General features: G+C 36.2%; 1 protein-coding gene and 1 pseudogene across 5 annotated transcripts; one reads left to right on the top strand and one right to left on the bottom strand.

The window, feature by feature from the left end:
* Nucleotides 1-14,409: 14,409 nt before the first annotated feature.
* LOC149845124 (Pectinacetylesterase family protein) lies at nucleotides 14,410-61,317 on the bottom strand. 5 transcript variants are annotated; one of them, XM_089995530.1, is made up of 15 exons: nucleotides 61,221-61,317; nucleotides 61,053-61,117; nucleotides 59,060-59,314; nucleotides 56,967-57,049; nucleotides 52,953-53,082; nucleotides 41,371-41,450; nucleotides 39,339-39,425; nucleotides 37,926-38,050; nucleotides 37,654-37,714; nucleotides 27,729-27,785; nucleotides 27,567-27,644; nucleotides 25,714-25,819; nucleotides 24,832-24,977; nucleotides 17,780-17,888; nucleotides 14,410-14,707 (listed from the first exon to the last, which is right to left on the bottom strand). In XM_089995530.1, the coding sequence occupies exons 3-15, from the start codon at nucleotides 59,238-59,240 to the stop codon at nucleotides 14,697-14,699; spliced, it is 1,254 nt and encodes a 417-aa protein (XP_089851656.1). In that variant the 5' UTR covers nucleotides 59,241-59,314; nucleotides 61,053-61,117; nucleotides 61,221-61,317; the 3' UTR covers nucleotides 14,410-14,696. The 5 variants fall into 5 exon arrangements, with proteins under 5 accessions (XP_089851656.1, XP_089851654.1, XP_089851657.1 ...); XM_089995528.1 differs by having other exon boundaries at nucleotides 14,410-14,602; XM_089995531.1 differs by having other exon boundaries at nucleotides 59,060-59,319; nucleotides 61,221-61,311.
* Nucleotides 43,567-44,249, top strand: LOC149845125 (heterodimeric geranylgeranyl pyrophosphate synthase small subunit, chloroplastic pseudogene; annotated as a pseudogene).
* Nucleotides 61,318-72,089: the final 10,772 nt, after the last annotated feature.

The raw sequence follows: 72,089 nt of genomic DNA, 5'->3' as shown, positions 1-72,089 counted from the left end.
TGATGTTTTAAGATTAGAGAAGTCACGGTTCGAATCTTGCAAAATTCGGAGTTAAAACAAAGAAATTAAGGCCGTTTTACAGTTTCAGACCGGATCGCAAGGCAATGTAGATCATGATCCAATCCAAAATTACTTTAATGGGGTCTTGGATCCAAACTTAAATGTCCAACAAGCATTTGACCCAAACCCATTTAAAACTTTTAGAAAAACCTTCTTTTAAAAATGGTGTCTAGCATAAATTATTATTTTAATCTTTGTTTTGGAAATTAATAAAATTTGGGGCTTTAGTATAATTTTTAGTGTAAATTAGTATAAATAACCTACATGGAGTTGGCGTGAATGCATCTTCAATCATTTTAAGCCTCTCCCTTCTTATCTCCTTTACCTCCTCTTGATCTTCCAAAGAAATCTCAATTGTTCTTGATCCAACTCTTCCTTCCTCCCTCCTTGTTCTTCTTCTTCTTCTCCCTTTTCTCACTTCTGTCCAGCAATGAAGATGACTTTGGGAAACAATTCAGAAGAGTGTGGACAGATCATCCACCGTTGAAGATCATTCTTCCTTCACCTTCAATCATCGAATTCACTAAAAGTGAATCTCTAGTGAGTTTTCTACACATCTTTCTTGTGAATTATAGCATAGATAGTTAGGGTTTGTTTTTGTAGGTTGAATTGATCATTTTATGAAGTTTTAAAATCTATATTTCTTGTTTTTGCTGTGTTTTGCATTTAGACTTCCTCTCATTTCCAAGAAGAGCAATCTATTCTCTTGAATAGCGCTTGCACAATTCAAGAGATCGATTGATCTCATTGCATTAGTTTAGTAATTTGTCTTTTGAATCTCAGTTTGATTTTTGTTTCTTAATTGCAATTACATCAGATTAGATTAGATCCAATAAATGGATCTAAATCTGATTTGAGTTTCATTTTATTCTTGTAAAAAATAAAAAAAGAAGAGAAGTGATCTATGCTTAATTGCTTTCAATGCAATTATAGCTTTAGATCAATCTTTCTCATAGCATAGATTTTGATTATAGCTAGTTAATTGTTGTTTCTTTGTGTTTTTTTAAGAATTAGATTAGTTAAATAGTTAGGTCTGATTCCACGAATTTGGAATTGATCACTCTTTGATCTAAATTCAATAGATCAAAGGATGGAATTCTAGAATTCTAAAATTTCATTTTTCCTAATTTTCTGTAGCTTTTTGTTTTTAGTATATTTGGAGATTTTGAAATCCGAATTACAATATGTAAATTGGATCTGATTTGTGCTGAAGTCTAGTTGCTCTCTGCAAAAATTTAGCATAATTGGAGTCCGATTGACGGGTCGTTCTGAGCTTTTTCCGGACGAATATTCTGGCATTTCTATTTTCTGTAACTTTCATTTCCTGCATTTTTCTTAGTTTTTGTTTTTAGATTATCTTAAGTTTCTGGAATCCAAATCCAATTCCGTAAAATAGATTGAATTCATGAATGAGTCTAATTTCTGCTGTAAAATTTGCATTCATTTTTAATCTATTTTACTAGACCAAATCTGTTAAATTTCGAAAGCTTTCAGAATTTTCGACAGTAATTTTCAGAGTTTTGAAGTTGTTGTTCTTTCATTAATAAATCGAGTTCTACTTTGAATTTTTCAATTCTATAAATTGGATTCTCTTCATTAATGTGTTGAGATCATATCTGAAAAAATTGAGAATAATTGGAATCAAATTACCATATGATTCTGTCGAATTACAGAAATCTGTCATGACAGAAATTTCTGCAATAGTTAATGGCAGAATTATAAATTCAAGTAGAAGTTCAGTTTAGATTAGATTTTGCATTTTCGTGTATTTTTTTTGTGTTTGCAAGAAGTGGTGTTATTTGTTGATTCCACATTGAAGAATTGAAGTGGATTTGAAGTTGAAGCGAAGAAGCAAAGGTGAAAGAGTTGTAATTTTAGTTTTGTTTCGTATTTTCAATTCGTAGTTAATTAGGGCCTTCTTGGCCACATTCAAACTTATAATTAATTTTAATTTCAGTTATTTGGGGTTTGTAATAATTCTTTAATTTTTAGTTTGTAATTACTCTTAAGTAGTTTAACTTTTCTTTTTTAAGGTAATAAATAATTAGCATTTGTGGAATACGAAGTTTATTTCAACATGTTCCTTGTGTTCGACCTGGTTCTCACTAATTGTGAGAGTTGGAATTTTGAATTTGGTAATCAACTTTCATAAACAATTTTTATAAAAATATCTTTTAAAAATACACTTAAAAAAGGTTACACCAACAACTTCTATCAGGTGACATATGTTAGTGCTGATCTAAGTCTGGACTTTTTCCTGGGCAAGTTAGACAACATTCAGACCCAACCAGAGATCCAACTTGGTCAATATGATATGCTTATCTTTCACAACAATACGACAAGGTTCAATACCTCTAATTATTAGTTTCATCTTTTGTTTTATGGCAAGAAAATCTTGCCAACGTGAGGAGAATCCTGGGTGGGGCACCACGACCACCCTGCTTTATGTGGCCCACCTTTGAAAGCCATGGACACACCTATGGACCAGCAGGTTTGATATGGCGCCTTCATCTCAACACCCTCACAACCACCCTGCTGGCCACCTGGCCGACCCCATGGTGGTATTATCTCTTGACATGAGTGTGCACATTTGGTTGCAAGTGTTGTTTGACTCAAAATTAGTAGGTTTTTTAGCCAAGCTCTTTGGCCAAATGAGTATCTCTTTGTTTAAGTTTTTGAGAAATGAGTTTTAGAAAGAAAGTTTACTTTATGAAATTTATTTACTCCCATATTGAACATTTTTAAGAAACACATTGGATTTAAAATGTATAAAGTTGACTTAGAAGGCAAGGCCCTCAAGGGGCTTGTCAATTGAACTTTAAACTTTAAACTTTGCACTTTGGACTTTATTTATATCTAGATTTGGTTAGCCCAATGTTGTGGATGTTAGTGGGGTGCATGCATGGCTTTAAGAGCTATTATGGGGTATGCTAAATGATATGATCAATGGACCTCTAAGTATTGGCCAGCCACCTAACCCAAGTCTATATATACCTTAGAAGGTCCCTTAGTCTTATATTGTGACTTGGTATATCTTGCTGGTGTAGACTCCCTTCTTTTATATTCTTCTTTTCACTCGTATATCAAGTTTGTTTTCTTTCTTTGTGGGGCGGCTCAGGGTAATCGTGTCATGGTAGTCGATTGCCTTAATGCAAAAGGTGATCGAGAAAAGCACGAGAGATGCAAACTTGGTTGTATCCCAGAAGCGAAGTTGTTGTTCATCCTTCTGCAATTGATTTTTATTTAGAGGGAAAATGATTACTTTGAAAAGAGCATCATAGTGTGCTCCTCCAAGTCAATTTGGTTCTTATCACTGTGGTTATCATCTAGATCATGCAGAAATTTCAACAATTTAAAAGCGACATCATATTCCATGGCGATCACGTATGAAGATGTTTGATTGATTGTAGAAAATCGAATGGAGTGTGATACATTTCTAATCCTATATTAGTTGTTATTTCATCCTCTTGGCAAGACACTATAGTCTATGCTTTTTGGATTGGGCGGCTACATGATCATGCATTCTCAAGCCTAACTATAGAGGATCTATGGGGTTTTTAGTAGGGTTTTTTTAGTCACTTGAAAACACTATTATATAGATGAATTATATTGGTGTTTTTTATCATTAGAAGGTGAAATATTGATGCATGCATGCTTTTTTTTTTTATCCAAATTTGAAATTTTGGGTCCACTCTTGAATCCAATTTCTTATTCTAATCCACTTTAGGATTTTTGTTTTATTTGGATTCATTTAGTTATTTTATACTTGTGAGCTGAATTTTAGTGTTCATTTAAGGTCTTGTAGTGAGTCTCTTTTACATGTAGCATGTTTCTCAAAATCTTGATTTTTTGATCTATATTCACTTTTATGTTTTATATCCATTTGAGAATTATGCTTGTTTATTTGCACTTATTAATCATGCAAGCTGAATTTTATATGGTGTGATAATTTAAGATCATTATTAAATTTTGGATCAATAATATTAGTAGCATGTTTCATAAGTTCTTAGCTTTGGATCCATACTTATATCCACTTTCATGCTTTAGATCCTTTTGAGAGTAATTTTTTATTTATAATAATGTGAGTTGACTTTATGTGATTATATGTTGTTATAGTTGAAATTGAATCTTGCATTAGGTCTATTTAATATTTGTCGAGTTATATGTTTGAATCCAAACACATCCATTTGATTTATTTCTCTAGATTCTATTGTTGGTGTTAAAAAAAATGTTATGCATATATTGCATGGTGTTCAAAAAAATGTTATATGTCGAAGTGAAGAGAACCCTGGGTGGGGCACCACAACCACTCTGCCTGATCTGGCGCCTTTATCTCAACACCCTCACAACCACCATGCTGGCCACCTGTCCAACCCCATGGTGGTATTATCTCTTGACATGAGTGTGCACATTTGGTTGCAAGTGTTGTTGTTTGACTCAAAATTAGTAGATTTTTTAGCCAAGCTCTTTGGCCAAATGAGTATCTCTTTGTCTAAGTTTTTGAGAAATGAATTTTAGAAGGAAAGTTTACTTTATGAAATTTATTTACTCCCATATTGAATATTTTTAAGAAACACATTGGATTTAAAATGTATAAAGTTGACTTAGAAGGCAAGGCCCTCAAGGGGGTTGTCAATTGAACTTTAAACTTTACACTTTGGACTTGGATTTAGATTCAGATTTGGTTAGCCCAACGTTGTGGATGTTAATGGGGTGCATGCATGGCTTTAAGAGCTATTTTGGGGTATGCTAAATGATATGATCAATGGACATCTAAGTATTGACCAGCCATCTAACCCAAGTCTATATATACCTTGGAAGGTCCCTTAGTCTTGTATTGTGACTTGGTATAGCTTCCTCGTGTAGACTACCTTCTCTTATATTATTCTTTTCACTCTTGTATCAAGTTATTTTCTTTCTTTGTGGGGCGGCTCAGGGTAACCGTGTCATGGTAGTCGATTTCCTTAATGCAAAAAGTGATTGAGAAAAGCACGAGAGGTACAAACTTGGTTGCATCCCAGAAGCAAAGTTGTTGTTCATCATTCTGCAATCAATTTTTATTCAGAGGAAAAATAATTACTTTTAAGAGAGCATCATAATGTGCTCCTCCAAGTCAATTTGGTTCTTATCACTGTGGTTATCATCTGGATCATGCAGAAATTTCAACAATTTAAAAGCGACATCATATCTCATGGCAATCGCGTATGGAGATGTTTGATTCATTATAGAAAAATGAATGGAGTACGATACATTTTTAATCCTATGTTAATTGTTATTTCATCCTCTTGGCAAGACGCTACAGTCTATGCTTTTTGGATTGGGTGGCTGCATGATCATGCATTCTCAAGCCTAACTATAGAGGATCAATGGGGTTTTTAGTGGGTTTTCTTAATCACTTGAAAACATTATTATATAGATGAATTATATTGGTGTTTTTTATCATTAGAAGGTGAAATATTGATGCATGCATGCTTTTGTTTTGGATCCAAATTTGAAATTTTAGGTCCACTCTTGAATCCAATTTCTTATTCTAATCCACTTTAGGATTTTTGTTTTATTTGGATTCATTTAGTTATTTTATACTTGTGAGCTGAATTTTAGTGTTCACTTTAAGTCTTGTATTGGGTCTCTATTACATGTAGCATGTTTCTCAAAATCTTGATTTTTGATCTATATTCACTTTCATGTTTTAGATCCATTTGAGAATTATGTTCATTTATTTGCATTTATTAATCATGCAAGCTGAATTTTATATGGTGTGCTAATTTAAAATCATTATTAAATTTTGGATCGGTAATATTAGTAGCATGTTTCATAAGTTCTTAGCTTTGGATCCATACTTATATCCACTTTCATGCTTTGAATCCTTTTGAGAGTAATTTTTTATTTATAATCATGTGAGTTGACTTTATGTGATTATATGTTGTTATAGTTGAAATTGAATCTTACATTAGGTCTATTTTATATTTGTCAAGTTATGTGTTTGAATCCAGACACATCCATTTGATTTATTTCTCTAGATTCTATTATTGTTGGTGTTAAAAAAAATGTTATATGAATGTTGTTAAATGTTACTTTTCTGGAGGGGGGTCAGACTCATATTAAACTGTGTTTTGGTTTAGACCCCTTTTTAGGGGTTTTTTGAATCCTAACCCATATTAGAATTTTTGGATCTAAGTATGGTTTCAAAACTATATTTGTGAATTAGAATGACATATTTTTTTGTTATGATAATTTTGATTAGCATGTATCTTGATTGATAAATGAAGGTCATGTGAGGTTTATTTTGATATGGATATATGGATGCTCTCATATTATTGTGTAAAGATAATACCCTTATTATCATTGAGAAAGATCTTTATTTTGAATCTCAAAAGCTCTTTTGATGTGAATATCTAAAGTTTCTCTTGAATGATATGTGATTTTCTTTAACTCACTTATATAGATCAAAATAAGACTCTCATATGCTTATATACAAATTCAAAGAAAAATATGATATTTATGATTCTTTTTCTTGAAAAGTTATGGCCCAAAATCAAGCCTAGTTTGTCAGGATGTTTTTCTAATTTTAGGGGGATTTGATGTTTCATTTTTTGGCTCCATTGAAGTGGGTGTAACGGGTCTTTGGGATGAAATATTAGGTTCCTTCATTTTTAAAGAATTGGGTCGGGACTATACGAGTCAAGATCCAAGAATCGTCATCACTTGTAATACAACTCATACTGTGAAAGATGCCCCTAGATCCGTGCTCTGAATCCAACATGCCACCTCATGCCCCATGAGAGGTCATTTCAGTTTATGTGAGGTAGAGTATGCTGATGTGAAAGCTTACAGTGTTGCATGTAGGGTAAAAAAATAAAAGAACACATGTTCTCTTCATATTCAAGCAAGGGAAAAGGATACGGGTCCCACAGAGAGTACACATGCCACACAATGAGAGCTCCCTAGAAGAGAATAAACTTTTCTTACATATAAGGACACTTTGACACAAGAAGGAAAAGGAGGAAATGAATGAAAGGAAAGTGGTTGATATGGAAGAGCCACAAAATCAACAATGTGGGAGCCACATGGGGGGCATCTCTTGTGAAGAAAAAAAAGAAGGCAAGTAGGGGACACCCCCTAGCCAAAATAAAGGAAAACATGCCCCACTCTCTCTCCCTACTTTCTTATTTTGTATTTTGGTTCAACATAGTATTTTTTTAATTTTATTAATTCTTGTTTTTCGTAATTTACTTAGGTCTTTAGAATCTGGTCAGAGAAGGACCCCAGTCAAGCTAACTAACCCCTCTCTAGTTTAGTTTTGACTGTCAATTAAGATCTTATTTTAGTAGTTAGAAGGTATATGAGGTTTATGGGTTAGTATTTCATTTTTTTATTTGAGTTGGACCTAAATCTGGACCACACACTATTTAAATTGGCCTAGGGTCTCCATTTACATTTTATGCAAGTTTAATGAACTTCTCTCTCTCTTCTCTCTCTTTATTTGACCTTCTCTGGTTCACATGAGGACAAGACTTCCAAGGGCTGGTCATTCTACCCCCCAAAAGAGTCCAAGCTCCTCTGGCACCTCGAACCGTGTGTTTTCACTTTTCCAATAAGACAATTGGTGTTGCCGCATTGCAGATCGTGTGTTTGAGTTACAAAACATGGGAAACTCTATCTCAACCTATTACAGACCTCCAAGGTACCTCTAGAATCCCTCCATAGCCTTAGATCAACCTTTACCAATTTTCTAAAACATGAAACTCAAAACCACATCTTATCGGATACCTGATTTCCCTAAATCGGTAACCCCTGGCCATTAACACTCTTTTCCTTTGTCTAGAACCTATACCAGACCATCTCACATGTTTCTAGGCATCCATTGAGTTCCTAGACCAGGTCCTACGAGTTTTGCACCTCAAACTCTATCAGATTAGCCAACCAAGCTCAAATTGCCTTACCTGATTACCCGTTTTTGCCCTGTCTTGTTGGTACTGCCTTATTCGTCACAACAAGGAACCTTCAACCTCTTCCCCATCATGTCCACCAGGGATCAAACCCTAGGACACTCAAACCACATGTCCCAAAGCCAAAAAATTGCAAGTTCAATCCACTTGAATTTATCGAATTCTTATTAAAGTACTTGTAGGTAGCGGATTTGGATCTCCCTTCTGGTCCATCTCCCGATTTCAAAGCCAGTGCATCCAACTCTGACTCAAAAAATTTTGCGGGTACAACAGAAGTGGTTCTTGATCCAAGTATTATGTTTTTAACCTTAACTCTTTATCCTAATATTGAAAATATGAATCTTGATGTCTCTTGTGTTGCAAATTATCTTTAACTTGAAAAGTTTTTCATTTGTCTAAGATAATTTTTGACTTATTGTGAATTAAATAAGATTGTTTGAGAGACACGTATAACATGTGTGTATTGAAACATAAGAGAGTTTAATTGTGCATGATTCATTTTTAATTTGTATCAAGGATCAAGAATGGGATATCTGATCATGTTTTATGTTTTACTCTATGTCTTTGGTTAGTTGGGTAATGTTGCTTGGGTGTGCCAATTCAGTCTGTATTTTCGTGGCACTAAAGCAATTATACTCGATGAAATGCTAGTAGTAGAAATGGGTGAATGCATTTTTTTATTCGGGTAAAGGGTGAAACATGGGTTTGTATGTTATACTAAATTGTGAGGGTAAAAAATATAGTCTTTTATGCAAACTATTGTTGAGCCAAATGACAGCAATATGAGTGTGAAATTCTACTTCACCTTAGTACATGTCTTAACCTTTGAGATATGTATCGTGTATCCACAATGACGAATCTGTCAATCTATTTATTGTAAATGGTTAGTAGGTCAAGCCTACTCTTAATGTTCTGAGAGAACTAATTATTGGAGCTTAGTGTTTTGATAAAATCAATTTAAATATTAAGTTGATGTTATGTTGGCTTCACATAGTAGAATATGTTAATTGTTAATATGAGATATTTAGATGTTTGAATAAGTATGTAATGAATTTTCCTAAATCATTATCAAGCATAAATTAACATGTATAAATCTTCATAGAAAAGTGGTAAAATAATGGTTCACATATAATTAGTTTAAACTTTAATTATATTATTGGATGAGATTTATCATACACTGTACCTTGTGGGGGTAATAATTGATTTGATCAGATTTAAAACAATTTTCATATCTACCATGTTTGAAATTGATATGGGTTTGAATTTTAGTGTTTAAAATTTCAATCTAAAATCACATAATCAAATTTTTAAATCAAAAATTTGAAAACCCATAGTAGAAAGATCATCAATTTTATGATCTTAAAAAAATATCTTAACATTTTTTTGATATAGAAAGCTCGTGTTCGACCCCCATCAGTTATACAACCATCCAGTTGGGATTCAAACTTGCAATGTCCCAACACAAGGTGACGTGCACTAGCTGCTCCTACCAGACAAACAGAGACCCCGTTGGTAACATCTTAACATTTGAAAATTCACTATATCTATATAGTGATGAATTTGAGAATGATTCCTAACGAGCAATTACATATCATTTTGAAAATAAGTTTTTGTATCTTAATTAGACAAACTTAACGAATAATGGATTTTGTGATCTTAACATGTTTTAATACATTTCACGTGGGTGATATGTTGATCATGAGTAACATAATTGATTATAATATTTTTTTCTCACCAAATTTTCATGTTATGAGATTGATTGTTATAATGTGTGGTGTTATAATTTTTTATCATAAAAGTGAATCACAATCTATTCATATTGAAAAGCTTTAGAGAAAGTCTAGTCCTTGATATACGGTATGATCCTAGTGTTATTTAATACTAGAAGATCAATTCCAACTAAATTTTAAGAATATCATTAAAAAAATTTATTTATGCTATGAATCATATCATAAGTGAGATAAACCAAAGAATTGATAATCCAGGGAAATGAGCAATATAGATGTTATTTATTTCATGCCCCAAAAATTCTCGAGAGTTTAAGATTATGGGATGTGATGTACTTAAAAGTATATTAACAATAATGAAAATTTTAATTTCAAATTTGTTAAGTAGATGAGTGGATGAATTTTATTCTAGTATGTCTTGATATTCAAGTATCTTGGGAATTTAAACTCAATTCTATTGATACAATCGATGGTATTAGTCTTTGCTAGTATCACTTATTATACAAAAGCTCAAATAAAGCAAATTATATAAAGGTGAATAATATGAACTTAGAGAAATATAAACTTACAAAATTCAAAACATAATTTTGTGAATAATTACTCAAGCAATGCGTATTTTTTGTTGATTATAAAAGATCATGTAAAATAAGGCACATCTATGTACAAAAGGCTTTTCACAAAAAGATTATCCAAAATACATATGAGGGAATGAGATTAAAATGTATAAAAAAAATTACCTGTGATGAGAACCCAACCACGTAACTTGAGTTGCATGAGTTCTCCATTCAATGAGAATAACAAGTCACTAGAGTAATTGCATGAGCACCTTAATATATATAAAGGTATAGAGTATCTTCATATCCTATTTTGATGTAAGTTCTCAAAAACATGTGATATGAGAATGAATATCATGACTCTTAATGAGATCTTGGTTAAAGTGGTTCAAACATGTCTTCACTTTCTATGGACTCAACTATGTGAGTAAAGGTTTGTGTCACAATCTATGGGATTTAGGTTGTCTCTAGAGTATTCATTAAATGACATAGTGCATATAACTCTTAATATATAGGGCCTCTATATATGGATGATACATATGGTTACCTAAAACGAATATTGTTGAACGAAGGATGTTCATAATAAGAACTAAGTTCACAACTTGGCTACGTAGTTTCTAAAACAATCTAAATCTCATACACACTAAGTGAAGGTTCAAACCCAAAAAGTACCTTCATTTATGCATATGACTTTCACGAGCACCTTTATATTTTCACTTTTATAATTTTGACCTATGTCAAGGATTGTTGTTGTTTAGCTCAAAATTAGTAGTTTTTTGAACAAAGCCCTTTGGCCAAATGACTCTCTTTGTCTAAGTTTTTGAAAAATGAGTTTTAGAAAAAAAAAGTTCACCTTATAAAATTTATTTTTTATACACATTGAATTTAAGGAAGCTGATTGGTGTCTCGAGGAGGATTCAGAATCAATGTGGAATAAGATAGCGGGTGGCATGAGAGAAGTGACTAAGGAGGTATTGGGTGAGTCTAAAGGCGGTGCACCACTAGGTAAGGATTCATCATGGTGGAACGAGGATGTCAAATTAGCTATTAAGGTTAAAAGAGAGTTTTATAGAAATCTAAGTAAGAGTCGTGATAATGAGAATTTGGAGAAGTATATGATAGCAAAGAAGGAAGCTAAAAAAGTTGTTCGAAACGCGAGGGCTAAAGTATATAAGGAGGTTTATGACAAGTTGGATACCAAAGAAGGCGAGAAGGATATTTATAGGCTTGCAAAGATGAGAGATAGGAAATCGAAGGATTTGGGTATGGTTAGATGTATCAAAGATGAAACGCAAAGGGTTTTAGTCAAAGATGCGGAGATTAAGGAGAGATGGAAAGATTATTATGATAAGCTATTTAATGATAGTCATGCTCAAGATCTTGGAGACTTCTCCATTCCTTTTCACAAGATTAATCGTGACTTCATGCGCAAGATTCAAAAGAAAGAAATTACAGAGGCTTTGAAGAAAATGAAATCAAGAAGGGCAGTTGGCCCAGATGGTATACTTATCGAGGCTTGGAAATGCTTGGGAGAGAAAGGTTTAGAATGGTTGACAAATCTTTTTAACTTGATTTGGCGAACAAATAAGATGCCTAATGAGTGGAAGAAGAGTACTTTGGTGCCTTTATATAAGAATAAGGGTGATATACAAGATTGCACAAACTATCGTGGTATAAAACTCATGAGTCATACTATGAAACTTTGGGAGAGGGTGATTGAGTCTAGGTTGAGAAAGGTTGTCATGATATCGGAGAATCAATTTGGTTTTATGCTTGAAAGATCAACTATGGAAGCTATACATCTTCTTAGACAACTTATTGAAAGATATAGAGAGAGGAACAAAGATTTGCATATGGTTTTTATTGATTTAGAGAAGGCATACGATAGAGTACCTAGGGACGTTCTCTGGTGGAAAATGATGAAGAAAGGTGTTTCTCTCAAGTACATTAGTATAATTAAAGATATGTATGAAGGAGTAGTAACCAATGTCCGCACTTGTGGAGGGGTGACAACCAATTTTCCGATAACGGTTGGGTTACATCAAGGATCTGCTTTAAGCCCTTTCCTATTTGCGATAGTGATGGATGAGCTTACGAGATCAATTCAAGAAAATGTACCGTGGTGTATGTTGTTTGCTGATGATATTGTTTTGATTGATGAGTCTAGAGCTGGGGTTAATGCTAAGTTAGAATTATGGAGACAGACATTGGAAGCTAGAGGTTTTAAGTTGAGTAAGAGTAAGACTGAATATATGGAATGTCGGTTTAGTAAGCAACGAAGTAGTGATGGGAGTGTAGTGAAGCTTGGTGAGCAAGAAATACCGGTGAATGATTATTTCAAATATTTGGGATCCATCATTCAAAAGTATGGAGAAATTGATGGAGATGTAAATCATAGGATAAAGGTTGGGTGGATGAAATGGAAAAGTGCAATTGGAGTGCTGTGCGATCGTAGAATGCCATTGCGGTTGAAGGGAAAGTTTTATAGGACGACTATTAGACCCGCTTTACTATATGGTACGAAATGTTGGGCTGCCAAGGGACATCATATTCAAAAAATGAGTGTAGCTGAGATGCGGATGCTTAGATGGATGTGTGGAAATACAATAAAAGATAAGATTCGGAACGAGGAGATACGTAAGAAGGTAGGTGTTGCACCCATTGAAAATAAGATGCGAGAGAATCGTTTACGGTGGTTTGGATATATTCGGCGAAGGCCTAATGATGCTCCAATTAGAAGGTTGGAGAAATGGGAAAATATATTAGTTAAAAGAGGTCGGGGTAGGCCTAGGAAGACTTGGATGGAGATGATAGGAAAGGATATGAATGCTTTGAACCTCACCGAGGACATGGCATTGGATAGAAATGATTGGAGGAAAAGGATTCATGTGGAAGACCCAAAATGAATTTCTTTTTTGGTTCATATCGCTGACCCCAATTGTTTTGGGATGAAGGCGTAGTTGTTGTTTGTTTGTTTATACACATTGAATTTAAAATGTGTAGAGTTGACTTAGATGGCAAAAGAGTTTGTTAATTGAACTTTGAACTTTAGACTTGAATTCAGCCCGGTTCCGTTTAGTCTTTGTCTTAGCTTGTATTTGACAAATCTTTTTATCACTCTTTTTTTAGACCATTTTAGACCTCATGAAACCTCTTTTTAAAAGATTTAATACCTTCTTAAAGAAGATTTAACATAAAAATTGGTTTGAGAGGTTGTCAACAAGTCAAAAGTCATTATGAAACAATATTGGGGGAGACACAAAGCCTTAACAACTAACCCAACAATCTGAACATTAGTGGGGTGCATGCATGGCTTTAAGAGCCATTATGGGGCATGCTAAATACAGTGTTGAATGGACCTCTAAAGACCTGTTGACTAACCCAGGTCTATATACACCCTAGAAGGTCCCTTAATCTTATATTGTGACTTAGTATGACTTGGGTGGTATAAACTCCCTTCTTTTAACTCTTGTATCAATTTGTTTTCTTTATCTTTGTGGAGCTCAGGGTAATTGTATCATGGTAGTCGGTTGCCTTAGGGCGAAAAATGATCAAGAAAAGCATGAGGCACAAGTTTGGTTGTATCCTAGAAGTGAAATTGCAGTTAAACCAAAATGTTGCTTTTAAGAGAGTACCCATAGTGCAAGCCTCCAAGCCAATTCGGTTCTTGTCATCACCCTGGTCATCATTTTGGCCCAAGGTTTAATAGGTTCTGTTATACACAAATTGGTTTATGAATAACATGTTAGATCAACCACTACCAATGTACTTGACCCAGTGAGACAAGGTGTGCAAAACTGTCAGGGTTGCATCACGTCTAACATGTAAGCAATGAGCCCCTGGTCCATGTCAGTTCAACGTAGATTGACATGGGCATGAACTAGATCCAACTTAACTAACCTGAACCATACCATATCAGAAAGGTCCGGCTGCAGAGCCAACTAGAACACCCTCAAGTGACTTTTTGTCAGAAGTTTTCTAAATACTTTCAACAAAATTGGCAAACATAATGCCAAAGTCTGCTTGAAATATAAAATGAGCAGTAGGATCCACAGGCTCTGGTGTTCCATAAAAAAAAATAACCACAGCCTTCAAAAAGTTTAGAACAAACATTTATGATGAAGCAGACTAAGAGGAAACTCCTCACATTATTGAATGTGAAACATTATTCTATACACTTGACAAAAAATTATTCATACAAAGAACAAAGCAATGAAAGGAAAAGACAGAAGAACTAACAAAGAATCTTGGAGAATAATACTCTTGGAAGAATTTGTCCTTGGTGGCAGTCCTCTTCCACTTTGAGTCTCATCTGCGAGCAGAGACTTCTTTTTAAACATTTATCTCCTTAAATCTCAAGAATGAAGCCACTCTTGACTTTTTATTTTGTTCCCTCTCTGTAATCTTTATGGGATTTCTGAAATATTCAACGATATCAAAATTTACCACATCATTCTACTAAGGTGGATAGCAAGCTATATCAAATCATTATATATATAGGGTTTACAACTTTACATTTGGTTTTGGTACTAATGAAGGTATGGAACTATAGAGCCTAAAATCATAGGTTCAAGCAGTATTGCTTCAATATGACCACATGGATGTGTTCAACATGGTTTGAATGCTAAGGATCAAGCCTTGGATCATGTTTTTCTGATGTCAAAATATGATTTTTTGAGTCGTGAAAATTTGGAACATTATGGACCATTGATTTGTAAAGTCCTTAAAAAGTCTGCTTACATGTTACAGTCACATCATTCAAAGCTCATTTTCTATTAAACAAACCTTGCAGATCACATCCATAAGGTCCGATTTTGCAAAAAACCTAAAAAATATGAAAAGAATGTGATTTCTACTCAGTAGTTTTGTATCTTCATTAGCACCTTATGTATATATATGGAGAAAGAGAGAGAGAGAGAGAGAGAGAGAGAGAGAGAGAGAGAATCTCCTAAACAGTTTATATCCTAAACACTTCTAAAAGACATAGTTGCACACATTTTTTTCTTAATCCTAACCTGTTTAGGACCATCCAACCAAAGGAAGGTACAAACCGTCCAAGCCACTATAGAAAAATGATTTTAAAAGTGTTTTTTGGCAAAAATGACTATACAGATGCTGCGATCTCCATGGTCAAAAACCTAAGAACTGACTCTTGTAGCAATTTTTTTCGATGTGTACATAGGAAATTATAATGTAATAAAATTGATGGCCTGAAAATTTTGAAGTTTTCTAGGTCATAAAAATCCAATCTATGCATAAAAAAAGTTTGCAATAGGAGTCTGTTCCTAGGTTTTTTATCATGAAGGTCACATCCGCGTGGTTGGATTGGCCAAAAAATGCATTTAAATATGTTTTTTAATAGTGGTTTGGACGGTTTGTACCTCCTTTAGTTGGATGGTCTCTCCCCTCACCCTCTCTCTCTGTGTGTGTGTGTGTGCGTATAGAAAAAAAGTTTTGGATCATGTTATTGTGATACACGTATGTTTTTTAAGATCTTCAAAAATTAACAGCCCAAAATATGCCAAAATTTTAGGACTTAAAAACTCCTATTGTTACATAACAAAAGCACAATCCAAGACATGATCCTATCAAATAAACTATGCTGAATGCATCTATGATGTATGATTGTGAAGATGCAACCTACATGGGATAACATACCATCGTTTTTAGTAGGTAGGTGTAGGTGCACCCAGAGCATAATAGCATTACTCCTATGTTACATAGGTGTGGGTGCAGGTGCAACACCACAATTTCAAAAAACTTGAGTGCGGCGGTGCATATATATATATATATATATATATATATATATATATATATATATATATATATATATATATATATATTGCAGCCTTTGGCTGGTTAATTTTATAGCATTTCTACTGTCAGGATCTACATTGCCTGCTCTAAGATCCAACCAGAAATCCTGAATTCAAAACAGTAATTTGGTTGCTCGTTTAAGAATGATCCTGAATCAATGTGATTCAGAATCACATGGGGTCTCAACCAGAATCATTATTTAAAGGAGCAACCAAACGTGCCTTAAGAGTACATATAGAAATCTAGAGAAGAGACACGATGTTATCACATGACTACAAGAAAACCCCTGGGGACAAAACAGATGGCCATTTTCCTCTTGCTCGTTTAGGCAAGCTTGGGAGCTTTGCATTGAGATGGAAAGACTATTTCCATGTGTTGCAGAAATATGGTTTGGTCAAAATATCATGGAGGATGGAGTTGCCAAACATTCTCTTGTGAATGTTGTTGAAATGTGGTGTTGGGGCTGCCAACTCCACTCCTATTGCAGTGTTTTGGCGACACCACTGCTCCCAAATAATAGAGAGCATGAGAGCAGTAGAGGAAACCATAATACACCTCCAATTCGAGGCTCCTAAACAGAGCCTTAAAGTCTACCAACTGGAAAATAGACCAATGAATACTATAGAATTGCAAAGCGGGACCTTATTCTTTCCAGTCCAGCTCGCTAACTGGTCAGGTCCAAGCTTGGGTTAAAGGCACCTAAGGGTGTAACTGGGCCTGCTCTGGTTGGATTTCATTAGCAATGTCTTTGGAATGGGACTAAACTAGACCCAAACCCCGATGGGTTATTGGTCCAGCTTTGGCTATAACTAAAACTATGAACCCATATGGGTTACTGGTTTGGGTATAAATCAGGTTGCATCTAGAAGGTTTGATCAAACCCATTTTTCAAGCAGGTGAAAAGACCTGAACTCGAACCAATGCAAAATGGACTGGGATTTAGTTTTGGGTATAAACTAGGTTGAGTTTTTATGGGTTTGGGTATGCAATGGGTAGGCTCCATAACATAGAGTATAGATTGGATCAGTTTATAAAAGAGTTGGTTTGGATTGGGCTTCATTCTGTATGAAGCAAATTTAGTTCAAATGAGATATGAATGTTATACAAATAATTTAAATTTGGAAATCTTGATATTAATATATAAGGATTGGTTGAAAATCACGCTTCAGGGGTTTGGGTTTTGGATCAAAATCGGTATATAATTCAAACATCCAACTGGGTCAGCAGGTTTAAAATGGCTTAGGCCTGCTATGGGTTTGGATAGAAGATGGGTTCAGGTACATGTAACATGGAACCTATTGGGGTAGGCTACAAACAAGTTTTGGTTTATAATTTTCTTACCAAAGAACCAACACGTTTTAAAAATGGCTCCAAATTTTAGAAGCAACCAGTTTGGTGCATTGGTTCAAGCTGGGTATACCTTACCTGGTTACACCCCTACTGGAAAACTTGAAGATGACATAGATGATATAATCTGAAGCATCAGTTTGCATAATCTTGGACATGCATTGGCAGGTTAGGTCTCTCTCTCTCTCTCTCTCTCTCTCTCTCTCTCTCTCTCTCTCTCTCAGAAAAAAAATCAAACACATGGGAAAAGAAACACGAGTTCATACACAGACACACACAAGTGGCTAATATATAGACCTCATTATTAGTATGGTCAAGTAACTACCTGGAGAGGATAATAAATTGTGACAAGTGCGATCACAAGGGTATGGACAGTCAAATTCCTTTATGGTTCCCCTCCCAAAATACCAATCTCCAACAGCCTGAGCAATCGTCTGGACATATTAAGAGCGACAAAAGATTATTATGTCAAGATAGCATTTAATACCATAAAACATGATTGCTTGAGCAATTATCAACGACGACAATGATGATTGGTCTGGTCTAGAAAAACTACATGAATATTGAGGTTTCCACTATGAGTCTTGTGGTTCAATTTACAGCAATAGAATGCAGGACCAATTAAACAAAATGGCATTCACATCAATCTAAATGAAATGATTCTAGAATCATCTTCATGTACGACGGGTAGACAATTATTGACACACTAACTACTGACTTTGTTTTGATTTCTATTAAAATTAGTATTGGCACTACTCTAAATATTATAAAGTCGAGCAAATTCATGACGTCAAGACAAAGCATAATCTTTATGGGACATCAAAATAACATGTCACAAGTTCAACCTCAAAATCAAGTGATTCATTGAACAAAAAATTCTACTTTCTTCCTATCATACGTCTTGAAATCCTTGAAACATAAAGACACTTAGACCATGCAAAATCTTCCAAACCCAACAACTTGCCCAAACCATACATATCTACAATAAAAAATATTCCCAACCCAGATTATTGTTCTTTATCCATTGAATCCTAAGCAAATAACTATAATGGAGCAGAAAATTATCCATCAGGTTACCAAATTACCCATGCAACAGCCTCCCATTATCCATGTGTTCATCTCAAGAGTTCTGAGGACTATAATAGACTACCAAACTCTCTATCAGGTTACTAAATAATCCATGCAGCAATTTCAAAACCCTCTAATTTGCCTAAGCAACCCAAGCATCCTGTGCATTATTCTTATGGATTTGAGCCAGACGTCTCATTCCTCAGGCAAATTGGAGCAGTTACAAATAATTATGTTGGTTGATTTTGAGGAAGCAAAATTCTGTTTGAACCCATGATATCAACATTCAACAAAAAATAAGAAAGGGCTTTTCGACTAATACATACAGAGTTGTCCTTCCTCGTTTTATGCATGCTACAATTCCATATCCCATGTAAAACACAGCATAAAATTTATGATACATGGAATTAGGTTCCACTTTCAAGAAACATACCATTACTGCCTGGCATATTCAGAAAATTTGGCAAGTGAAATAATTTGATGTGACACGCATCATCTGATCGGGCATGTCCATAGTTACCGGAAGCATTATTACTAAATGGGAATCGTGATTCCTAGGAAGTGGGAACCAAAAGCAGTGTGAAATTGTGCTTCCTAGACACGGGAATCTTGATTCCCAAACAGGATGAGAATCACGATTCCTATACTCAAGAATTCCGATGAATGAGTTTTCATTTTCAGGAAAAGCAATTCCAACACTAGAAATTTTAGTTATTGGGTATTGGAATTCCAATTTCCAAGTTAAGAAATTTCAATTCCTCATTTATAGAAATTCCAGTTCTTAAGTAGACAATTTAGTATGTGCTAAATTAAAAACTTTAAAGGCATAAGAGAGTAACCTTTTTCTATGCATATCCATTTTTCTTTTGTGTAAAACATTTTAAAAGAAAGGGTATTTATGTCTTTTTTTCCAATCTTAAGTAGACATTTTGCATGTGCTAAACTAAAAACTTTAAGGGTATAACAGACTAACAGAGTAGCCCTTTTCTACACATACCTTTTTATCTTTTGCGTAAAACATTTCAAAAGGAAGGGTATTTGAATCATTTTGCTAAAATCCAAAAGGCAAATGAGTGGAGGGTTTTAATGTCCCTCATTTCTTGACATAATATCAAACATATTTTTTCATTGCTCCACAAGTTTGCCTTTTATATGAAAGGAATCAAGGACTTTATACTTTAAATTGTCATTGGATATTTTTTTACAGTTTATGTCTATATAACATTTTCTACCCTTGCATACACTTTTTATTGTTCAAAGGTATCATATAATAGTTGACTTATATTGTTAGGTTTAGTTGAAGCTTCTTAGAATTGTAATGTATGTGACAAGTTGTCATTAATTGCTGCACAATTTTTTTTATTATTTCAATGTTTTATATCCAAGCACCAAAATAAACTTACTAACTTCTTGTTTTTTAAAGTTAAGCACTTCTAATAAATGTATGTTAGTGTGTTATTCAGTTATTCTCTTAAATGATCTATATATTTTTTCTGATGAGATTATATAGTTTTTTAATTGTAGACATCATTTCTTAATTACTCATTAACATACTTCTCTTTTCCTCAGAGAACTTCATGTCTTAAAAGTTATCTTCTTACATCCATCATTTTATCAGCATTTCTCACAATTTCTTATACTGCTTTTTGCTTCTTGCTTTTCGCACCACTTCTCGCTTTCAATTTTCATTCTGGCAACTATGGGCATAGCACCACAGTGAAGCTCCATGATGGGTAACTTTAAGAGACCTGATTTCTTGAAAGAATGCACTACAACAAAAGCTGCAAGCTAGAAAGTGATCTATATTCGTGAAAAATATGAAACAAGGTAGGTGATGTAGACAAACTGTTCAATTGAACTTAGTGTGGTTAATCACAGACAGTAGGAAGTCGTCTAGGTGGAAGCTCATAGGAATTACTTGGCATCACCAGAACACCAGGAGAAGACAATCATATCTTTCTATGGGGTGTTTGAAACATTGTTTCAAATTTCGAAGAATTATTGAATTTCTCGTGAATTAAACATGATAAAATCACAACTGAAAAAAAAACATGATATTTAAAAATATAGCCAAAACTAAATATCTCATGAATTTATCATGAGTTTTTGAAAAAATGCAAGAAATTCATGCTATCCCTTTGATGGCGTGATTGTTTTTTTTCATTCACTGCTGACTTGGAATTGAATGATGCATGGAAGACAACAATGAATGCTGCTTGGCATCCCAGACACAGTAGGAAGCATTCAATACCCCACCGTTGGGAAAAGCTTAGAAAGACGGGAAGAGAGGGGGGAGGCACCCTCCTTTTATAACAAGTTAGAGTGCCCTCCCTCCCTTACTCCCTTCCATACAAGACTATTCAAGTAGTCTGCCAAAAATCAAAATGTGAAAATCTTAAGCTGTATATTACAATTTATTTTCGGTAAACTTTTGTCACCCCATTGCCCAAACCACCCTTGGTATTTCGTAAACGCCTCACCCCCATTGCCTGTAATATAATATATTCTAAATGCCCCTTACTCTATTTCCTAAACCAGCCTTCCCCCCTCTCTCTTGTTAAAATATTGTGTATATAATTATACCTAACTGGTATATGTATATTTATACAATATACGTATATCAGGGGTATTTTGATTATTTAATAACATGAATTTAGTACAGTCCAATAGGGACTGTAGAGTCTTTTTTTGTTTTCTTTATTTTTTATTTTATTATGTAAATTCAAAAGGACTATTGGGGAGGCAGTCCAACGACTGTTGGACTGCCTCCCTTCAATGCATCTCACCCCTCTATGTAAAGTACGCTTTTTCTAAAGCATAATGTGTGTTAATACAAAATCAATCTTTATATTGTGCTCTTGTGTAGCCCTTCGTTGGCATTGTGATTATGCACTCTTGTTTCATTACATCTCTCTCTCTCTCTCTCTCTCTCTCTCTCTCTCTCTATATATATATATATATATATATATATATATATATATATATATATATATATATATATCCCTAGATTGAGAATATCCCTAGATTGAGATTTGTGACTGGTTTGAAATTGGGTTGGATAAGTATGAAAAGCATGATAAGTTCCCCACATAAAAATCCAGTAAGGTGGTCCAATCGGTAGGTAAATAGAATGCCAAGACTGGAAATTCCTAGGTGTAGAAAAAATATCTTAATTCAGACTCGGGAGTATTGATGAGCTGACTAAAGCCTGCAGACTACCACACCAGAGAGAACAAAATTATGCAGTAGTTTCTTAAGTTGGATATTAAAAACTAACTAAACTCAAGGAAGAGTCCATCCACTCCTTGCTTTATAAAATGAGCTGCCCAAGACTCTCAAACCTGGCATATCTTGCAATCTGCTAACCCAATTGAAATTGTAGACAACAGATCAAGCCAGACCAACCTAGCTGGGGTCTATGGTGGGGCATGCCAATTGGATGCTGGCAGGCAATGGGCTAGTCAAGCCTTCCCATCTATGTCACATGGGTGCGGGTGTGGGTGCGGGTGCGGGGATTCAGCACTTCCAAAAAACCCGGGTGTGGGGGTGCGGCAGGGGCAAAAATGTAAAAAATATATATATACCGTAGGTTCCCCCAGCGCAGGTCGGGGTCCAGTTATCGATCCAGCCTGCTGCGTTCTGCTGACGGTCATGATTCAATCATGTCTGAAATTCCCTGGTCTTCACGAAAAAAAATACTAGCAAAGGTTTGATGTGGTCTGTTGGAGAGAGTCTTCACGAGGACTACAGCTCCATTGCCACGCCACTGCCTAGGGTTCTTCAAATTTCATTTTATATACAGTTGCACACAAATGACAGACAGCTAAAAGAAATTTATTGGATTTGACATGTGGAAAAGAGAGGTCTACACAAAGCTACGACTAGAGCACCCATCTCGTCAGGAGAAAAGTGAATACTAATAGCCACCAAGGCTACCACCATCATTATCATTTATTATGGAGAGAGAAAATCCTTGACGAAGAAGGATCTGGATCGTTGAAGCCTTGAAAGATAAAGACTTCAAAAGGCTCTTGAATTTTGGTTTTAATTTTTGAGGAAGATGGATCATCATTTTCAAGCATGGTTTTAAAACTCGCCGAGTCAACTCGGTTGACTCAGCTCGGCTCGGCCCTCCAGCGAGTCAACCCAGCAGGGTAAACTCGGCTTGCCTTGACTCGGCCTGACTCGGCCTGACTCGGCCGAGTTTTGGGATATTTGAAATTTGATTTTTTGGGTATTTCAAAATAACAGTTTAATAATAAATAATAAATTACAAGACAAACCAGTTCAAAGATACAATAATCTATCAATCTTTATGTGTTGATTAAACATATTGGCAAAAAAAATGATTCAAAGATCTAACAAAAAAGTGAAGCATACACGTATTGGTGCTTGTACTTCATGTTCTGGTGTTGGGTGCCTTTGAGTGTTGTTTTATGAACACATATTATGAAACAAAGTCTGTATCATTTTTGTACAAAGTCTGTATCACACCTGTGCATAACAATTTGTACCCTGTCATCCTTATTTTTTGACAGAAACACCCATATCATACCAGTTGTGCTGATCTTGTACAGTATGCTTGTACATGTATCCATGTGACAGCATTTCCCTTGGTCATAATTGGAATTTCTTCTGGTGATTCATTCTCTTATTGTTGTTTTACCTTGTTGCAACTAATTCAATCTGGCTTTTTATGCAAGATGATGTGTTGTTGTTCTCAATGAGGTGAGATCACTAGAAAGGATCAAAGGAAAGCTAACAAAAGCTAGGGTGTCTTCTGGAGAAGTTTAGCTGAAATTCCTAAACCATTTTATTTAGAAATTTGAGTTTAAGTATGTTTCTAGACTCAGTTACATGGGGCCTTCATTGAATACCAAAGACATGCTTGTTATGAAGAAGTTTCTTCATGTAACTTGATCTTTCCATGTGACCTTGTTATGAAGAAGTTTGTACTTTTTCTACTCTGAACTTGCAATTTTTTATTGTCAACTCTTTAGATTATATGTTTACTGAAAAACATGGTTTGATACAAATTATATATTGTTTTTCTTTTAAAATCAAAAGTTAACAAAACCCGGTCCGAGTCACAGAGTTGACCCGCCGAGTCACGAGTCAATAAAGAACGAGTCGAGTTCCGAGTCACGGGTTTTAAAACCTTGTTTTCAAGTTAACAGTGTGTTTTCCAACGCTGCGAATTAATTGTTTGGAGGCAGGAATAGCATGGGAATCTGGGATGCCAACAAAGCTCGTGAGATGTTGTGGACACAAGTGCCCCTTTATAAAAAAAACCAAAAAAATAGACCAAAATGACCCTAGGTGCGGTCAACGCACCCAAGAACGAGTTGACCGCACCCAGTGCCGCACCCGCGTCGAGTTGCGTCGACGCGGGTGCGGCACCCTGCTAGCCGAATCCCTGTGACATAGCTTCCCATCTTTTTTGCAGTCTGGCCCTCAGCCAAGATCAGGCCAAGTTGCTGCTCAAAATGCGGCACTGATCTGTCCCAGAGAGGCCACCTCGATTCAAATGCAGCCCTATATTCAATATTTAGTGCCCTGGATATAAACGATCGGAGACTGAACCATTTCCAAAAGCATCAAGATGTACATAAGTTGACTCATAGGCATCTATCAGAGTTGGACAAACTAACCACTCTTGAGTTGATTTATCTGCTCCTAAGCACTAGGAGTCAAACACATTCTTCTGCAGAATGGTCACTGCATTCTTCACTCTAAATGTTGTCACTGACCCAAGAAATGAAGCAGCAAAACATAGGTAGGAAAAATGAAGATTAATATAGTTTCAGATCATGTAGAGTGCGTGAAGCTAATAAGGTCTAGTTGAATTACCTATGTCACATGGATTCAGATGCGGGAACAGTGACATGATGCTGAAACCTTGGTACGACATGTCAGTTTTAAAAAATGAGGACATGGGGACACAACTATGCACACACATACATATATAATTCTTAACCTAAGGCAATAAAACATAAACCTCATTTCATGTGCCAACTCTTGAATAGGAATTCTAATCACTATAACTAAAAGCAACAATGAAGTGAAGTTGAAGTTGAAATATAATGTAACTCATAATAAATTTTTAAAAGAAAAAGATTACAAGTAAACACAAAATAAGTAATCAAGATCATAAAAGAAAATAGAAAAAGTTAATGACACAATGTTGATTGTGTTCACCATGGATTTGACTGTACCCATGAAGTGTCCTAGTATGTCTAATGATGTGTCATGTTGACATGGATTACACATGATAAATGAAGTGTCCGTGTGTCATAGTGGCTCACAAACCTTATTGTGCAATCTTGGAGAATCGGAGGCAAACCATGTATCTTGTAACTCTGTCTGGCAATGTGTGAAACATGAATTTATGAAGACTCCTCCATCACTCGAACCTAGCAAGGAACCTACTGCTGTAAACATGTCATTTCTGAATCCTGTGATGAGGAGGAACAGACTAGTAGCATTAAAACCATATTTTGCAATAGTGATCAATATCTAGAGCTCATTTGGATAATCAACATGGATCAAAAGATTCTGCAATCAAATGTTTGAAAAAGAAAACAATCTTGAAATTGTGATGGTAGGTTAAGGAAAATGAAGAAATGCAATAAATAACTAACAAAATACAGTAGAAGAAAAAAAAAGTAAAAAAGGTGTGCTCTTTTGGATGCTCCTACATGTTAGTGGATAATTTGTACATCGAAGTAAAAGTTTTGGCTACAAGTGAAAGTCAGTTTGATAAGTTTCCTTCAATTGTGCATAACAAAGTGTTCTATCAATATATGATGCAGCAGAATTGATTCACTTGTCATTATATTTGTTTTTAGAGAGCTAGTGAAATCATAACCATTTCCACATGCCGTGTTTAATGAAAGAAAGACTATCCAGTAAACCAATGACATAGTTGTGCCTGCCATATGGCATTAGATTGTCAAAGATTAAGGTAGAGAACCTTGGATAGACAAATTCCAAGAAAAACTAGAAGCAAGAGTTCTTTTTTGTTTGTTGCATCAGTCTGGGGAAATCCTTTTATCAGAATCATAACCTGATAACTGAAAAACCTAATAGCCAGAACTTATATGCTTATTGCAACATCTGAATAAAGGAATTGACTCATGATATTTTAACATCATGAGGCACTTTTGAACAATTAGGTCCATTAAATACAACCTTGCAGAGTTAGCATTTCCTTTGATGAACATGCAGTTGGATTCAATTTGCAGCTGCTCCAACGTCCTTGTGGATCGGCCGAAGGAGGAATAAATATATGATTGAACTGTTTGCAAGAAAAACATCAGTATTTTTTGCATTATGCATGCTGCAACAGACATATCTGCCAAACAATAGGAAGAATTAAGATAGCAGCGCTTCAATTCAAAAAGACAGGCAAGCAAAAAAATCTTATAAAATATTATATAATCTAAGTTAAGTGGCCCAGTCCTAGAATGCTCAGAACAAAGCGTTGGTTGTCCAAAGAGTTTCACCATCAATGCATGTAACTACAACCCGTAGAATGTGGTATAAGTTTTAGTTTTTCTATTTTGGAAAAAGGAAGCAGAAAAAAGTTAAGATTCATAAATCAATATGCATGTCTAAACCAGGGTTACCGGAAGCGCCTAGCTAAAAGGGGAAGCGTGCTTCCCCGAAGCGCGCTTCGGAAGCGCGAAACGTCGCGCTTCCGAAGCGTGGGGGGAAGCGTCCCCCTTTTTTGGGAAGCGCGCTTCCCTTTAATGGGGGACGCGCTTCCCTTTAATGGGAAGCACGCTTCCCCCGCGCTTCCCCCTCGCTTCCCCTGTTTTTTTTTTCAATTTTTTGTATTTTTTATTTTATTTTATTTTTCGCTTTCCCCTCGCTTCCGAGACGCTTCCTAGGTCGCTTCCGAGACACTTCCCGAATCGGTCCTAAGTGGTCCCACGCTTCCCCGCTTCCTGAAATTTTGAAAGTGCCTCGCTTCCTGCTCCCGCTTCCCGTATCGCTTCCCGCTCCCGCTTCCTCAACTGGCAACCATGATCTAAACCATAAAAACAGAGTTACCAGTCGAGGAAGCGGGAGCGGGAAGCGATACGGGAAGCGGGAGCGGGAAGCGAGGCACTTTCAAAAATTTAGGAAGCGGGGAAGCGTGGGACCACTTAGAAGAAAATTCCGAACCGTCTCGGAAACGACCTAGGAAGCGAACCGGAAGCGAGGGGAAGCGAAAAAAATGAAAAAAATGGGGAAGCGAGGGGGAAGCGAGGGGGAAGCGTGGGGGAAGCGTGAGGGAAGCGCGCTTCCCTGGGAAGCGCGTTTCCCATAAAAGGGGGACGCGCTTCCCATAAAAGGGAAGCGCGCTTCCCAAAAAAGGGGGACGCTTCCCCTCACGCTTCGGAAGCGCGACGTTTCGCGCTTCCCCTTTTGCCTAGGCGCTTCCGGTAACTCTGCATAAAACAGAGTGATTCTATCCACAATTTTCTTTGCCAAAAGAATCAAGAATATTTTTACTAGTTTTGGAAGGTCATCACCACTAACAGATCATAACTATAGGGCAACCCAAGTTTTCAACTATGGTGAACCTCTAGTGAAAAAAAAAAAATCTTCCATTACATATTTAATGTTGCTACAAGTATTTTGAAAAAAAAGAAAAATTTCATGGCTAAAAAGTAAATGGTTGAAATCTATCAATATACTGAATACCTATAATAGCCCAAAGTTCACACCTGGATTTTTTTTAGTTTGTTACCAAGTCATGTGATTATCCTCCCCGATAAGTACAGAATATATACAGTGGCATGAAAGGATATTCCACAAATAAGAGGCCTTTTAGTAAGTATACATCACAATCTATGTCACATGGATGCTCCATTTTGGCACCCATATCATGTCCCCTTATATACTAGTTGTAATGAAAGCTTCACAAAAATGGCTGTATCCCTGTATCTGCAGCCGTATCCATGTGACATAGATCACAATTCCTTGATACTTGAAGACAATCAACAAGTTGAAAATTTAAGGTATCTTTGTGGAAAGAAGACACAAGATGCTTGTACCTGATACACATCATATGCTGCATTCAGGATAAAAATTGGTGTTTGTATATGAGCCAACTCGTACTGTGGAAAAAAGCACTGCCAAGAAAACTTTAATATTTTCAGAATAACAGAGAAAATTTGAGAATAGAAATTACTGTAGCGGAGGCATTAAGTTCAGACCTGTGATGGAAAATGTTGAAATCTGGTGCAATCTTTTGCTAGATTTTTAATCACTGCCTACAAAAATTGAAGCAAAAAAAAGAAAAAAGATTCATATAAATGACAAATGGTTTATCCTGGTATATGTTTTTTGACAGTTACCAACAGCAATACACAAAAATTAAACAACAAGATTGTGAAGCTCTGATAGTCAAAGATCATAAAAAAGAAAATTTACTAAAAAAGATGAACACTTCCAACTTCTGATATTCAGATCTACACTTATTGCATTTTTATGTGAAATAACAAAGGATATAAAAGATCATCTAGACCAATTGCATCATAATATAAGCATAGAGAAACTGTACAAATCTTGACATATCTACAAGGTTGTCACCTGGGTACGGGTACGGGTACGAGTATGGAGGGTACAACACGGCAATTCCAAAACATGTGGGTACAAGGACACGGCTATATATATTAAATATCACATAAATACAAACTAAATTCAAAATAAACATAATATAATTTAAATATATATATGCTATATACTGAAAATATAATTATAAATTATAAATTATAAATTATAAATTAAATACAAACTTGTATGTACGGAGGGTAAAATGGGGTGTCCGGGTGTTGATGCATGACGACATGGGGATACGCGTGTTGACAAGGGTATGGAAAGCAAATGGAGTGTCCGAGTACCATAGCTACAAGGTGCTAATTTGTCATCAACCCACCATTGTTTGGATTACATCTCAAGGTTATCATATTTGTGGCCTAAAACATAAAGTATTGTGAAAAACATGTAAAATAGCCCTCAAGTGATCCCCATGGAGAAGCTATAAATCTTTCCAAATAAAATTTCAGTGCAACAACTCAAGAATGAAATACATCCAACATTTTTTTTATAACCCTGTGTGCAATCACAGATTCACAGGTATAGCCAAACTGCATTCACAAATACAATGGCAGATTCAAGTTATAGTAGACCTACATATTCTAAAGTATGACTTTCGCATATGCAAATGCTGAGATGATTTAAATGTGTGATACAGACCTACATCCAACATTTTTTTTTTGTTCATGTTCCTAACCCTGTGTACAATCACAGATTCACACGTATGGCCATTCACCATTGAAATTTTGAATGCTTGAATAGTCAATATAGCACATGCATGCATAGTTAGGGTAGAGTCAAAACTTCTGATCATAAAGAAAATGGGGGTACTCATCAAGTCGTCAATCATCTATTTCCATACATAAAAAGAATGTGACGTAGATAATCTATTTTTGCATTTATATGTTGAGCCTTTGTTTTCAATCTACATGAGATGTACGCAACCTAGAAATCACGCTCATGCTCCCATATACTTAGAAACGAAACGGCAAAAATATAAGATTTATCTGCATGTTGTATTGATCTTTTGATCATTTTGAAATGGTGCCTGTAATCCAAGAGGTCAGACATAATCTTTCATATGTCTAAATACATAATAGAGGAATGTCTTCCTGATTGATAGATATGCTGATACGTGTGCCTTTACATAGTTAGTATAAATAAAAAATCCAATGTGTTGGTGGGTGTATCATCAAAAGGTAAACAGAATATGCAGAAAACGTCATACGATCCATAACCAGCATTTTTTTTCCTTTTTTTTATAAGCAAAATTCAAAAATAAAAAATGTAGAAACATCACGACGCACGCTAATACATGGATTTGAATTTTCATCTGCAGAGATGTGCAAATTTGTTTGTATATATATAATTTGTTTTTCTCATGGCTGCTTGCTGAAATATATGTATTATGATACATATATTCACAGGGCCATACACACCAACGTGCCCCATGGCATTGTTCACATGTATAGAGAAGTGGTGCCCTTACCTCTTTCGAAGATTTGAAACTCAAATGCGAGAGTGGTTCAATGTATCCACTCGATTTTCACGCCCTCTTGCCTTGTTCTTCACGGAGGTAGCAGGGAAAGAAAAAGAAAAAATGGTTCAAGCACACAAGTGGGACAGAAATGGCTGGAGAGAAAGATCATGCCAGATAAGTACGGGAAAAACAAACAGATGATGCACTCCTAGTGGGAAGGTAATGAAATACAAGTGCCAAAAAACAATGTCACAAAATGACCAGAAGAAGACACAAATACCTAAGCAAGATATCACTAATGGACCAAATACAATGTGTCACAAAGGGTAAACACCAAATACACACAAAGTGAGAAGAGAGAACTTAAAAATATAAGTCACAATATATTATGAAATGCTTGAAAAACCATTAGAGAGAGATGGGGAAAGACCACATATTTATACACACAAAAGGGACCCAAGAGAGCTCCCATAGTCGTTGGGAGCCCCCCAACATCACATTTGTGACTGTTGGAGGGTATCCCAATGGCTCTAATGGAGGCTCCTTTTACATAATTAAAATAAAAAAAAATAAAAAAAATAAAAAAGACCCTATTGGACATGGGTATTTTACATGAAAAGAAAAAAACTAAATTGCCCCTAATAGACATTACAAATGATAAAGAAAAAAATATATATGGTATATATATTTTAACACTCCCCCTCAAACTACCGGTGAGATCACCAAAAGTTTGCTTAGAAGAAAGGAGAATCTAAGGGATGGCAAAGCTTCGGTAAAGAAATCCACACGCTAGTACTCTGAAGTGACGTATGGAAGTTCAATAGTGCCCCATAAAAATTCATCTCGAACAATAATGACAGTTCATCTCAATGTTTTTGTCTGTTTATATGTAGATGGCACTTTTGTTGTCACAACATAGTTTTGAAGGAATAGAGATGATAACTCTCGTATCTTTGAGCAGACTTCTTAACCAAATAAGTTCAATTGTAGTGGTGACCATTGCTCTATACTCAGGCTTTTGTGGAAGATAGAGAAACCTTTTACTTCTTCTTACATATCTAAAAAATTAACGATTCTCTAAAAAAACGCAATAACCTGTGATAGAAATACGATCATTGGAGTTTTCACCTCAATCAAAGATGAAGAAGAAAAGAATAACCCTTTTGTTATAGTTTCCTTCATATATATGATAATTTGCATGACAACTACTATGTGAATAGCTATGTCACATGAGTGCGGGTGCGGGTACAAGGATGCGGCACTTTCAAAAAACCCGGGTGCGGGGGTGCGGCAAAAATATAAAAAATTATATATATATATAAAGTCCAAAAGTTGGACATAAATGACCATGGGTGCATTGACTGCACCCAGGGTCAGGTTGACCGCATCGGATGCGGCACCTAGTTAGAGAATCCCTGTGACATATAGGGCAAAAAAAAAATTCTTGGCAATTTTTTTGTAAGTCCAAAAAATTGGACCAAAATGGCCATGGGTGCATTGACCACACCCAGGGTCGGGTTAACCACACCCGCACCCGCGTCGCGTCGCATCGATGCGGGTGCGGCACCCTGCTAGCCGAATCCCTGTGACATAGGTGAATAGTAATAGGAGCATTTTGAAACTGACTTTCATTGTGTACGGTATGAGCAATATCTAGCCTAGTAATAGACAAATATATTAGAGATCCGATTAATTGACAATAAGGAGTGGGATCTTCTAAAGGAGGTCCATCAATGGCTCTCATCTCAGCATTGATTACTTCTGAGGTTTCCACTTTCTTTTCGTCAGTTAAGCCAGACTTAGCAATGATATTTAATGCAAGCTTCATTTGGGACAAAACATATCCCCAAGGAGAATATGCAACTTCAATCCCTAAAAAATACCGTAAAAATTCAAAGTCAGACATATCAAAATTGCTTTTAAAAACACTTTTAATAAACTCAAATCCCTTTTTATTATTCTCAGTGATGATCATATCATCAACATATAACAATAAAATAGTTATGTGATCACATGCATTCTTAACAAAAATAGCACTATCAGTATAACAAGTAAAACCACTATCAAGAACAACTTTACTAAAGTGATCATACCAAGCTTTTAAAGCTTGTTTAAGACTATAAAAAGCTTTATTAAGTTTAAGAATTTTTTTTTTCCAATCTCAAGACCTGGCGGAGGATTTATGTAGACTTTTCACAAAGGTTCTCATTTAAAGCATTTTTTATGTCTAATTGGTAGATAGGTCATTGTTTAATGAATGTTAAAGCTATTAAAGTTCTTACATTAGTCATCCTAGCAACCAGAACAAAGGTTTTCTCATAATCAATTTCATATTCGTGTGGATACCCTTTAGCAACTAACCTAGCTTTTATCTTTCTAATGACCTATTACTCTTAGTTTTGACTTTATAAACCCATCTACATTGAATAGCCTTTTTTTCTAAAGGGGGAATTACAATTGTCCAAGTGTTAGCTTTGTTGAGTGCTTCAAATTCAAGTTTCATAGCATCAATCCAATATAGATGTTGCTTGGCTTCTTTAAAATTGGAAGGCTCATGATAGGAGTGGATCATCATTAGACAAGTTCTATAATTTGGGAAAAAGAAATTATATGACACAAATTTTTAAGGTCTATTACTAGAAGATCGCCTAGGTATGGATTCTTCTACTTAATCTTCTAAGAAAATGTTTTGTGAATACATGTCAAAAGCATTTTGATGTTCATTTCCCTCTCGTCGAGTATACACATGGATATCATTGGGATTCTCATTAGAAAAATTATCATTTTGATGAAGCAAATCATTATTTTGATGGGAATTGTATCACAAATAGTATCATTAGAATCTTTAGACTCATTTCTAGGTAATAAGTCAAAGAGAAACGAATAATCAACATCTTCCTTGGTTTTTTGAGATTCAAATCAATTTTATTCTTCAAGAAAAGTCATATTTCTTGAAATATAAAGTTTGTTATTTTTAACATCATAAAACCTATATCCCTTTTGATTGTCACCATACACAATAAAAGCACATTCAAGAGCTTTTGGTGAAAGTTTATCTTGTCCTTAAAAAAGAACAAAGCATTTACAACAAAAAATTCTTAATATTTTGAAATTTGAAGATATATTGAACAAATTTTCAAAAGGAAAAATATTTTTTAAGGATAAGGATGGCATCTTATTTATAAGATAAATTGCGAAAAAAGTAGTTTCAGCCCAAAAGTTCTTTGGAACATTTTTAGAAATAAGTAGAGTTCTTGTTGTTTCAATAAGATGCTTATGTTTTCTTTCGGCAAGACTATTTTGTTGGAAAGTTTTAAGACCAGATCTTTGATGAATAATACCATTTTGTTTAAGGTATTTTTGAAATTCATTTGACATTTATTTTTCTTCGAAATCAGATCTTAAAATCGCTATATTGTTTTGAAATTAATTTTCAATAAAGATATGAAATTCTTTTAAAATAGAAAAAACATCAGATTTGTTTTCAATAAAGTAAACCAAAGTCTATCTAGTGAAATCATCAATAAAGACAACATAATATGAATCAGAGTTACCAGTCGAGGAAGCGGGAGCGGGAAGCGATACGGGAAGCGAGGCACTTTCAAAAATTTAGGAAGCGGGGAAGCGTGGGACCACTTAGAAGAAAATTCTGAACCGTCTCGAAAGCGACCTAGGAAGTGAACCGGAAGCGACCTAAGAAGCGAACCGAAAGCGAGAGGGAAGCGAAAAAAAATGAAAAAATGGGGAAGCGAGGGGAAGCGTGGGGGAAACGTGGGGGAAGCGCGCTTCCCATAAATAGGAAGTGTGTTTCCCATAAAAGGGAAGCGCGCTTTCCATAAAAGGGAAGCATGTTTCCCATAAAAGGGAAGCATGTTTCCCATAAAAGGGAAGCACGCTTCCCAAAAAAGGAAGACGCTTCCCCTCATGCTTCGGAAGCGTGACGTTTCGCGCTTCCGAAGCGCGCTTCCCCTTTTGCCTAGGTGCTTCTGGTAACTCTGATATGAATATCCTCCTTCGGACATAACGGGTGTCGGTCCCCCATACATCTGAATGCACTAATTCAAATGATCTTTTAGAAATAAAGTTATTATGTGGATAATGAAGAGAATGCATTTTTTCAAGAATACAATCATTGGATATAAATTCTTTTTTATTATAAAAAAAATTCAAAAACGAAAAAAAATACAACTTAGAGACACTAGGATGACCAAACCTTTTGACACAAGTGACAACATCTTTATATTGGACATGATTACAAAATTATTTGTCTGGTAAGGACAAAAAAATCATATAATATTGGTCTCATCTTCTATGGCCTTGCCTAATTCGCTTCCCGGACCTGAGATCCTACACATAGCAATTGGTAGGTGAAAAAGAGACACTATATCCAAAATTGGTTATTTGAAAAATGAAAAAAAGATTTAAATTAAGTTTTGGAATAATTCTAATTTTTAGAGCATAAAATTCTTTGTCCTTGCTTAAAAACTTTTCAAGGTTTCTCATTCCTTTAACATTTAAAAGAGTTAAGACTTTGTTTGGATAAAAGAGATGCATTTGGAGTCATATGAAAGGAGGCACTCGAATCAAAGATCTAAGAGGACATAACGGGAGTTTATGAAACTACGACACCGGAGGTGGAAGGTGTGGAAGAGTTGTTTCTCATGAATTGTTGGAGAGTTTCCATAAGTTGAGCAATGGAGTCCTTTATGTCTCCATCTCTTATTGATTCTTCACTAGAATTGCTTGGACTATTTGCAACGGAAGTCACATTCTTCTTAAGTTTAAGACAATCGGGTGTAAGATGTCCTGGTTCATTACAACGGTGACAAACAATTTTTCTTCCTCCACCATTGTTATTTTTCCAAAAGTGAGGAGGTTTATATGCCCTCATGTTATTTATTGGTTTAGATACCGCATGGACTTCATCAAAGTCTTTTTTAAGAGCCAAGCAAATTTCTACTTGGCATAAATTGGTAGGAAGTTCACTAAGAGGAGTAGAATACCTATGAAGAAGGGATTCACTTAGTTATTCAAATTTGTGACGAAATCCATGAATAAATTGAAAAAATCTTTCTTGATATTTGCTCTTGCCTCATGGCAATAGCACTTTCTTCCCATTGAGGTTCTAGGAGAGAAATCTCATAACATAGAGGAGATAGAGTACTATAATAGTCTCTAATAGTTATGTCTCCTTGCTTGGTTCCTCTTACATTTTCTAGTAAAAAGAAATGCCTAGCAGGGTTCTTTTGAGTGTACATACCTTTCATGAAGAACCATGTTTCATTTGCCTTCTTAAATTTGGCTACATTAGCCCAAATCATGAGCTCCACGTTATTTATTAACCATGCCAATACTTTGGCATGCTCACTTTTCCAATCTTCAACTTTGGATTGGTATTCTTCAATAGCATTGACTTTTTCTTCATCACTCAAAGCTCGTTCTTCATTTCCTTCATTCTTGGTGAGCTTTAATTGTAGTTCTAAAACGGTGCCACATACATATTCCTAAAGTTTCTTGCCTTTGAGGTTGTTTTCTATAGCGGCCACTCACATTTTATAGTTGGTCCCATTCAATTTGAATGAAAGACAATCTTTGCATCTTTGTTAGTCAGTGCAAAAGAGTTGAAAAAGAATACTAGTGTGAAGCTTAATCACACTAAAAAGCAAAAGAAAAGAAGTCTCAAGAGTGTTCAAATACCTAGGGGCTCTCACACCATGTAATGAAATACAAATGTCAAAAAATGTCACAAAGTAACTACAAAAAGGCACAAATACATAAGCAAGATGTCACTAATGGACCAAATACAATGTGCCACAAAGGGCAAACACCAAACACACACAAAGTGAGAATAGAGATCTTAAAAAAATAAGTCACAATATATTATGAAATGCTTGAAAACGCATTAGAGAGATGGGGAAAGAACCCTTATTTATACACACAAAAGGGGCCCATGGGGGCTCCCATAGAATCATTGGGGGTATCCTAATGGCTCTAGTGGGGCCCCTTTTACATATTTAAAATGAAAATAAGAAAAATAAAAGAAACTAAAGAAAACCCTATTGGTCATGCGTATTTTACATGGAAAGAAAAAGACTAAATTGCCACCTAGTGGGCATTACAAAGGATAAAGAGAAAAGTATATATATATATATATATATATATATATATATATATATATATATATATATGTGTGTGTGTGTGTGTGTGTGTGTGGTACATATATAACAGGGATGACCATGATTCATAAAAATTGGCTCATATTCACACTTTCAAATGAGGCATGCGATGCAGCCTCAAAATAGGAATCAAGAAATCAAGACTACTGAATGAATAATTCTAGCATATGCATTGCAAAAAAAGAAATGTCCACTGTAAGACAGGAAATTCAGATTGTATAGCTATAAGTCTATCCAGACTCATAGGATAAGGGTACAAAGCTGTGTGAGAATGTCCTGTAGGATAGGCAGTAGGTATTGAACTTTAATGAGCTCAAGGTGTAGTTGACTTGATCACCAATACTAAGATCAGACATTAGTTCCTCTGTACTATGGTATGACATTGATAGAGAAACTGTAGAACTCTGTAGCATATTATAGCTCCCTGAAATTGTCCAATCAATGAGAAACTTCAAGAGCATAAATTGCAATATATCTACTTAAGGGCATGCTTTCCTCCTTGAATGAATTGTTTCTTCAACATTTTCCCAGAATAACATGATCTCTCTATCTCTCATTCAATTCACTCAATTTGACCATATAGATGTTCAGCATGGTATGTTTACTAAGGATAATTCCTTGGATTGTGTTTTTCTAAAGTAAAATTATATTATTTTATCATAAAATTTTGATGCATTTTGGGCCATTGATTTTTCAAGCCCTTTAAGATCCTTCTTAGACATCTTAATAATGTGATTCAATGCCTGTTATTTGCTGAGCATACCATGAAGATCACGTCTGTAGGGTTCTTTTAACCATCTGGTCATTTGATTGGATGGTTCAAGGTTGGTGGTGCACACCAAAACTTAGCGGCACACCTACGAATCTCTCTCTCTCTCTCTCTCTCTCTCTCTCTCTCTCTCTATATATATATATATATATATATATATATATATATATATATATATATATATATATATATATATATATATATGGTTACAACATCTGGTGTCTGTGTTAATTGCTTCACAAAGTATTTGAAGTTGCATGTGTTGTCATATGGCTATCAACATTGAATTGTAAAAATTTGGTGCATTGTGGACTTGATTTTTAAGCCCTTGAAAATCCTACTTAGACATCCTAATTATGTGATTCAGTACCTTTTTTTGCTAATTGAACCATGTACCATGTAGATCACAATTGTAGGGTTTTTTCAACCATCCAATAATTTGATTGGACAGTGCATGCCAAAACATAGGGCACACCTACCAATCTCTCTCTCTCTCTCTCTCTCTCTCTCTATATATATATATATATATATATATATATATATATATATATATATATTCAAAAAGTATTTGAAGTTGTATGTGTTGTCATATGGCTATCATCATTGAACTTCATTTGCAAAGACTAATGAAGTTTGTAAGGTGCAAGTACACAAACAGTCTTCATCAAAGGACTCAAAAACCTAGATTTGTCATGAGGTTTTCATCATTTAAATTGTACCTGTGTAGAGCCAAAAGTTTGGCCTTCAAAAAAAATAGTCAGAGCCTATAACTAAATAGTTTTTTTCCTTTACTTGTGACCAATGTAATTTAAGGATCTGAAATGAAAACCAAAATGGTAGAGCCCCAACCAGAGACCATTAAAGAACTAGCTAGGACTTTTATCGAACAACTACACAGGTTCCTTGGAAATCCCAGGAATAGCAGGAATAAAACTGGTGTTCAGTGTGAAAACAATCCTCATGAAACATCATATGTGAATACAATCTTACGGTATGAGAACCTAAGATGGTGAGATGAATAGGAAATTAAACTTGTTAATCCTCATGAAGTATCATATATTAAAACAATCTACCTATAAAAATCAAAATTGGTTAGAAGCATTATTCATAATCCATACCTGAAGCAAGACCACACCTTGGAAAAATGACCTCATAGTATAATTACCAGATATGTCTCTCCTGAAATAAAGTTGCAGATAGAGCAATTTCAGTAACAGATAAATGCACAGAATCGTAGATTTACCTCCAAATAGAAACACATATAGCTTCATGGTAGCAGCATACTGGGTAAATCCAAATCAAGAGTACAATTCTGTTTTCGTTATTGGATGAAAGTTGGATAGAAAGTTATCTGTTTTCGTTATTGGATGAAAGTTGGATAGAAAGTTACACATCAAGAAAAAATCCACCATCACTCAAGCATTTCACACTAGTGCTACTCGGCAGTAGGTTGGCATAATCATCACAGTGAAGTAATGATGATAGTCCTCCAGCAGAGCAACCTGAAAGTAAAGCCTGAGAAGGAGGTACATAGTCAGAAACAAATAGCTATAGGATTTCTGCAGCATTATAAATAAAGGAGTTACTCTCAGACACAGGGACAGACTCCCACACAAAGGAACAAATTTATCATATTATGTTGGAGAGGAGAATAAGACTCAATGCTAAAAAACTAGGCCCAATAGCCAAAATGAACGAGCTTGTCTACAATGTTCGAAAAAGATCATAATTTTCCTCTGAGCATGTAATAATCTGCAGATTTTTTCACAAAAACTCTGCCTTTTATAAGTTCCATTTCATATGTAGAAATAATGTACCAACATATGTGAGTATATACAAATCAATAACTCTTTATACATAGATGTAATATATGAATGAATAAAAATGCACATTTTCAGGAAAGTCCCAAAAAGCATATTATTTTTTGTCATTACATTTAAGAACTCAGCCATGTCCCTTCAATAAATGGTGTGAAATCACTTAAAACATGTGTTGATGCAAAGTTTCACCTAACAATGTATAAATTTAGGCCAATATTAAGGATAAGACTTCTTTGTTCTTTTGTCAGGAGCCAAAAGATTATCAGGGCATCATTTTGGGCTTGTTGATTGATGTTAACTTTATCTAATCTAATAAACCATTGTTTTTCTCCTAGGGTTTAGATTTGACAAACCTGATGGAAGATAAACAAACCATACTACACACACATGCTAAAACTGGTAAATATAAAAAGTGTCCCTAACAAGCTAAAGCAGAATCCTGTAATTCCTAGATAGCATGTGTAATGCACAAAGCACATGTGGCATTCAATAAAATGGGGAAAACATCTCTGTTTAAAACATTACTATGAAATGCATGATTGAGAACATGAAATTAGAGTATTAAGCTAGTTGGTTTCCACAAATGAACAACTAGGAGATTTCTACCTTGCAAAGAAATTGATTTCTAAGTTAATATTCCCTTCAATATGAGATGCACATTGTAGAAGTATTAACAAACTAAAAAGGAAAAATGGGAAAATGGGCCATCACATGTCAACTTGTAGATTCCCTGTGACAGTTAAAATCAGAAAATAGGAACAATAACAAGTTGTAGCACTCAATGACACTAACTAGTTGGTTATGCTATAGCAAATCCACAGATAATTGAATTAATTTAGTTTTGTCACTAACCATGTTATAAATGCATAACTTGCCCACAAGCCATTTTCCATTCTAAATTGATTCAATGTTTGTTACAATTGATTGGACACTTGCATTAGATTTGAGAGTTAAGACAGAAGAAAGACAATACAATGATATACCTTGTTTGCATTGATCATTCCCTTTGAAAGGAGATCAAAAATAATAGCACGCCATATCCTTTGCCCCCTAAAATACAGCTTTGCAGTCTGCACCATCAAGAAAAGAAGAAAATTAATAACTAACAAAGAATCCTACAAAAAAAGAACTAGTAAAGAAATTATTCCTTTTAACTTAATTAGCCAAGTGTGTGCATTTATAGCTTTCTTTCTTTTTCCCCCTTCCATCTATGTCACATACATACATATGTATGTATGCATATTGTATATATGTAATTCCACATAATACATTTATAAGAACAATTATAAGTTTTTTAGGTTTTTAAGTTTGTTTCTAAACTTGGATACTTTCATACCTATGTCACACCGGTGCAGTTGCAGGTGTGGGTGCAGGTGCAACACAGGTGCTCTGGGAGTACAAAAGCACCTAGGTTACATAGCCTTCCATTCTGCAATTGCATAACACTTATCAATAATTTTTCAGTAATTAAGTTTTTCATTTCTCAGCATCAGGGATGATTTTATGGACTGAATTTATCAGTCCATAGTCTTTACATGCAATTTTAGTTTTAGGTTGATGGCTCAACAATTGGCCTCTAAATGTGCTTACAAGCTACAAACTTCTAGCAACTAACCAGTGCAAGAAAAGGGGAAGACCTACTTGCAGAAAAAATAAATGTTTTTATGTCTATGAACTGATACATGTTCTTTTTAAACAGCGATCAGTGAGAATTCCAGTTCTTTACAATCACAGTTGGCTTGTCAGAAGAATATTTCATGTAGACATGTACTAGAATGATATCATCATTACAGAGCTTAGAGTCGCAAAACCTTCAGAACCAAGAACAATGTCAGATTCTAAGTAAAGGTTTAGCATGCATGCAATTTGTCATTCACTTGCATCATTAATTGCAATTAGAATACCAAGGGGGGCTCCGCTTGTCTGGTAAGAGCAGCTAGTGCAAGTCAACGTGTTGGGACATTGCAGGTTCAAAACCCAATGGTATAGTTGTATAACTGGTTGGGTTCTGCCTAACCCCAGCTTGCCTTTGAAAGAAAAAAAGTGATTAGAATACAACTTCATATCATGAGCCTGCTCTAGAACACCCAATGGTCAGGGCAGTTCTTCAGAGGATGGTAGAGCCCCATCTTTCTCAGGATCAATTCCCCCGGGGATCAACATACAAGTGGCTTGTCTGTTGGGTGTGTTTTGCAGATTATAGGTCATTTAATCAGGTTGGGGGCATTAAGTGATCCCTATTTCTATGCAGGTTCCTTGCATTAAGAGGGGGAGGGGGGAGGAGAAGAGAGGAAACCTCAAGATCATACCATAAGAAGGAGTTTAGGAACTTTTAAACACTAGAATGTAATTATTGTGTTCTCCATCACTTTGCTTTCTCATTCTTGGCTTTACTGTTGAATCAAGGTACAAATGACTACTTTTAGAATGATAGATTAAAATACACGCTGCAGGAAGAGTTTAAGTTCATGATGAGTATGAAATGTCTGCAAAGAAAACAGAAGCAATCGTCACCAAAAGTTATATATTTTTTTAATGACGTCATACTCAACTAATATTCATAGGAATGAAAATGAATTGTTTCCCTTTCTATTGTTTTATAAAAGTGTTTAGTTACATGCAACATGTAGACATCATTATTCAAAAGGAACATTCTTCATCCTCTCTCTTACTCATAAAAAGGCAACACATCCCCAACCTTTCAAAAACTATAAAAATCTCAATGTAGAAAATCATTAGTCCTGAAAGTTTCCTTTTCCGCTGACCGAAGGTCATGAAGTTTTACACCTCAAACTCAAACTAGAAGGATGTCTTCCTTCTACATTGATGCTAAACATGTGAAATATGTGAGCAAAGTGAAAAGTTACCATTCTAGAAGAATGACATGATATGAAATGAGCAGCAGCATTAAAACCTGAAAAAAATTAAATAAAAAACAGAGCAAGCAGGCCTAGATTTGTGTTCTTGTGAGAAAACTGCTAAAAGCATCCTCAACGATGTTATTATGAGACTTACTCCATTATAAAACTTGGAATCCCCTGCAAAAGATGCCCCATCACAGTAGCGAAGCTTTACGCGGTTCCAATTATAGAAATCTGAAAGAAATTTCAAGGTATTTTAATAAATCAACTCGTATTTTGATCTCAAGAGCATGTTGGTATGCACAAAAAGAATGAAAACGTCAATGCCGATTTTGCATCATAATTGAAGATCTGAGCATGGGCTAAGCGTCCATCTTCCCCAATATGGGTTGCTTCATGTTTCATGTATAAAGGCACACATTTGTGTATGAAGATGTAGCCAAAAATAGTAAACTCTAATCAAACACAAAAAGATAAATGACTAAGCACATAACCTCACATTTGGGGTGCGTTTGCATTCAGAGGATTTTAGGCTATGTTTGGGAGCCTTGCAATGGGATAGAAACTATGTTTCAGTGTGTTGCCAAAATATTGTTTTGCCAATGTGTGATGAGAAATGGAGTCGCCAAAAACATCCTCTCGTGAAAGGTGTTGAAATGTGTCGTTGGAGGTGCCAACACCATTCCCAATGCATTGTTTCAGCATCTCCGCTGCTCCCGAACAGCAAGAAAGTATGAGAGCATGGCGGCAACCACAGCACAACTTCCGATTCAAGGCTCCCAAACATAGCCCTAATGGTATTGGAATCCAATACCACCTATTTTCTAGTGACAAAGAATTCAGTGGGACATGATTCCAATTTCCTTGAGCCGATTTGGGAATTTGGGGCCTGCGAAGGACCAGAGGTAACCAAAGTAATTAAGAGGAATCAAGTTTACCCACAGTATCACTGAAAAGGGACTTCATTTGAAACCCCAACACAAGTCCGGACCTGTCAACTTAGACATGAACAGCAAATGGGTCAGCGTACTTCTAGCTTCAATGTTCAAAACCCAATTAATACAGAGATGACATATGATTAGCTAAGCTGATCATGGTGCTTTTGAATTCCTTGGCTTTCAAATGCAAGAGTCAGCTCTGAGGACTAAAGAAAGTGTAGATCCCATATGAAACTTTCGTTAGTGGCTTAACCTTGTACTTAATATTTTCTAGAGGTTCGCATGGCATCAATATCCAATAATGCACCAGAAAGCCCTTGCACACAATCCTTTAGGACCCCACCGAAGCATCCAGGATTCTTCAGACAATTTACGACATCAAACAGACATTTTATCTTATTTTATGACGAAGTTCTCTGCCGGGTTATTTCTGGGTAGGGCCACGACACAAGGCACTTGCACACCCGGTGGGAATCGAACATAAGACAGGAGAGGTCAACACCTTCTCTCCATGCCCTCTGCCACTAACTCATGCCGTTTTTTTTAAGGAAAGAAAGATTATATTAAAAGAAAGAACAAAACCTGTCATCCCATTAACATAAAATCAATAGGTGGGTGTTGCATTTCAATACATTATACTAGGCAACCACTAGGGAGAGTCACTTAGGGTATGTTTGACAGCACGTTCCGCAAAATAAAAAAGATTATTGTTTTTAACCAAGGTTGCCAAACTAGGAAGCAGAAAAGAAAAAGGATACCGGAAGCGAAAGTGAGAAGCGAGGCATTTTAAAATTTATATGAAGCGGAAAGCGATGTTTCAATTTAAAAGAGAAATATGAATAAAAAATAAAGCAATATGAAATCAAACAAGAAACAAATAAAAACTAAAATAAAATTGATTATTCTTATATTTCATGATTTTTCTGTGAAGGAGTTAATTTTTTTTTTAAATCTAACAATGATGCTTACCAATTTAAAAAAAGTACAGGAAAAGTGGGTGAAAGCGTGAGAGAAAATATATGAAAAAGATGAAAAAAAACATGAGAAAAAGTATATAGTATGCATAGACCATGTGTATGAGAAGCATAAAAGAAGCGTGGGGGAATCGAGTTTTCCATGAAGTTTTGGAAGCGAGAAGTATCGCGCTTCCAAAGCGAGTTTCCGCGAAGCGAGCTTCCAACCTACCTAAGAAGCTTCCGATAACTCTATTTTTAACAAACTTGAGATGCAGCGGATGCATGGAATGCCATCCATCTTATCCATTATTCATTGTTCTTTTTGTTCTACTTACCCCCGTTACAAAAATAACAGGGATGGGCAAAACTATTTAAAAAAAAAAACATTGACGGGTGCGTCACTCGATGCGTCCTCTCCCTCATGTGCAGTAAGCTAGACCTTACTCTCTCTTCCTCATGTGCAATAAGCCAAACCCTTCTCTCCCGCCCATCATGTGCGTAGTTGCATGCGAGTTGGTGGGCGGCAGCCAAGCCCACGCCTTCCCCACCGCTTGCGCCCTCGAGATGGTTCATGCCACCTCGCTCATCCACGATAACCTCCCCTGCATAGATGATGACCCCGAGCACTGCGGCCGACCCTCCAACCACACCATCTATGGTGTTGACATGACCATCCTTGTTGGCGATGCCCTCTTCCCCATCAGATTCCAGCACATCGCCCCCTTCACGCTGTCGAAGGTGCTCGTCGGTTGTGTCCTCATCGTTGTCACCAAGATCGCCTGGTTCCATTGGCATGGTCATCGGCCAATTCCTCAATCTCACTTTCTCCGATAGCAGTAATGGTGGTGGTAGTGGTGGAGAATGAGAGGACCTCGCCCGGTTTATCAAGGAGAAGAAGTTCGGGGAGATGGCAGAGTGTTCGGAGGTGTGTGGTGGGATATTGGGAGGTAGAGAGGTTGAGGAGGTACGAGAGAGAGGTTGGGGTTCTCTATGAGGTGGTGGAGGATCTCATGGAGAGTGAGAGGCAAGAGAGGGGTGAAGTTGGGGATGATGGGAGTGTGAAGAGGGAGAGGAAATGGAATTATGTGAGGGTTTACATCTTCTCGACCTCCATGAACGGCGAACACCTTCTTCAATAGGGGTTGCCGCTGGTTCACTGGCCGGTGCGCGATCGATGGTTTTCGTTGAACGCATCGGGGTCGCGACAAATTCATCTTGCAGTGTCGAAAAGCTATCTCCCCTGTCGGATTCTTAAGAATTTGAAGGTTTCTTGGTACCAGACATCAAACAAGAGACATTTGGAACATAACATCTGAGTACAGTCCAAATAAACGTTGGACTTAGAATAGTTGTTACAAAACGAATAAAACTAATGTTTTGTTCCATCTTTTTTGTTCATTTCGTCCAACCCAGGATAAGCCATCAAACATACTCTTAGAGTTCGAGTTCACACTAAGCATCTCAACGTCAGTCCTTAACCAGCTATTCCTACATGAGCTTGTAGGTACCATGAACTATTAGCAAAACCATCTTGAGATTAAGACTTTGAGCATTTGTCACTAAGCTTGTGGGTAAAGGTGCGAGAGGATCTTTTGATGCAAGTTTGAACAGCAACTCCTGTCGACCGTGAAGCAAGGTCTCCAGTGGTGCCAACGGGGCTCAGCTTGTCTGGTAGGAGAAGCTAGTGCACACCACCTTGTGTTGTGACGTTGCCGGTTTAAAACCCAATGGTATAGTTGTATAACCGGCAGGGGTCTGCCTAACCCCAGCTTGTCATTCCAAAAACAAAAGGTCTTCAGTGGCAAGATGAACCTTACGAAGACAAAATCCAAAGCCAGGAGGGGAAGCCGGATCACTACTGAAAAGATTGCCAAACCCATGCTGTGTACTGAAACCATCAAATTTTTTTTTTTATTTTGGCAAGTTTTGATGTTAAGCCTATAGTGGTCTACGTAGACTTCTAGTGGATTGATGCATAAACAAGTTAAAAATCAATGGCCCTGTAATATGTAACTCTAACCAGAGCACACATCCTGCTAAAATAACCATGTTGAACATATTTATCTCGTCTTGAAAGAATGGAGCTCACACCTATGACATTTAGCTAGATAATACGATACTAGCAACTTGACAAAAAATTAGCAATGCAAAACTTTGAAATAACAAAAACAGACTACAAACAGTGGCATTTTTTAATTATTTAGCTATGTTGAGAAATTATGTATGATTTGTACAAAAAGGAAAAAGTTATATATAGTATTCAAAAAGCAGCATCAAGTACTTTCGTAATTTAATTTGAAAACAAAAAAATATATAAAAAACAAAAAGAAATATAATATAAAAGAAAAAAAAAACAAAGACAAGAAGTATCAGAACCATGTGCCCACGCCAAATTATGCTAAAAGCAGGAGAAGAAGGTTCGAGGGAGGATCAGGTGCAATCACATTGCACAAATAAAATGTGCCCCTGCATCTGATCACCCTCCATTTCCTGTTGTAACCTGTCCGAGAGTGGGCCCAACAGCAGATGGATGGTGATCAGGTAAAGTGGCACACACAATTGTGCAACGTGATTGCACCTGACCCATCACGAAGGTTCCTCTCTGACCTGACTCTTTCTGTCTAGCTTTGTGTGCGTCATTGACAGCACTTGGATCTTTCTTTAAAAAAAAAAACAAAGAGTTTATACTTCGTTTTTTTTTTATAGGCAAGCTGGGTTAGGCAGAACCCTATCAGATATCTCTTAAGCCCCATGTGGAAGAGGGATTCGAACAGGCCTTCAGCTTGGCACAGGATCAGACAGACTACATGGGACAAGAATTCAATTCAATGTTGCCAGTATGGGAATCGGACCCGTATGGTTTATTTTTTAAAAAAAAAAACCATCTGAATCGGCCCTCATCGAATCAGACCCATCTATATTGGAATGGGTCAATTTTAAAAACTGATTTTTAATTAAAATTCTCATAAAAATAGGAAAACTTTCAAAATTCAGAAAAACTGAGAAAAATCAAAAGAACAAGAAAAAATATATAAATAAGCAAGTTATCCCTGTTTATTTAAAGAATGTGTTTTCTTTTCTAAAGAAATTACAAAAAAACGAGAGAGAGAGAGAGAGAGGTTACTGATGACAGGTTCCGGTGGTGGAGACGCTAGAGGCGATGGATAGCGACGGGCGAAGCGGCAGAAGAGGTGAAGGAGGAGCCGGAAGCTATGTAAGGGTGCCAGGATGCGTCGATTAGGGTTTAGTCTTTTTAGGAAAAGAACAGAAAAGGGGGGGCCGATTCAGGAGAGACCGATTCTGGAATCGAACATACGGAATCGTTTCGGCTTGAATCATCCGCATTTTTGAAAGGGGCGATTCAGGCACCTGCAGCGTATCCAAAAGCTGGCGATACGATGTGAATCAGCCGATTTGCAACGATACTGATAATATTGGACAAGATACACCGCCAAGATTTTTGCTTAGTGGAGAAGGCCATTGGTAGTTTACCAATCTGCATCTACTTTCTTAGCCAGATCTTCAACGATGACAGACTGCTAATGGTTCAGGTATAACCCAACAGTTGCCCAGATTTCATTAAATAGGACCTGCGTTTGGCGTTTCGGCTTAACGCAATGGGTCCATTAACTAATTGATTTCGGTCTACAATATCTGAGTAGTAGGTGGACCTAGGTCCTCTTTGATAGTTTATTTACCAGACCTCATAATTAGCCCCAGACCAGATAAAGAGTAAAAACTGTTGTGCATAAAATATCTTAAAATGAAGGTCTGGCTATTGATAATCCACACCAGATCTGGTCCTGAGTAAACCAGGTAAAGTCACACACGACTCCAGCATGTCAAAGCCACTCCTAAGGCCCAACCTTCTTGGATAGTTATCAGGTTTGTGCTGGCACTTTCTCTGTAACGCCCTCAAAATCTCAAACTTGTAACTTTTTATGAAAAGTTTATCTTTTAGAGTTTAAAATAGCAGTTCAGCAAAAAATGATATTTTTGAAATAACAAGTCAATGGGCCTTGGGCTCATTACTTGCGAAACCTTTTATTTACACAACAGATTTGAAACTCTATACATTCAAAACCAAATAGATTAAAAAAAAAATACAGTTTTAATAATTTAGAGTTTATACAAAAAAAAGAATTTTTAAGAAAACCTTCATGCAAAATTACATAAATGTTTTCAGGAAACGTCAAAGAAAGGGTTTCATCTTAATACCATCACGTTATCGTTGTTGTTGTATTGACCTAATCATCGCGTGTATCCATAAGATGAGTCAGTTTCATAAAAAACTGGTAGGTGCACAAATATAATAATTTAGAACAAAACTAACGCATGTTTTAATTCATACATGATAGTTTGGGTTCTTGTTTCGGTATCGTTCAAATATTATCAGATGTCTCCGAAGAGTGAGCAAAATAAGCATAATTCAGAACCCAAACTAATATATATATTGTTCCTTTCGCGGTGTGCAAGTCAAAATAAGTAAAATAAAAATGATAACTTTGTTTCGATATTAGTTGTCCTGAGAGTACGTTAAGGAGCGAAACGTAGAAACAACTTATACTATTTAAGGGTTTGTTATTCTATATATTTTTGGTACCTCGAACAACTAGCTGAGTTCGTTCCTAAGAGAACAGTCGGTGACCAAGATAGGATTTCTCAAAGGCATTTGTAGTAAGGGATGCATCCAACTTCTATAGAAGTCAATGAGATCTACCACCTAGGATGATTTTTTTTAATCTCGTCCCCTAACTCCGATGACTGGGGACACCAACTCATTTGCCCGAGAGGTGGTTGTTAACAACCTTTTCATTTGAGTTTTTGTATTATTCCATCATCTCTCTTGATGAAAACAAAGAGACAAATGAATATGTCAGGATCTATTTTAACTGGCAACTCATTCTACATGCTCTGATCTTTCAAACCAAATCAAGCATCTTACATTTGAAGGCGATGAACACCATTTATATGATTTCAACAATGTACATTTTGCACGCTTCGAGGTTACCATAAATCTCTCATACAATTATCGTAGTACTAACATGTCGTGCATGTCTGATAGTACTGCTACGATGAGAGGGGTATAGGTTTCTCAGAAAGAAACCTTAACTTAATTGTGTAGTGAAGGAAACGATATAACCATTATAGTTTGATTGACATGTTCAGGTATTTCAAACCACTTTTATATATATCATTGCATAATTTGCACGTTACGAGATCGTCATGAATCTCTCATCCAATTGTCATAGTATCAACATGTTGTGCATGTCCCGCGATATTGCTTACGATAAAATGGGTATGGGTTTCTCATAAAAAAGCTCGTCCAATCACATTTCTATGCTCCCAATCGAGGATATCCGGGTCATAACGAATATTAAACTGAAGTTTGTAAACAGTTCTTCCTATTGTGCCGATTTGGGAAAAACTTAGTTGTAAGTAAGCAACTCTCAAGTATTCAAATTTGTTTTTCAAAACTACGCATAATTAAATGCAGGATTTACGCAAGAAATCTTTTTTCTTTTAAGTTTTAACGCACATGCGCAAATCTGTATCTTTTGTAAAGAGCAACCATAATACAGGATAGGGAAGAGTACATGACTATGTACCTTATGAAGTTGTATATATGTATATACAATACATATATTACATAATGCAAGTCTATCCATATTACAACGTGATGGTAATGTATAAAGCAAGACTCGATATGCGAAACTGTACATCGAGCTAAATAAATGTGTAAGTAGTGCATGAGGTACGGAATTGTATCTCAGCCAAATAAATACGTAAGCAGTGCATAAGGTACAAAACCACACATCGAGCTAAATAAATGTGTAAGCAGTGTACGATGTACGAAACCATACTTCAGCTAAATAAATGCGTAAGCAGTGCATGAGGTACAAAACCGTACTTTGGCTAAATAAATGTGTTAGTGCATAAGGTACCAAATTGTACCTCAGCCAAATAAATGTATAAGTAGTGTGCGAGGTACGAAACTATACCTCAACTAAATAAATGCGTAAACAGTGCACGAGCTACGAAACCATAGCTCAGCCAAATAAATACATAAGCAGTGTCCGAGATACAAAATCGTACCCCGACTAAATAAATGTGTAAGCAGTAGCCTATACACGTGATAGCACACCGACAAAGTAAATGACATAAAGCAATGCTCGATATGTGAAACCACATATCGAGCTAAATAAATGCGTAAGCAGAAGCATGTGCACGTAAAAATGCGATGACAAAATAAATGATATAAAACAATGCTCGATATGTGAAACCACATATCGAGCTAAATAAATGAGTAAGCAGAAGCTTGTGCACGTAAAAATGCGACGACAAAGTAAATAATATAAAAGAAAGAGGACAAGGATCGCAAAATTGCATCCTTGAATTAGATGTGTATACATACATATACATATATATATATATATATATAAATCACAAGTTTTAAGATTTGTCCGTCTAGTGTCCTTTGTGTAACTTTTTCCTACCTCAGAGATGATTGAATTTGCTAACGATTTCGAGCATAGGTCTTTAAAGGCTTATGCCTTACTGCGTGTATCACGTTCATTGCGTCGATGGGGTGCGCTAAAAGGTATTTTGTTGTACTGCGAAAGATACGATGAAACATTTTTAATGTAATGAATAAGCAACATTTGTGTTGCAAGGGTCAAACCCAAACTTAGTTCAAGTTGACCAGACCGAACTGGATCAAGAATCGGGTTCCAGACCTAGGAAGAAGGCTTCAGCATAAGGTTTTTACCTTCCCTTCTATTCTTTAAAGTCATATTTCACATTTTCATGATAATTTATTAATGACAGAGAAAGTTATTGTTGAAACTTTTGAAATTGAGAAATTCTCAAGAAAGTATTAACTTTGGCTTGTAGCAAGTTAAAGTATATGACTTATTGGTTCAAAATGAGCAAGATATTGATCTTAAAGGAAAAGAAGAAAAATGTGCTGATATAAAAGATGAAGATTGGACTCTTCTTGATAAAAGAACTATCAACACAATTCAATTATGTTTGTCTAATAAAGTTTTTTATAATATATTGCATGAAAATACAACGGTTAAGCTATGGCAAACTATGGAATCGTTGTATATGACTAAGTCCTTGACAAATCATCTCTATCTGAAAAAGCAACTCTATATTATCAAAATTAAGGAAAGAACAAGAATCCTTGACCACTTTAATGTTTTCACTCAACTGTTGAGTATTAAAGTACATCTAACTCAAGAAGATAAAACTCTTCTTCTTCTTCTTCTTCTTCTCTTCTTGAACCAAATGTGGTGACATGATGTAGACCAAGTCTCGGGTTAGGCCGATCCAGTTTTTAAGGTCCACATTATGCAAACAGGTTCAAACCAAATCGATATGGATTGGTTACCCAAGATCCATTTGATGCAAGCAACCTCAACCACATAGGACCCATGCCAAAGAGACGTCACATCAACTATGCAGCCACCTCAGCCATGTGGAACTCTCCATTGGGCGTCCCTTCATTAAATGCATGCAAATGGAACTCTCACGATACGTCTCTTCTAGAATCCTCCATGGGACACATGTGGGCCCCACCAAGTTGGCGCCTCCCTAGGGCATTAAGCCATCCCAAGAAAAGTCGTGTAGCCCCTTGGACTCCTTCCTTAATGAGCATTGAAAGCCCATGAGTCTTTTGTAATTTGAGCATTCATTAAGTGACTTAGGGAAAGTATTACCTAAATAAGGAAATAGGTAGTACTTAAGTAAGGTTGATTGTTTTAATTATGCTTGAAAATTTGTAATGTTTTTATAAAAATTCCTTTTGCCAATAAAAGTGACTCATTTTGGATGTTGAATATGAAATTGAAAATTGACTTCTCTCTAAAAAAATGCCTCACTTTTTTTTTTCTCTCTCTCTCTCTGTGAGTCCCTACTCCCTGACTCGTTCACCCTTCTCTAAGGGCTCTTCTCTTTATCAACATAAGGTGGTTCAGACCTTGCTTGGGTTTGGATTTGCCTAAAATCTAAGTAGGACCACTTTTACTTGGTGATCGGTGGACTGCATCAATAACGTGTAGTACTCAACTCAATCCAATTGTGTACGAAGAACCTTGGCCATTCTCGTACGTACTAGACTCTTCCCCAACCTTAGGATAATTTTTCTAAAATGTGTAAGTCATTGGAACCCTTTTTTAACCCCCTCTCAAGCCTTATCCTCTCCTAAACTCAAACCTATCCAAAATTTGTTAGATGACAAAGCAAAATTTTTATCAAACTTGTAGAAATTATCCAACGCAAGCCGTTAATTATTTAGACTTAAAACTTGGACTCAAACACCTTTAGGACATCTGTATCAAACTCTCTAAAAATAGGATTTTATCATGTCCTTGTACGGAGATATTGATTTACAATTCGGGTCTATTTTACCCAAACTCAATCCAACCTGCAGAAAATTCAATCCGGTCTGTAACTTTTCTAATTTTTAATTTCCAAAATACAAATCTCCTAGCCCTGAAATTTGACATGTTCATTTCTTTTTGGAATTTTTTTGTCACACAATTTGGGTCTACTAGATTTTTTACCGAACCCTGTCAAAACAAGCCTACCCTGCTATCCAAATTGACTTTTTTACTTAGCCCTCAACCTAATTAACCTAGCTTACCTAAACTCATAAACCTAACCCAAGCCCACTGAAACACATTAAAAGTGCTCTACACTCATTTACGGAAAAGACACGCTCAAGCTAGAAGATGTCACGATTGCCTTATTATCTAATGAGATGAGGCGAAAGCATGTAACTGATGACTCAACCACATTAGGTTTGTTTGGAGGACGAGAATGAACAAAGAACGATCAAATCAAACAAAACTAATCGAAAACTTATATCAGCAAATCCTCACTTTCAATGTGAATGTTTTATCAAAATAGTTGGGCTTAAACCCAATAGATGAGCTATCACTTGAATAGTTGAGCTAGTGCGAAAGGAAGAGAAAGAGAAAGAGAGGGAGAAAGATGTGCATAAATAACTACATTTTTTTTTACCCATGTGATCGGTGGAGTTGAAACATTTACTGCATGGGCAACTAGAGAGTTATGGTTGGTGAAAAATCTCTCTATAAATAAAGAGCAAATGGACTCTCAAAGACACCAAGTGAGACATTTGCATTCAAGTTTGTAAAAAATCTGAGTTGAATTCTGTAAGTGTTTTTTAACATAGTTGGCAAAATCGGCGAGTCACACCGATTAGACCCCAATCAGGTCACGATTCAGGACTGCCGATCCAACCCATTAAATAAAGTTTTTATCATGTATTTTATTATTTTAATGCATAATTCTTATATAAAGTCAATTGTTATGAAGAATCTAAAATTGTTCGAAAAAAGTTAATAATCATGTATAATTATATATTTTTGTAACTTAGCTATTGGCATATTAGCTTGAAGTTTAGTTATTTTCATGTCATATTCATGTGCTTACACTATAAAATTAGTCCTGACTCGTCCCCGATGACCTAGGAGGGGTCCTATTCGAACCTGAGTCACGAGTTTGTCAACTATGTTTTTTAGAGACTTGTGAGTTCTATGAGAGTAGTTTGAGAGTTTAGTTGAGTATTTTTCTTGTAATTTAATATTTACTACTAGAGTGAATTTTAAGCCTTCATTAAAGTGATTTTTTGCATTCGACAATACTGAGTTGTTCCCTTCATTTCCCAGCCCTATTGCAAACCCTACAGTGAGATTGGAAACCACACATTCATTTATGCCTTTAGCCATGTACGTAGTAACCTTAGAAGTTTTGCAACTAAAAATATCCTAATTTTAGAAAACGAAAAGATAAAGAGTAGAAAAATGTACCTGGGTTAAGAGATGGATCATTGCTTAGAATGCCGTTGAAGACCTCCCATTTGTTCATGTAGCGAGAGGATCCTCGATGCGTGTTTGCTCTTTGCAAGCAGGACTCCACATCATTACACCAACCACCACCCTAATAACAAGAAATTGATAATAACTAACGAGAATGTGGTAGATGGAATTTTCTTTGAACTCTATAAAAGGCATCTTTATATATTTTTGAAGCAAGCTTCTATACTTCTAATGTGTTTTATGTCACTTATATGGTTCTTTTTAGTAAAAAAAAAAAGTTTAATATATATGGAACAAGGTCTTAAGCGTTCTTAGTAGATGGCTGAGGGGTTGAAATAATGTTGAAGCCTGTCCCAACCTGATTAGATAACGCTCATCATCAAACCCATCGAGACCGAGGACCGATCGGGTCATATCGCATATAATAGATTCATTAAAATTTTCTCAATATTGGGGTTTGGGTAAGGGTGGGCAGTGGCCACCCTAATTCCCCTGAAACATTGTGGGTATGGGTGGCAATGCCCACCCTGACGCTGTGAAACGTCGGGTCAGGGTGGGCACCACCTAGAATCCCTGAACAGATAATCTCTCTCTCTCTCTCTCTCTCTCTCTCTCTCTCTCTCTCTCTCTCTCTCTCTCTCTCTCCTTGGTGCCTTTGTGGTTGGGTCTTCTTAGTTTTTTTTCAATTTTTTTTTTTCAATATTCCATGAATCATATGATGCTTGATAGGGTTTTGATTTTAGGAGTTTTGGTTTTTTTTCAATTCGCATAATATATGATGTTGGTTAGGATTTAGGTAATTATAGCATAAATGTTTAATTAGGGTTTTAGCATTTTTTGTGTTTTTTTTTTCAATTAGCATTAGGCATGAATAATGAATTCTTGATATTGGTTAGAAAATTAGGTGTTTTATTTGTTTTTTTAATCAGCATAAATCTATGATTTTCTTTAAGATCTAGGGTATTGATTTGAATTTGTTCAAATAACAGAAATGTTTAATTAGGATTTTAGGGTTTTTTGTGTTATATTTCTTTTCAATTATCAATAAGCATGATTCCATGATTGAGTGCTTGATTTTGGTTATCACAGACTTAAATCTTTGAATTTTTAGGATTTAAGTTTTTTAGTTTGGTTTTTCAAATGAAATAAATATTTAATTAGTTTTTTTTTCAAATTAGCATATTTATGAATGATGTTTGTTAAGATTTAAGGTTTTGATTTGTTTTTTTAGAATGACATAAATGTTTAGTTATGATTTTAGGGGTTTTCTAGTTTTTTTTAATTACTATTAGACATGAATCCATGAATATTGTGTGATTTGACTTTGCTTAGAATATTAGAGTTTTTTTTATCAATTAGCATAAATGCATAATCGATGGTTTTAGGGCTTAGATTTGGATTTTTTTAAATGACATGAATGTTTAACTATGGTTTTAGGGTTTTTATGTTTTTTTTATTTTTCAATTAGCATTAAAGATAAATCCATCAATAATGAGTGCTTGATTTTGGTTAGAATGTTATGGTTTATTTTTATCAAATAGCATAGAAGAGAGATCTATGACTTTTGTTAATATTTAGGTTTTTATTTGCATTATATCAAATGATAAGAATGTCTAATTAAGGTTAATTATTCTTTATGCTTATTTTTCCTTTTAATTAGTGAATCATGATTTTGTATTTGTGTTCTATTAGCATTTTAGGGTTTTCTTTGTGTTTTTCAATTAACAATAATCATGATTCTAGGTTTGATTATGTTATGCTATACTTTTATGGTGGTACTTTGACCATTCAAATAGTTTTGAATTGTAGACATTAGATTTATATCGCATACTTGAGACTTCATTTATCAAAAAGTTTCAAGAGACTAGATCAACAAGGCTCATCATTAATTTTATCAGCATGCATAACTGTAAAAGGTAAGCTTTACAATAACTATTTGATGTTTTTTTTATCATATTGTTAGTATAGTCCATTAGTAAATATTTTTTCATTTTTACTATGCATTTGTGGCCACCCTAGTTTAGATTCCTAACCCCAGTCTTGTGCGGGCCCCAATCTTACAGTTTCCAAGTTAAATTGAGATTTGCATGGAGAGTGAATATAACTCATGATACAATATGACCTGATCTGCCCAGCGTGGTGACCTATGATGTTTAAGTTATCTTTTGATCAGTTATTAGATGGGCCCTAGAGTTTGAAATTGGAGTTTCAACCCAGCTTCATCGGTTCCAATATATAAAATTTGGTTGCCAAGCAAATTTTGGTAAATGAAGTTATTCCACCTCAAGGGGTTTGGCGCAGTGGAGGGGGCCTTCACCACTAGACGGGTGGTCAAGGTTTCATTCTCACCAGTATCAAGCCCCTTGCATTAATAAGGGCAAGTGATAAGTCTTAGTCGAAACCAGGCAACTCTTTGGGGGCAAGGGGTGCACCATGAATTTAAACTATAAGGACAATTTTATTTTAATAAAAGGGCATTTTTACTCTTGGTACAAGCAAATTTTCTCTAAAATATGTGAACTTCCTCACAAATATTTAAATATGTGAATTTTCTCTTAAATATATGATTTTTCTCCCACACATTAAATGTGAATGTCCTCATGTATGCACCTCTTATGCTATTTTATTAAAAGGAGGCTCGCACATTTTGGGGACATTCACAACCATGAGTTGCGAAGGTCCCCAAAATGTGCACCTTTTTTAAGTAAATACTCTCACGTTTGGTGAAAACTTGATAAAACTACCTTGGTGGGACTGGTGGCTGCTTGGAATCTAACAAGGATGAGAGTTTATTCATTGGGAAAGGAAGTGAGACTCTCCTTTTTGCATTTGCAACAAATATCGGATTTGATAACTACAACTTCCTTAGAGGTTGTAGCTGCCAAATCCAGCTGCCACTTTTCTTGATGAATAAACCTCCAACTACCAGTTTCCAAACAAAAAACTTATGTTTTCTTGTAAACCAACCACATCTAAAGCACAAAAAGAGAACTGCTGAAAAACAAGGAAAATGGTGGTGTCTGGGTTGCCGTTCATCTCGTCGAACGGCATCTGAGGCACCTCTGACCTTATAGGATCTCTAAAGGAGACAGAGAGAATTTCTCATGAAAAATCACAAAACAACCAAATCATTATAAAATCTAAAAATATCAATTTTTTTTATCACAACAGATTTTTTAAATATTTTCTCAAAAATAATTGAACACCAGATTTTATCTTCCACTGATGAGCTTACAGAGTCCAACAGTTGGGGATGGTAAATTGGGCCATCCAACTAGGTCATTTGAAACAACCATTTTTTCAAGGCAGAGCCCCGCTCAGCAGATCAGCTCGGATCTCCTCCATATGCTTTATACTTTCCAAGATTTACATGTATTTATTTAGACCCCCAAAGCAATGTCATCAAGGAACGGAATGGTTTTCTAAAACAATCCAAAGAAATTCAGAATGGAATTGAATTGTTTTTATTCAGATTTTTTTTAAAAAAAAAAAACTATCTTTAGAAAGGGTTCAAAAATTTAAAACTAAAAAATTAGAAAAAAAGGAAAATTAGAAAATACAGAAATAAAATAAAAAGATGACATTGTTTTTTGGCTCAAGATTATGTGAGCTTATAAGTCTATCTTGGGTTTTGGATGAAAATAAGTAGTTTGAAAAAAAAAAAAATCTTATTGGCCTTTTTTGGCTGGCCCCTTTCCCTCTTATTGGTCTTGATTACCTCTCCATCCTATTGAGCTTGTTAGGTCTACTGGTTTTTTGAGAGGCCATCCCTATTGGCCTTGTTGGGTGGTTATTTTCCTTTCTATTCGTCTTGAGCAACTTTTTCTATTGGCCACCTCGCGTTCGGCTGGGCTAAACCAACCGAGTCACGAGCTCGATCAGCTGGTAAACAGAGTCAAGCATGAACATACCCTGTTCGGTTCATTCAGCCTTAACCGGAAGTATGTGGGGGCAGCAAATGCCCTAAAAAATTTAATATAACTTGTGAAGGGCTCAGTTTGTTACCTCAAATTGCAAAAGCCAGTTATCCGCTCCCGAGCCAAAGCCTCTGTGAAGGTGATAAGCCGGGGGGCTGCCGTCAAGGCACACTGGAAATATAAAGTAAAAAGAAAAAAAAGTTGAAGTTAACCAGTCACATCTCATGCGGACGCCCCTCACATCATAAATGTTTTTTTTTTTACTTTCCCATCGTTAAACCGTCGATTTCTCCCGGTAAGAAGTTTCTCGTGATTGTGGCTTCCTTTTGGTAGGAAACCAATGCCACAGTACCACGTTTGGAAATATTTGTTTTCAGGAACATCTAATGATAAAAAAAAAACAAAAATTGGAAAGATCTCGTGATAATTTCATGTCATATAAAAATTACAAAAACTGTTTTTAATGCATTAAATATCATGTCATAATCGCATTAGAAACATCTTTAAAAAATATCGGTGATATTTTGAAAACATCTTTAAAAAATATTTTCGACAAAACCTAAATATCAAGGTTTTATCACGATATGTATGTTTTTATCATGAGATTTAAAATAAAAAAAAGAGACCCTTTCTTGCTTTACTTTCATTTAAAATGCATGGAACATCATTATTTTCAAGTGAATAAATTCCTATTAAACTATCTTTTAATTAATCTCTCTCTCTCTTATTTAATAATAATAAAACTCTCTCTCATCCACCGAAAACATAAAAACGAGTTTTACAATAAGACAACTTTGGAAAGTGTTCATAATAGAAAAAGGTTTCATAAAATATATCTTGAAAATTAAATGGTTTAAATGCGTTGAGAATAGGAAAGGTCTCCTAAAGTCCAACGTCTACATTAAACATATATTTTGAAGTTTTAAATTATTTTATTTAGAAGTTTCAATTTTGAACAAAACCTTTTTTTTTTACATAGAAACTTGTTTATTCAATCACAACTGTACAAAATTTACAATAAGGAAATCCATGCTGGATTCAATTTTCTACAAAACCTTAAACTCATATCATTTTCTAAAATTTTTATTTTGCCTCATATTTATTAAATAATTACTAATTTATTTGTAGCCGATATTTTCCAAAAACAAACTTGAGCTAAATAAAAATTTCAAAATCTCACAAAAAAAAATTCTTGCTAATTGAGCTTGCCGTTTTAAACTTTTGTCGCTATGGTACAGCTTGTCAACTGTGGGGCCCAACAGAAAATGGAGTGATCGGAAGTTGTCAACTTTTGTCACTATGCATTGGCGGCATAATTTGTTTGATAGGGACCACACTTTTATTTGTTTTCTTGGACATGAAAATATATTTTATTTTTAAAACCGTCAATATTCAAAGCTTTTTAAGAAACCTGCTTATGCGATACAATCACATGATCCAAAACTCGTTTTTTTTCTAAATAAATAGTGTACATCAGATCCGTGTAATCTGATTCGTCAAAACATAAAAAAAAAAAAAACTACAATTTCTACCTGGCATACACGATAGGAAAACAACAATTTCTCGGCCGAAAAAAAAAAGGTGATCAGTATATGAGGATTTTAGCATGGCGTAGTTGCTCTTTAGAGAGAGAGACAAACAAGCTTTTGGGGACGTTTGGGAGAGAGATGTAAGAAAAGTGATGCAAAATAGAAAATTTCTATGCAGTTTTTGATAGTTCCAAATAAGAGACTTTTTTGCTGAGACAGTTTTTCTAAAAAGTATAGTTTTTGATAGAAAACATTTCTTTCATAAAAGGTGATGGGAGAATGTTTCCTATCAAGAAAAAATTTATTTTTACGCTCCCCACCACACATCTCACCACTACCCACCATCACCACCACTCTCTTCTTCTTCTCTTTTATTTTTTCACATTTTCCCACTCTATTTTTCTCATGCTGCACAAACAAGCGAACAACTTTCTTTTGAAGATCTTCTCCTATAAAAAAAAAAACTCTCATAGGCAAACCTTTTTATTTCCTATGAAAGTTTTTCTCTCTTCCAAACGTGCCCTTTAACTTGTCTCTCTCTTTTGTATTATCTGACGTAAGAGACATTAGCTGAGAAAACGTCGATCTACCGATGAGGAGTTTCGCATGGTATTGTTACTCGTAAAAGAGAGAGAGAGAGAGAGAGACTGACCTGCCCCGTCATCGACTGCTCCTCGCACTAGAGTGATGCCGACGAGAAGGCGACCCTTTACGAGGCTTCCGGAAGAAGCTGCCGATGGAAAAAATCCCGCGAGGATGAAGATGACGGCGATACTCGTTGTGACGAAGAATCGCAGGAAAGTAACGAAATCTCTCGAGAAATCCATTCTCATCCGTTTATTCTCTCTTGCTTCCCAGTAAAGAAATTTGAAAAGTATATCTAAAAAGAAAAGAACTATCGCCTTGCCTGTTCTAATTAGAAAAAAAAAACAGAGGTTTCGAGAATTAATTTGTAGAAATCTCGAAATTGCACAACATTTATCAAAATAAAATAAAAAAAACTTATGTGGAAAATTTATGAAATAACGAGATCCACCGAGAAATCCATTCTCTTTCTTCTTTCTCGTTTCCCAGTAAAGGCAAGCGAAAAAGTATTCCAAAGCAAAAATAAGGATTTCTTTTTAGTTTTTTCTTTAGGGCCTATTTGGTTGCAAATCCAAGAATAAATAAATGTTTGATTTTCTTCTTTTATTATTTTAAAATTTTCAGGTTTTTTAAATTCTAGAAGAACATGGTGTTTGGATGCACTTGAAAATCTGTTTTTTCATTTTTCCAGTATCCTGTATATCCGGATAATTGTTGCTAGCCAAAGAAGTGGTGAATTTTTGAAAACTACCATGCATAGGAGCACTCGTTTAGGGAAACCAGAAATTCAAATGTCCAGTTTTCTACTTTTCACATTTTTTAAATTTCAGGTTTCTCAAATTTTTAGAAAAGTGCAGTGTTTGAACAAATAAATGAAGGCAATAATATAGGATTTAAAGAAAAACACTATCAACCATATATTGTAGCATAGCATCATGGTCCTTGTTTCCCAAACTTTTGAGAAGTGTCCCAATGTCCTAATTTGCAGTCACCATTGTATTACAAGAATAGACTGCAATACATAAACAGTGAATTGTAGAAGAAACTAAACTTATTGGTAGAAAATGCCAAGAAAGCACAAAACCTACAACCATCATTGGTCAGGAAACGCTCAATGCCAAAGTAGCATCTCCTCAAACAAGAGGGGAGAACTCCTCCGTCAACAACATGCCAAAAAGGAATAGCTTTAGTTGATTTTCAAAAAGCAGAAACAGTTGTACTAAAAGCTTCAGGACAAAACAATAGAAGTTACTTGACAAAGGAACCTGTGGTAGTAAAAATGAATAGCAGAAGCCTTAGGCACTGGTCTCTCTGGTTTAAATCTGCTGGCTTGAATAAACAGAAAGATCTTTCTGATTGAACCTCTGGCCATGAGATCCTTCATGGACTTTCTAGTAAGAGAACCAATTATTGTGAAAATATACAGTAGAGAGGGAGGAGGGTAAATATCTCTTAAATGCAAATCGACATCAAAAGAACACAGTGGCTACTGCATAGAAGTTGTGTCATATTCTACGCAACCTTCAAAGATTGGATGTTATACCACATGACTATACCCTTCTAGTTCAAGATAAAAGTGACAATTGAAACTAAGAGAGAGGAAGAAGGAAAAGCAGAACAGGGTACAGGAAAAAAAGCCAACTATCTTATAGCTTAGAATTCAAATGGATCTTCACAGAAACTTTTCTCAAGCATTTAGTCTATCCCCTAACCCTCTTTGGGCTTTGAATATTTATCTTGAATTTTAACATTTCCTTCATTGATTTTTTTATTTTTCCAACACACAACCATAGACAAACCCATTTGCTAGTTATTGCCATTTCTCCACAACTAATGAAAATTCGAACCAACCTCTCATCATAAATCAAGTTAATTCCATCTGTACATTCAATTCTTATCATTTTCACAGCTTTTAGATAATCTACACAGTCCAGTTCTAGATGAAACCAAAGTACAAGAGAAACGCTAATATTAGGATATGTAGAGAACGATCAAAACCAACAGAAACGAAAGGGAAAGAACAATAACAAGAAGGAAGCAAGAGAAGGACGACGTCTTACGGGAACGATCTTAGAGAGGGTGACGACCTCCCATCATTGAAGAACCCCTCAGATTGCCGACGAATCTGCCATCAACAAGAAGAAATTGCATCAAGAATTATGCAAACTGAAAATGAATCCACATCCACGGAGAGAGAGAGAGAGACGGTGTGGAGGAGGGGGGCAAACCAGAGAGAGAGATGGTGTGGAGAAGGAGAGGGCAAACCAGAGAGAGAGAGAGAGAGAGAGAAAGAGGGCCGGTCGGCTGCGGGTTTGGGTCGTGGGGTGAAGGGTGAGGGGTGGGCGTAACGATCGTACGGCCCAAATATTAATCTGAGGGCCGAGGGGGGTAACGCTCGTGTTTTCATTGGCCCACATTTGGAATTTGGGGCAAAAGGTTGGCCCCTAAATGAAAAATTTCCTTCTCAAACATCCGATTTTAACAAAATCTTATTTTGCTATTAAACAATAAAAAAAGATATATCTTATTTTTAGTTTTCCAGTGTCTTACATATATATGGATATTTGATGCTAACCAAACAGGCCCTTAGAAGTATGTGTGACCCATGCTCATTTCAATTAAGTTTGCTTGGGACTAAGGCTGGAAAACAAGCCAAACGAACTTAACACAGCTCTGACTCAGATCTAAGTGAGCCAAGCTGGAGCTCCAACTTTAAACCAACTCTAACACAGCCATACATGTTGACCACCAAATCAAACATTATATTTTCTTTATACGAGCCTAGATGAGCTGAACCGAAACAAACACTTATTTGTTCATACTCCTCTCATCTACACTATACGAGTTGCGAGCCAGCTCATTTCGCCGAGCCGAGCTGCAAGCTTCTCGATTCATTTCCCAGCCCTAGTTAGGACCCCAGTCAATTCTCCAACAAACTCATTTTAAGATCTAAATAAAATGAAGGTGTGGACAAGGTTTTGTACATATGGTCTCGTGTCAAGTGTGGAGATCAATTTCCTGCCTACCAATAAAAAAAATGAATCCCTTGTTGAAACTTAAACCAAATCTATTATGATATAGAAAGCACCGTAGGCAACTACTTCAGACAAGTCCTATGAAAAATAGCTGTCCCCAAAGACCGTTAAAACATTTTTTATTCTCCCCCCCTTAAAAACGGTTTCACCTCTCTCTCTCTCTCTCTCTCTCTCTCTCTCTCTCTCTCTCTCTCTCTCTCTGTTCCTCTTTGGCTAAAATTTACCTTTCTCTTCCCTTAAGACAGTTAAACATTTTTTATTCTCTCCCCTTTAAAAAACGGTTCCACCTTTCTCTCTCTTCGTTAAGTTTTTGACAACAGTAACAAATACTTAATGATCTTTATCGTTTAAGCTTAAATAAAATCATTATTATTATACAATTATCTCTCTCTTTCTAAAGTAATTATTATTATACAGTTATCTCTCTCAGTAAGTTTTGGCTCATCTCTCTCTCTCTCTCTCATTTTTAGCCTTTTTTTGGTTTCAAACCCTTGACTTTGAAAGAAAGGAGTGAACATAATACATCGATCCTGTCTACCTACAGAACCCCAAAAAGCTTCTCCTTCCTCCATCCCCTTATGGATAATGGACTTAGAAATACTAAGATATGGCCCTGTCAGCCTAGTGGTTATGCTATTTGGACAAGGATGAGGTTTTAACCATTGGATTTCATGGTCTAAGTTGGTTTGATGGGTCATCTTCACAGTGTAGGTGGAAAGAATCTAATATCACTAATGCCCATGCTAGGTTACCGTAGAACATGTTAAACATAGAGAGATGGTAAAGAGAGATTGACATTCCTTGGTAAATTTGTCCAATAAAAAAGACATCTCTTTTGTAAATAAAGGCATATTGCAGGTGTCACTTAAAAAAAAAGTTTTTAGTGAGTAAAATGGTAATTTTGGCACAAGTTAACGGTATAACCTTGACAGAAAGAAATGATGGACCTTTTCAATTAATCTTTTTTTAACCTGTTCTAGTTGTATTTTTTTTAAACAAAATTGACTGTACTGTACAATTAATTTGACCTATTTTTTTTAACTTTCATAATTTTTATATTTGCTTCATGTCCAAAATTGCAAATAACTAGTGTAAGAAATGTCTTTTTTTACCTCAAGTTTTCTTTTTATCGACTTTTTGAAGTTGGCATAAAATTACATACAAACTTTTTTATTTAACTTGAACAAAATAAGAAAGTTTTATTTTATGTGAACTCCCTTAAGTCTTTGGTATATTTTATTCAGACTTTCTTAAGTATGCATATATTTTATGCTGATTTGAGGTATTACATATTTTATATAAATTTAAGAAGGTATAAATATATTTTATATGAACTTCTTCAAGTTCACCTATATTTTATGTGGATTTTCTCAACTTCACTTATGTTTGTTGTTTGCATATTTAAAAAAAACAGTCTTTCATATGATGTTTTTCTTCAATCACTCATCAAATTAAGGTGATCTTGATGATAGTCGAAAGCTCACATCATGATCTGTTTTCTTTTTTCTCTGTTTTTTTTTATTTTCAGTGCAGGTGGCTAAAAATGCAACCCTATAAGTGGTAGAACATATTTTTATTCATATTTTAAAACTCATAAAGTAGAACCTTAGAAGAGTTTTCGATTATAGTTCAAAATATAAAAGTTATGGGTATGTCTCAATTTTTCAAGAACTATAAAAACACAAGTTTTCAACATTTGATCGAATAGATCCAGATATAAGAACCACAAAAAATATAGTCACATATTTGAAAGAAAGTTCACATGTGCGAAAGGTAAAAAAAACTTTTTAAATCCACATATTTGTGATTTTGAATATAAAAAGAACATTGAAAATTGTAAGTTTTTTTCTTTTAAATGTATCAATTGTATTTAAAACTCAAGTGTGTTAGCAAGGGAGCAGTTAGTGCACGTCACCTTGTGCTGGCAAGTTGGAATCCCAATGTATAGTTGTATAACTTATAGGGTCTGCCTAACCGTAGCTGTTTCCATAGAAAAAAACTTGTGCTTTTTATTATTGTAAGACTTTAGGTGTGTGTATTAGAAAATTTCTTTTAAATTAATAAGAACATAAACTTTCCAAAATCATATAAGCGCCATCTTGAAACCCAGGCCTACCCTGCATTGATATGGTTTAACCCATTATGCTTCATAACTTAAAAAAAAACAAGGCAAAACTGTCGGTTGGTGCTCTTGCCTATTGGTCATTTGATGAGGAAGGCTTTGCAGTTTGTACAATGAAAGTGATAAAGAGACGGAGAAAAAATGTCAAAGCCCAAATTCTTAAGTAAATGGTAAACCAAGACTACCATGCACCCAAATAAATTATATTTTCAGTTCTCATGAAATTAATGCATCTAATTTAATAAATGGCAATATTTAACAAATTATTATGCACCCAACGTGGAACCTGGGCCTAGGGATGGCAGTGGATTGGGGCGGGGGCCAAAGGCGTAGCTGGGGGGGGGGGGCTGTAGCCCAGTCCTACCTCCTCAAACAGTTAATTTTTTTTTTTTTTTAAAAAGCCCAGTCCTAGCCCAGCCCTGATTCCATATGAAATAGATTTTTAGAATCTGTAACTAATCATAGAGAATTCTAGGGATGGTGGGCCGCCCCACCTAGTGGACCCTATAATTAGTTATTTGGTGAGAGCAATATTTTAGAAAGAATCTTAAGAGACCTTAGTGAATTGAAAGTCTTTTAGAAGGGGTTTTTGTTTAGAGTTAGAAGATTCTTAGGAGAGCCTTCGAGGTGGGACGTCCCACCTAGTGAGACTCACTTAGGAGTTGGCTGAGATAGATTTTTATCTCAATTGGGGATTAGAAAAACCAATAGGAGGGGACATCCCTCTATCGTGGCTATTTAAGTCTTCTATCTCCCAATTTCACTACACTTCTTCAATCTTCTTCTTCCTTGTTCCATCTTCTTCTTTTGTTTTCCTTTTTCTTGGAGCTTTTATAGCAGTCATTGAAGTTACTCTAAGGTTTGAAGACGGGAGATAAATGCCATAATTCATTTGAGAACCTGATTAAGGTTGGTGCATCAATCGTGTAGACATATATCTATCCAAACGCATGGGATATACGTAGGAACGATTTTCAGATATGAACCAAATGAGAAGCAGACCTAGAAACACATTTCTAATACTAGATTTCAATTTAAAAAAAAACACATTTTTGGTGGATTCATGTCACCATAAAATCAAAGAAAAAAATGGTTTTCAAAATAGGATTATTTTTGCTTTCCAATATGAAAAACAATTTGGGAAGGTTTGTTTTCTGGTTATTTGTTAGATTTTATTTGTTTAATCATGATTAGATGTTAATCTTATATTATATTGATGAAATACAAGTTTCAAAAGTTCTATAAAATTGATATATGCTTAAATTCATGTTCTTGTATGCAAAATTATTTTAGAAGAAGGGTTTGACAAAAATGTTTTAGGGTTTGATGTTTTATGATAAAAAAAGGTTAATCTGAGTATGCATGGTAGTTTAATTCATTTTTAGTAGGATTAATCAACATGTTAGTACATAAATAAACCATAATTTGATGTTGTTTAAAGTTTCTTATGATTCTTGAATAGATAAAATTTTATTTGAGATATTTCATAAATGTAATATGATTCTTGGATGGTGGGTGTTAATGTTTTAACAAAATTTAGCATAAATATGTTTAAAGATGTGTTGTATAATGTTGTAAATATGTTTATAGCATTGAAAATCATGATTGAATAAATTATAACATAATTCTTAATCGTGTTCAATGAATATTTCATGAGTTTGAAATCTTGGATATTCTGTCTTCGTTTTTGTTTCAACTAGTTTCAGAAAAAATTTGATATCTGTCTGAAAACAAAGTCAATAAATAAAAAGAAAAATACTTAGGTATTTTACACATCTGAGACTTTAATTTAGAATCTTGTTTTGTTTCGTTCGAGTCAATTTTGAGGCCAAAACATCTATTGCTACATAGCACAGATTTTCTGTCCTATCAGCAAGATTGTTTCGACTAGAGATTTTGCAAGTTCTAAAAATTGAATCAAAACTGATCAAAATAAATTGTGAAAATTATGGGTGAAAGCTAACATGTATAAGAAGATCTTGTAAAAAGGTTTTTGTCAAAAGATTTCTCTACAAATCTTAATAAATTCTACAATATGAGATGAATTTATATAGTTGACAGGATTTGTCTTATATTTTTCTTAAATATGATTCAATCTCAGTTAAATTTTAAGAGTAAAATTGGGTTCCTGTGATTTTTTGTGAATTTTCTAAAATCGGGTTAACAAGATCCGAACAACACTGAAAGGCATGTGTTGGTGCCTAGTTGTTTCCTACTTTAAGCAATATGATTATTGATGCTTAAATTGGAATTTGGTCTGATAATGTTAATTAAATGCATTACATGTTAATTCTTGATTGATAATCATTCATATGACAAGTATGTTAATGTGCATTATGCATCATAAAGCATGATTAATAGAAAATAATTGGTTACACTTGTTGTTTTGCTTGTTAAGGCTGTGTACTAATGCATCTACTTTAATATTTTACAGATAATGCATAAGCCGGAGTGATGGCGGGTTGCTCGACAACGTCAGAAGGAACATCATCATCTTTCTCCTTTCTTAGAGAAATCCAGCTTTTATTAGAGTGTTTTGTTGAGTTGGATTTTTATGTGTAGTGTGAACTCTGATTTTAATTAAGGGTTGAATTAAGTTAATTCATTTAATTAAGTGTTTTAAGCCCATGTCTATGTGTTTGCATTACTATAACCCACCCAAGGATGTATCAGTTTTCATTTATATGATTTCGCTGTGTTTTAAAAAAAAATCTCAAAATTTTCCATTATAAAATTGGGGCGTTACAATGCCACAATGAAGGAGGCTTCAATCCATAATCTACTTGGCATTTGAGCATGAAACATCATAGTAAGGCCCAACTGAGAGCGGTGGCATCGTTTAATCATACTATTCTATTCAGGTATTTTTTTAGCAACATTTATAGGGAAGAATACCATGACTTAAATATTCTTCTAGTTCATGACTATTGAATTCACCACCACATTTTGTTTGAAAAATCTTTATCTCTTTTTCAAATTCAGTAAGGACAAGCATACGAAGTTCAACAAATCTTGAGAATAACTTAGATTTTTGTTTCAACAAAAACACCTAGGTGTATTGAGAGGATTCATCAACAAACACAACATAAAACCTAAGTCTTCAATGAGAGATGACAAAGGTAGGTCCCTACACATCTCTATGAACTTTGCCAAAAACATCTTTAAAATATTCTTCAATAAAAATGGCAAGCATGACAACTAAAGCAAATAGAGTTTTTAATAGACTTTAAATTTATTAAAAGAAAATCAACTATTTGAGCATGGGGCGCTGGTGTATCTGAACCGCATAGAGAAGAGCACCTTATTAACACACCCTTCTTTATTTGACTACTCGAAGCCATAGAGGTTGCATATCCTATGCCCGGTTGCCACCATTTTGTTCATCCTCTTGTCCTTAATCACAAAACCATTGTTGTCACGGGCCTATTTCTTTCAATGGGCCAGCGCGGCGCGACGGTCCTTCCTCACCGCCGCAAGCCTACTCGTCAGCTCGCTTGCCGGTCGCGGAAGCTTGTAATCAGAGTGCAAGAGAGCAAGAGAGAATAGAGGGAGAGAAGTTGCAATCACAAGAAGCAATCACAACGAGGGTGAACAAAAGAAATCTCAACGCATTTACTTCATTCACAATTTTGCCTGCAGGCTATTACAGTTCAAGTATACGGGCTGCCCCTTCGGGGTATTGATTCACCTGAACCGAGCAGCTTACATCAGACTCAACAAAAGCAAAACAGACTCTAAGCGCAACTGTACACTGTAAGTCGCAAGGGAACATGCTCCCCCCTTCAAATCATGCGCCGTCCTCGGCGCCATCTGTTTCATGGTAAGCTTTGACTTCAGCCGGATAACGGTTGTTCATTCGAAATGCAGGCTCCCACGTTGTTTCCGTTGTTTCCTCCCATTGCACCAAGTATTTCTTCGCTTGTCCCAAGTAGTTGACCTTGTGGCGAAGGATCTGACTGAGGTGCTTTTCGGCCCGTTGTGCTGTCGGGGCCCTCTGCATGATGGGAGCGCGTTGTGGCACACTGTGTTCCGGGTCTCCATCATCTGGATGAAACTGCTTGAGGTTGCACACGTGGAACACTGGGTGCACCTTGAAGTCTGGGGGCAACTCCAGCTTGTATGCCAGCTTGCCCACCTTCTTCATGATGGTGAAGGGTCCATCATACTTTCTGAGTAGTCCGCGGTCCCGCCCGCGGAAGATGCCTGTGCGACTAGGATATAACTTCACCAACACTTGGTCCCCAACTTGGAACCTTGTGGGTCAACGGTGCTTGTCCGCCCACTTCTTCATTCTCTTTGCCGCTTTGTGTAAGAATGCCTTCGCCAACTCATTTTGCTCGTGCCAGTCGCGAACAAACTAATAGGCGAATGATGGCCTTCCCTTTTCTTGTGTGGCAAGAGTGTGCGGGGTCAGTGGCTGCTGCCCCGTGGCTATCTCGAACGGACTGTGGCCTGAAGACTCGCTCTTCTGCATATTATAACAAAACTGTGCCACATCAAGGAGCTTCGCCCAATTTTTCTGATTGGCACTAACAAAATGCCTCAGGTACTACTCCAGTATCCCGTTGATACGCTCTGTCTGCCCATCTGTCTGCGGATGGAAGCTAGTTGAAAACAGTAACTCAGAGCCAAGTAGCCGAAATACTTCACGCCAGAACTTGCCCGTGAAGCGAGCATCGCGATCACTCACAATGCTCTTTGGTATGCCCTAGTGCTTCACCACATGCTTTACGAACAACTCTGCAGTCTTCTCTGCAGGGCACTCCTTGTAAGCTGGGATGAAGGTGGCATACTTTGAGAAATGATCCACCACAATCAAAATAGAACTAAGGCCCTCTACCTTCGGCAGACTAACAATAAAGTCCATGGAGATGATATCCCAAGGACGTTCTGGAATTGGTAGAGGCTCAAAGAGATCGGCAACCTTTTGGTTTGTCCCCTTATCTTGCTGGCAGATGAGACATGTCCGCACATACCCCTCAACGTCGTCTCTCATCTGCGGCCAATAATAGCCGCGCTCAAGGAGTGCTAAGGTCCGCTCCTGACCAGGATGGCTGACCCATAGTGTATTATGGCACTCCTTGAGTAGCTCTCGGCGAAGGCTTCCCCACCGTGGTATAAAGATGCGTCCCCCTTTTGTTACGAGGAGGCCATCCTGTAGCCAAAATCGCCAACTCTTCCCTGCCTGCGCTAGAGAAACAAGGTGTTGTGCGGTCGGATCCTGCTGCGTACCCTCGCGGATGCGGCTCAGCAATGCGCTCTCCAAATGCACTTCAAAAGGCTCCACGCGCGCAGCAGCCAATTCAGCCCTACGGCTCAAAGCATCCGCCACAACATTGGTCTTTCCAACCTTGTACTCTAAGGCAAAGTCGAACTCAGCCAAAAACATCTGCCATCGAGCTTGCTTGGGCGTTAACTTCTTTTGCATCTAAAAATAGCTCATGGCCACATTGTTCGTCTTGACGACGAACTCGGCACCCAAAAGGTAGTGCCGCCAAGTCCTGAGGCAATACACAATGGTGATCATCTCACGTTCGTGCACTGTGTAACGCCTCTCTGCATCCTTCAGCTTGCGACTCTCATATGCGATCAAATGACCATCTTGCATAATAATTCCGCCAATGGCAAAGTCTGAGGCATTAGTGTGGACTTAAAAGGGTCTCGAATGATCAGGCAGTCGCAGCACTGGCTCCCTCACTAAGGCTTTCTTCAAGCCATCGAAAGCATCTTGGCACGCTCTTGTTCAGAGCCATACCCGATTCTTCTTTAACAAATTTGTGAGGGGCACGGCAATGAGGGAATAACCTTCAATGAAACGCCGATAATAGTTTGCCAAATCGAGGAATGACCGCAATTCTGGCACTTTGCTTGGCGGAACCCATTCCTGGATGGCCCTTATCTTCTGCCCATCCATACGCAGCACACCACACCCCACAACGTGGCTAAGGAAGCTGATCTCCTCCTGCCCGAAGAGACACTTCTCTCGTTTGACACAGAGGTCATTCTCCTTCAGCACTTGAAACACTGTTCGCAAGTGCTCGGCATGTTCCTCCATGTTGTTGTTGTAGATCACGATATCATTCAGGTAGACTACCACAAACTTGTCTAAGTAAGGGTAGAAGATCTGGTTCATTAAAGTCGTGAACGTGGCTGGAGCATTTGTCAACCTGAATGACATTACTAGAAATTTATAAGCACCATAGCGGGTGACGCAAGTTGTTTTCGGCTCATCACCTTCGGCAATCCTCACTTGCCAGTAACCCGATCGCAGATCTAGCTTGGAAAAGATACGGGCACTGCCTAGCTGATCGAACAAGTCCGCTATCAATGACAATGGGTACTTGTTTTTCACCGTGATCTTATTCAAGGCACAGTAATCCACACATAACCGTTTAGAGCCATCATGTTTCATCTGGAAAGGGACTGGGGCACCAAATGGGGCTTTTGATGGATGAACAATGCCTGCGTCCAATATCTTGTCTAACTGTCTGCGTAGTTCTTTCAGCTCAGCTGGCCCCATACGGTATGGAACCATTGCAGGAGGCTTCGCTCCCGAGGTCAACTCAATCTTGTGGTCGACCTCGCGTCTTGGCAAAAGACGCTTTGGCAATTTCGGGGGCATCACCCCTCGAAACTCCTCCGATAGTGGGGCTAGGGTCGGCGGCACTGTTGCTTCCACCTTCCCTTCTTCTGCGCGCACTGCCACTAAGAATGTCTGCTCCCCATAGTTGAGACCCTTATTTAGTTGCATTGCCGACAACACCGAAGACTTGCCTTTCTGCGTAAGGCACTGCACTGTGTGGGACAGGTCTGACTCCATGATCGTCAGCGTGTTGAATTTTGGCAACATCATAACATTCTGGCTTCGCAGAAACTCCATACCCAAAATCATCTTGAAGTCGTCCAGGGGCACCACAAAGAAGTTGGCTTTACCGTTCCAACTTCCCACATGAATAGCCACATCCCTTGCTTCACCAAGGATGGGATTGGCCTCAGAGTTTACCGTTTTAATGGTCCTCTGCTTTGGCTCATGCTTCAAGCCCAACCGCTCTGCCTCTTTTCGCGAGACAAAGTTGTGTGTGGCCTCGGAGTCTATCATTGCTGAAGTAGACTTTCCATTCATAATAACTTCAGCGTACATAAGTTCCTTACTGACCTGCATGTTTTTAGCTGCACAACTTCTGGCTGCATTGATCGATCGCATGACGCCCATCCTCGGTTGCATGGTCTCAGTGTCACTGCATTCAGTATCGCTGCATTCTTCCTGTGCAGCATTGGCTTGCCTATCATCCTTTACAAGGCGCTTTGGGCATTGTCGGGCGATATGTCTATCACCACAGAACCAACATGTCACAACCGCACCCTTGTTGCTGTTGTTATGCTTTGTGTAGTTCTGTTTCTTTTCGGATTGATGGCGTGTCGACGCCTCACCTTTATCGTTGCGCTGCTCATCTTTCTTGCTTCTGTGGTCAGACTTCTTCCCAACTTTGGTTGATGGGGTGAAAGGCTTGCGCTGAGTGTCAACTAAGCGCTCTGCCGCCACATACGCATCTTCCAAAATACGGGGGTTGCTCCTTTCCACTTCAGACTGTGCACATGGTTGAAGTCCCACAATGAACCAGTTGAGCATGTCGTCTTCTGGCATGTTAGGTATCTCCAACATAAGCTTCTGGAACGTTCTGACATAGTCTTGCAACGAGCCAGTATGTTTGAGCTCATGAACCATCTGGTAAGCCTGTCTCTGCGCATTTCTTGGCATGAAGTAGTTGCACAACTCTACTTTGAAGTCATCAAAGGTGTCTATCACACATTGACCCCTCTTTATGTCATTGTGCTTTCGCCTCCACCAAGCGATAGCATCACCATCAAGTAAGGCCACTGCAACCTTGATCCTCATATCTTCGAGAGTCACATTCTGGATATCCAAGTAGTCTTTTACT

Source organism: Nuphar pumila, chromosome 2 (genome assembly GCF_984573655.1).
Source record: "Nuphar pumila chromosome 2, dmNupPumi1.hap1.1, whole genome shotgun sequence".
In the NCBI taxonomy this organism is placed as follows: domain Eukaryota; kingdom Viridiplantae; phylum Streptophyta; class Magnoliopsida; order Nymphaeales; family Nymphaeaceae; genus Nuphar; species Nuphar pumila.
Note: the sequence above shows the minus strand (reverse complement) of the source record. Positions and strands in the feature narration are given on the sequence as shown.

What these genes read in the sequence shown, in the direction of transcription:
- LOC149845124 (XM_089995528.1), bottom strand. Translation starts at nt 59,240, where the DNA reads ATGAGAATGGATTTCTCGAGAGATTTCGTTACTTTCCTGCGATTCTTC. An exon ending in TTCAACATTTTCCATCACAG is followed by an intron (nt 27,645 to 27,728) that starts GTCTGAACTTAA and finishes TTTTCTTGGCAG; the next exon opens with TGCTTTTTTCCACAGTACGA. An exon ending in GGAAATGCTAACTCTGCAAG is followed by an intron (nt 24,978 to 25,713) that starts GTTGTATTTAAT and finishes TCCTCATCACAG; the next exon opens with GATTCAGAAATGACATGTTT.